The 62,103-nt window shown below is 35.8% G+C and overlaps 4 protein-coding genes across 4 annotated transcripts; 3 read left to right on the top strand and 1 right to left on the bottom strand.

Annotated features, from left to right (window-relative positions):
• Positions 1-4,636: 4,636 nt before the first annotated feature.
• LOC120166108 (prostaglandin E synthase 2-like) lies at positions 4,637-26,254 on the top strand. The gene is made up of 6 exons (XM_039175469.1): positions 4,637-5,137; positions 5,853-5,987; positions 6,136-6,223; positions 6,914-7,008; positions 25,313-25,480; positions 25,803-26,254. Exons 1-6 carry the CDS (start codon positions 4,795-4,797, stop codon positions 25,961-25,963), a joined length of 990 nt encoding a protein of 329 aa, XP_039031400.1. The 5' UTR covers positions 4,637-4,794; the 3' UTR covers positions 25,964-26,254.
• A 3,127-nt stretch (positions 26,255-29,381) lies between these two features.
• Positions 29,382-33,127, top strand: LOC120166107 (phosphoethanolamine N-methyltransferase 1-like). The gene is made up of 12 exons (XM_039175468.1): positions 29,382-29,654; positions 29,827-29,951; positions 30,161-30,298; positions 30,390-30,527; positions 30,786-30,929; positions 31,048-31,158; positions 31,255-31,396; positions 31,783-32,063; positions 32,354-32,515; positions 32,613-32,666; positions 32,770-32,844; positions 32,950-33,127. The coding sequence occupies exons 1-12, from the start codon at positions 29,642-29,644 to the stop codon at positions 33,046-33,048; spliced, it is 1,482 nt and encodes a 493-aa protein (XP_039031399.1). The 5' UTR covers positions 29,382-29,641; the 3' UTR covers positions 33,049-33,127.
• A 2,590-nt stretch (positions 33,128-35,717) lies between these two features.
• On the bottom strand, positions 35,718-37,865 carry LOC120165942. Its single transcript, XM_039175372.1, has 7 exons — positions 37,335-37,865; positions 36,986-37,227; positions 36,783-36,905; positions 36,565-36,681; positions 36,289-36,471; positions 36,048-36,189; positions 35,718-35,965 (listed from the first exon to the last, which is right to left on the bottom strand). Exons 1-7 carry the CDS (start codon positions 37,738-37,740, stop codon positions 35,781-35,783), a joined length of 1,398 nt encoding a protein of 465 aa, XP_039031303.1. The 5' UTR covers positions 37,741-37,865; the 3' UTR covers positions 35,718-35,780.
• Positions 37,866-57,386: 19,521 nt separating this feature from the next.
• Positions 57,387-58,130, top strand: LOC120165959 (probable calcium-binding protein CML27). The gene has a single exon (XM_039175388.1). It carries the CDS (start codon positions 57,426-57,428, stop codon positions 57,921-57,923), a length of 498 nt encoding a protein of 165 aa, XP_039031319.1. The 5' UTR covers positions 57,387-57,425; the 3' UTR covers positions 57,924-58,130.
• The last annotated feature ends 3,973 nt before the right edge of the window (positions 58,131-62,103 follow it).

Below are 62,103 nucleotides of genomic sequence, written 5' to 3'. Positions count from 1 at the left end.
CCATTTAAAGATTTTAAGGATCTAAATTTCGAAGATGTATATCATTTAAATAATAATACAGTATGAGCAGAGCTATGCACTGATCTTTACCTAAAAATTTTCTCTTAACAAATAATATAATTATAATTAATTAACGATTTAATGGTATTTGAGACCCTCATATTTTTAAAAAGAATCAAAACGGCCCTCGAACTATTTTTGTACTCAATGTAACCCTCAAATTAAGAAAAACTCAATGTGACTCTTTGACTAACGGTTTCCATCATTGACTGTTACAATGCTGCCTAACGTGGCAATCTATGCTGACTCATAACGAGACACTTAAGGACTAAATTGATTTTTTTTTGTCGAGTTTGAGTGCTAAATTATTTTTTCAAAAGTTAATGAGCTTGTTTAATTTAAAAAAAAAAAATCAAATATTTAAAAAAATTAAATATTAAATATTAAAAATGAAAAAGTAATCGCTAAAATAATTATATATATGGGATAGGATCCTGTTACACAATGTAGGATGAGTGAAAATAGAACGCTGAAATTAACAGTAAGAAATGAGAAAATATTTACTATAAAAAAAGGAGTCAATCTTATCCATCTATTTTCACTCATACAACGGAGTTTTACACAGATTTAGGATTGTTGGATTAGTGAAAACAACTTTAGGATCCACTTACACAAGTAAAACCTAGAATATATTCTCATTTTCTACTGTTATATTAACTATCTGTTTTCACTCATCAAACTGTTCTAAATCTGTTTAAAACTAAAAAAGTTTTACATTGTGTAATAGGATTATATTCCTATATATATATTAAAATTTTGGTTTGCCCTCCTCTTTGGATTGCTTTTGATTTGAATAATTGGTCTTTGCCTTTTTCTTGTGTGGTGGTGTATCATCTAAAATATGTACTAAGATTGTAAATTATGCATCAAAATCAATATGTTTCTGTAGCATAAATCAACTAACTATAGAAAATAATCATAAATAATATGAATTGAATGGTTAGAGGTGAGGAATTTAAAAATTACAAATAATCACATGTATTTTAAGTGGGGTAAATTATATGAATAGTCTTCTATGTTTTTAGTCTGATCGATTTTGATCATCGATTTAAAAAAATAATTTTAATATATTACATTATCGATTCGTTCGATTTTAATATCTCAACCGTTAATTTCTATTAAACCCTTAACTAAAGTGTTACGAGAAAATTAAAAAAAATATCTTCTTCTTCTTCAGAAACTGCAACAGCTTATCGATCGAGCTTTAACCGTCACCAGCTTCATCACTGTCTTCTGATCACTTCCTCGTTTCGACAATGGCGGCTGCAGATCTTCCTTCTTTGCTGCATTATCATTCGATCGACCTTTAACATTGGTTATACTCCTTAGCCTCCCTTTTCCCAAATGATGCTCGCAGAGCGAGTAACGGACGAGTTTTTGTCGGCAACACCGCCATCTCCTTCCATTAACTCGACTGTACCTCGAACATTCCATTAACGCACCGTTTCGATCTCTGACATTTTTGACACTCTTTTCATTATCGTTATCTTTATGCATTATTCTTTTTTTCTTCAATGAAAACGCCTTATCTCCTTCGCACCAGCTCCCCTCAGCTTTATTCAATTCAACAAATAACAACACCCTTCAATAATCAACATTATATAAAAACACTATAATTTGATTTCGTACCTTGATGATATAGAGATCCAGTTCCTGGTTCTTCACCAGAAACACTTTTCTTCCTAGAAAAGCATATAAAAATAAGCAAACCCAGAAAATTCATAGCCAGATATTGGCTAAAATGGGACCATTTCAATGTGCACCACGTAGAAAAACAATGAAGATTTGCTATAATCAAAATGTCCCGTCAGAAAATGTTGTCCATCTTAGTTTTATGAACTTTTAAAATGGACGAGATGTTACTACCAGGAAATAATTATTTTATATTTATTATTCAATTTTAATTAATTAATTTTATTTGTTAGATATGGAAACACATTAAATATATGGATTTACTGAATCTATTCTGTAACTAAAATAAATATATATAAAATCTAACGAGAATGTTTTGTTATAGAAGTTAGTCTTATTAAAAATATATCTGAATTACAATAAAGATTTATAATCATAATCGTAAATTAAACATATAATTAGTATAATCATTGACAGAAAAACTAATTACTAAAGATCACTCAAGGATCATACAATGAAAGATTAAAAATCTAACAAAAAAACTCGAACAAAGATAGATACAAAAAGATTTTGATCTCATCGGCAAATGAACCATACAAGGGGATCAAACTACTGAAAAATCACTGACAAACCACAAATCAAAGTCGAGCGACATGAAAAAACTATCTACGAATGCAAATCGAATATTCAAATCCAATATGACGGTCCAAAGTAGGGAAGATCAACATGATAACAGATAAATTCCATCTTGATCAGCCATGACGATGTCAAATCAATCCTTAGAAAAAGATAAATAAAAATAACGACCAAATGATTGAAAACGTGTCAAAAAGGCATAAGTAAACTTATCATAAAAGCAAATGAATAGTGTTATAATAGCATACTTATTAAAAATAAAAGAAAAATAAAGATGCAATATAAGAAAATAAAAGGACAATAAAAATTATCGACGATCGACGATCAACGATCAACAATCAACATTAAAATTGATACCATCATCGATCAATAAAGATGAAAAGGGAAAGAGATACCCGAAAATATCAAAACATAATGTTATCGTTTTTATCTTAATGTACTGAATGTGCAATTTATAAAATAAGAAGCTATACTATATATTGTTCTATAACTAGCTTGGTCTTAAAAAATTAACGAGAATTAGATATGAAGTTATATGGCATATATCATTAAACCATATTGTATAGGTGATGGAGAACCGGTGTGTATGGAGATGAGATGCTTGTTATCGTTATTGGTCTAGTGAGAGAAGCTAGATGAGGACTGTTGCGGCATTTGATTTAACGGTGTTTCTTGCAGCGCTTTTATTAACGTTGGGAATGTTTTTAATGGCACTAAAAACGTGGTTATAAGATTAAAAAAGTCGTTAAAAACCTGTTTTACTGTAGTAACAACAACATCAATGTGATCAATCGGTGGACTGTTCCGAGATAGACATGGAGGCTAGCTGTGTGGTTTTTCAAAGTCAATTGGGTTACACATTCGTCCTTACTGTCGAATTGTGGAGCAGTTTTGAAGGGCTGCAGTTAGCTCGTGCTCGTGGTTTTGATCATCTACTGGTTCAAACCGATAATGCCGATGTTTTCTAACTCCTTACTGGTTTATCTGCGTCCTCGAGCTTCATCTCCCTAGTTCGTGCAATAACATGGCGGTGCAACAGCCATGGCTTTGTTCGGTTTAAAAAGATATACCGTGAAGTAAACAGGGCTGTTGAGGCTAGGTCTGACTTTTCCGGATAGTCTTTCAGTTTATGATGCCCCACCCTCTGGTTTACATGGTATCTTTTTACGTGACCTTAATGGCCCTCCAGCGTCCAGGCTTTGGTGAGGAACTTGAGCGCACAGGTTCGATGTCCGGCCTCCAACACTTCTTTTCGGATTTTCAAGCATTTTCAAGGGTTCAACGGGACTTAACTATTGAGGGATTAAAATTGAACTAATGGATAACTTGAGTGACTAAAAGCACTCTTTTTTTTGAATCGATAACAAAAATTGGATGGTATAGGAGTTTTCAATCGGTCAGTTCGGTACCGAACTGAACTTTCAAAATTTCATTAACCGTTAATTAAACAAATTTTTTTCAAAAATAATTAATCAAACTGAATAAAGTTCGGTTAACCAAATTAACCTAAGTTTAAAAATAATATATATTAAATATTTATATTTTCAATTAATTCGAGTAATTCAGCCAGTTAATTCAGTTACAATTGAAATTTAAACACTCTAAGGCTAGGTTATATATAAATAATATATATAATATTTAAAATTTTAAAAAATTTAGTTAATTCGGTTAACTGACTGATTTTGAACCTAATTAACCAAGCCATTAATCAAAAACAATTTCGATTCGATCGGTTAAATCGATTTTAACCAAAGTTTGAACACCAAAAACATAAAAGATCATCCTTATAGTTTACCATTTTAAGTGCTACAACATGTTTATTAAATTTATAGTAATTTGATTTAAATCGATGATAAAATATGTAATTTTATTTAAAAATATCATAATATATTTTTAATTAAAATCATATTCTTTTATTTTTAATATTTATTTTTAAAGAGAAAATTTGATTTTTTTTATTTTAAATGTAAAAAGGTGTTTGAGGCCCTTGTATTTTAAAATAATAAATGTGAGTCTTCGATCAACATTTTTTATTGTTAACTGTTATGATAGTTCACGATGCTAATGTGACGATTCATGGTGTTGATAAATAAGATTTAAATATATCATTAATTCATAGTAAAATTGGATAATAAAGTAGGGGCGTGACTAAAGTTTTCAGTAAAAACTAATATAGGGATTTAATTTTGTAAAAAAAAAGTATAAGGATTAAAACGTAATTGTGAAATAGTACAAGATGCTTAACGTATTTAAACCAACGAACAATTATTGTTTGCTTTTACCTTTTTACCCATTATCTGATTCAACATTTACAAAGCGCGGAAAGGCAAAAACCCCTTCGCCATAAACCCATCCTTTCTCGTTATGTAAGAAGGAAGGGGGAAAAAAGGAAAAAAAAAACTCTTTGGAAATATTCCTCAAAAATCCAACAAGCGCCGGGATCTACCCTCTGCTATAGGATCGCCAATGAGAAGGGCCTCCTCAATCACCTCCTCCGTCCTTTCTAGGACCTTCTCCAACGTTCACGGCGGAGGGGCAGTCAACCTTCACCCTCGTCTCCTCCGGGTGGCGCTTTTTTGCAGCAGTAGAACCAACAATTCCAACTCTCGCCACCGTTGGTTCTCTCTCATCCTCGATTCCTTTTCCAAAAGCTCCGGTCAATCCGTATCTCTCAGCCTTGCCTGCGTTATCGCATCTGTGGCCACTGCTGCTTCGGTCTACGCCAAGGAGCGGCCACCAGTCGAAATCATGCCAAAGGAGGTCGTTCTTTATCAGTATGAGGCTTGCCCATTCTGCAATAAAGTTAAAGGTAGTATATCTTCGTTGTACTCTTCGTTGCATTAGTTCCAAATAAAAATTACGAATCCAATCAAATTTAAATCCATTACTTCATTTGATTACTAGCTTAGTTTTTGCCTGCTCCGGAAAAATGTAAAGTAAAAAAATGAAATTATTTGGATACTCGCCGTCTTTGAATGATTAAATTGTTAATTTTAGTGAATTGTAAAGGAAATATTAAGATGCATACATTTGAACTTTTCTCTATACACACGCACTTTTTTTTAAAAAAAAAAAATCAGATATGTTTTGGTTTTTAGATTCCAGCAACTTTAAGGAAGTATATAAAATATATAGCAGAAAATGCAACTACCATGGAGAAAACAATTTCATAACAAATGCAATTTTTTTTCTTTGAGGAAACAATAATACTAGATATGTCTTGGCTTATATATTCTAGCAACTTTAAGGAAGTAAAAAAATTATTTAGTAGCAGGAGCAACTACCATGGAGAGGAATCTTTTAAAAAATTGAGAACATAACAAATGCATTTTTTTCTTTGATGAAACAATTTTATTAGATATTTTTTGCATTGTAGTCACTTGTTCATTTTTAATCAACTATAGTTTTTCTTACTAGAATTTGCTTTTTTCTTAGCAACTTTAGGAAGTTGAAAGCCAATATCATAAGTTTCAAAACAACTAATTAAAATCTTAATAATTTCATGATTTTTTATGGATTCTCAGCATTCTTGGACTATTATGATATACCGTACAAGGTGGTGGAAGTCAATCCCATTAGTAAGAAAGAGATTAAGTGGTCTGATTACAAGAAGGTGCCTATACTGATGGTCGATGGTCAACAGCTGGTGGATTCATCAGGTACTTATTGTCGAAATTGTTCATAGTTTTATGTTTTCATCAGATACTTTATATTAGCCCTAATGACCTAACCATTTGTTTAAGTTATTGACTTTATTTAAGCTTATTAGTTCCAATCATTGACTGAACCTGCATTTGGAACATGCAGCTATAATTGACCAACTGGGTGAAAAGATCCTTCCCGGAAAAACAAAGACTCCTGTTGCTGATCAAGATGAAGAAACCAAATGGCGTAGGTATGGACTGTCTTCTTTTCAATTGTAATTAAGTTATCGATTTTACAATATCACAACAATATTATTTAGTTCTTAAGAACTCAATCTTGATCCAACATTTGTTACATTCTTAAGGAGGATTTAGGTCTAAGTTTGAACCCCTGCTACTAGTATCAAAACCTATTTATTTCTTATTAGAATAATTTTATCTAAGCAAAAAGTATTGACGGAACTAAGTTTAGTTTCATAACAAGTTTCAAGTTTAATATGTGAGATATGGGCCTTTTTACTGTTGAATATTTAGTTGATTGCTCCTAGCATTCCTGTTAATTTTTTATTGCCTGGTCTTGAATGATAAGAATTTGACATCAGTTATTTACGCTTTGACAAACCTGAATAATTTGTATAGCTATTTATACCAATTGTCTTTTGAATTGAATCCCATGCATGCAAGCATGAAATCTATTCATAGTAAAGATGTTAAGTATCAGTATACGAGAGCATATATGCAAATATTCCTGTTAGTATGTAATGTGTGTACCAAACTATACATGTGCCATTTTTTCTTGTGTATGAGTTGCTATGAATTGATGATCACTTTCGTTAATACATATTGCTTCTTTAATGCAATTCATTGTCTTCCTTTTTCTTTAGGTGCTTTTAGAATAAGTATTTCATCTTTGGAACACTAATAATGATGTCCTTATGTAGGTGGGTTGACAACCACTTGGTGCATGTCTTATCCCCAAACATATACCGCAACACTTCTGAGGCTCTTGAGTCTTTTGACTACATCACTAGCCATGGTAAATTAATGCATAGTTTTATATTAAATAAATGTAGCTCCCTTCCATCCATTTACAAACCTTGCTGCTTTCACATTAATTTCAGTCAATGATTGATCCATTTTACCCCTAAACTTGGGAATAATTATGTCAACTACCATGTTTTACATAGAAGGTCCTTTAATAAGTAGCGAGAAAGTAATTTATCTATTTATGGATCTTAAGAATTATCAATTATCTAGCTTCTATGCATGTTCCATTACTTGAAATGTTTTGAAATGCCTATGAATTCTTATGTACTTTCCTAAGCAAATTGCAACATTTTAAAGGTCAATAAGCTTTGGAAAAATCAGCATATTTCTTGTCCTTGTTTAAGGTTCCAGCTTCGGTGTACAAAACCCTCAACTCAATTATGTCCAATTTTTTATGGGGAGGAGGAAATGGTAAAAATAAGATTCATTGGGTTAGTAGGTCCACTATGTGCAAACCAAAGAATGAGGGTGGTTTAGGAGTTTTGAATACCAACATGATGAACAAAGCACTTCTAGGGAAATGGTCTTGGAGGTTTGCCAATGACAGGAATGCTGTTTGGAGGAAAATGATATGTACTAAATATAACATAGATTCATCCTTATTATTGTTTGAAAGTAAGGTTCCACCTAAAGCTTCTTGGATTTGGAGAGATGCGGTAAATAACCATTTCAAAGAAGACTTTATTGGTTCCAAGTTTAGAAGCATGTTCAGTTTTCAAGTTGGTGATGGCAAAATTATTCGGTTCTGGCAAGATGTTTGGGCTATGGATCATCTACTTTTGGTCATTTTCCCTAGATTGTTTTCTATTTCCTCAAATAAGATTGGTAAATTATTTGAGTTTGGCGAATATAGCTCAATGGGCTGGTTTTGGAATGTTCAATTGAGAAAGGATTTAAATGATTGGGAATTTGAGCAGTGGTCTAACTTGATGGCTGTCATTTCGAATTTTTCCCTATCTATAGAATCTTCTGATGGGCTGGTTTGGAAAGGCACTGGGGATGGGGTATATTCTGTTAAATCTTGTGTTAACCTCTGTTATTCGGGTTCGGAGGAGGTCCATTTTTGGAAGAATATAGTTTGGAGGGGCCTATTGCCTCCAAGAGTGGAGTCATTTGTGTGGCAAGTTGTTCTTCAGAAGCTGGCAGTGAAGACAAAACTGGTGAAAAGAGGAGTTCAGGGTATTGAAGATGTGTTATGTCCACTTTGCAAGTTGGTGGAAGAGTATTCATCTTATTTATTTTTTACTTGTTCGGTGGTGTGGTATTTATGGAATAAATTTATGAAGTTTTGGAAGATTAATTCTGTTTTTCATGCTAATGCCAAAAGATTTCTCCTAGCCTGGGAGGATTTGAAGAATAACTCAGCTATATGGTCATTTATTCTAGGGGTTGCCCTTTGGACCACTTGGAAAATAAGGAATTCTATTGTGTTTGAAGGGGGAAGTTAGATCAAGCTGAATTCTTCTTCTTAGCAAGGTTTAGGCTTGCTTCATGGTTTTTAGCAAAGTATAAAGAGGTTTCTATCTCTAAGGATTCACTTATATATGATCCTTCCTTAGGGGATTCTTGTTCTTTCTACTTTAACCCGATTATATCTAAGTTCCCTTGGTCTCCTCCTCTCAAGGGCTTTATCAAATTAAATGTTGATGCTGCTACTACCAGTGATTGGAAGAGAAGTGGGTTAGGAGGTGTTTTAAAAGATGTTTTTGGTTCGATCTTAGGCTCTTTTAAGGAGTCTGCTGGTCCGGGGCCTCCTATCTTGATGGAATTAAAAGCTATTCAAAAGGGTTTATCGTTCTTTGTCTCTTTTCGTGAGCTGATTAAGGATCGTTTGATTATTGAGAGTGATAGCAGGGTGGCAGTAGACTGGATTAAGAAATGTCCAGATGTTTATGCTTATATTGTTAAAGATATTGTTGAAAGGCTTAGAGTTTTTGAAGGTGTTATTAGATGGGTTAATAGGACAGCTAATCTAGAGGCAGATGCACTAGCTAAGGCTGAAATAGGTTGATTTATGTGTCGTTTTTCTTTTTAGGGATGTTTTTTTTATACTCTATTTCCTTAAGGGAGCTTTAGGGTGTTGTAACTCCTATGTACTTATTATGATTTTAATGAAACTCTAAGGCACTCTTTTCCTCCTTCCACTGATTAAGGAGCTTTTTACGAGCTCCATTAATCATGAAGGGTTTTTTTAATGAGGCCTACTATTCTTATCAAAAAAAAAAAACTTTGGAAAAAAATTATGTTTCGTTTTTAATAACTAGGAAATGCTATTTTCCTTTAATGGTTTAACTAAGTAACATTACCATTTCCAATAATGAACTTCAAATATAGTTTTATAGACAACATTTTGGGAATCAAAGATGTGAAACAGTAGAAAATATACATGGATAGAAGACATTCGGAATTAATTATTCTAGGTCTACTTATTCTTCAAACCATGTCCTATGTTTTTTTAGTATGTTGTTAAGTGATAAGTGATTAATGACTTGCAAGGCAGGGAAGCTGATGATGGGAACTGCTTCTGAACCTGCTGGTTCAATGGGGTTTCTAATTGAGAGAAAGATAGGAACCTAGGTATTTTCATTCATAATTCTTCAACACAGATTAGGACGCTTTATATACTAGGAAATCTGTTAGCTAGATAACTGCAGTTAACAGCTTTTCTTGCCAGATGATACTAATTGCTGCTAAATTGTTAACTGCCGCTAGTTGCCTCTAACAACTTTTGGAGCCAGCGCCGCACCACTGATAACTAACCCGACCAGAAATCTTAGTTCTCTAGTAGCTTCTCACATATTCTCCATATATTATTAAGCATAGATCTGAACTGAAGTCTTCTTTGTGAAGCTTGAATTTCCATGCTGTCTAAGTTTACCATGGATTGAAAAGATCCTAAAGTGAATCAAACCTCACAAAAGAGTGCTAGGTTTTGCAGTGTTTTACATGTTATGGGTGATATGAGAGTAGTAAAAGTAATATAATGGAGAATCGTTCAGATGAGAAATTATACTAAGTTTGTTAATTACTAAATAAAATAACCTAATCAACATCGAATGGTGAATAGGGGAGGCCAAAAAACAGCAAATGGAGTGAGAAATGTATGGGATATGCATATCCCATCAGAAGATTTTTGTTGGGCGAAAAATTCCTTAACATGGGTTATTAAAGATCCCCTTCAGCCTGATATGGTGGTGAGAGCTTTGGCAAAGGAGGGTTTCCAGGTTAAGATAGTAAGGTGGGGTTATGTTAGGAATGCCAGTATAATTATGTTCCATACAAATGAAGAGTTTTTAAAGGCGTGGTCAAGTCTTAGAGAGAAATTCCACTGTTGGTTCGATTGGGTAGATCCTTTGTTGAGTGAAGATGGAGTCCCTTTGGCCTATTGCTTGGTCGAGTTGGTTGGTTTACCGCTTCTTAGTTGGAACGTACCTTTTCTGGAAAAGCTTGGAGGTAAGTGGGGAAAGGTTAGTATAATGGAGGAAACAAGGAATAGAGACGACCTCTCCTCGGCCAGAATGCTGTTAAGGGTTGCAAGCCCTTTTGATATACAAGAATCTGTTATGGTAGGATCTTATGGAAGATCGTTTAAAGTTAAAATTAATGTGGGATCCAGCTATAAACCTAGATCTGAAGCTTTAGGAGACATGAGGCAGATGTGTTCACATGGCAGCTGCAGTGACGATAAGTCAAAGGGGGAAGATGGTGGAAATACAGAAAAGGAAGAAGACAATTGTGAGAACTCAGCAGAAGGATTTTGGTCAAAGGTTGACACGTGGCTTTAGACTAGCCAAGATAGGGGGTTGTCAGAAAAAGGTGGGGAACATTATCTGGAAAACAAGTCTGACTCCCTGCCCAATGCTAATGGGGTGTCAGACAAATTTGAATTTGAATTAAATCCTAGTGGGGATTATGCGGGCCTAGGGCTGCGAGAGGTTGCGGAACAGTCTTCCGGCCCATTCTGATTCTAATTGGGAGTCTTATTCTCCTGTTACTAAAATTATCCCAGCTGGACCTGTTGTGAAGTTGAATTGGGCCAGGTCAGTAATTCAGAATAAGGTTCAGAATCTGTCCGAATTGAGTGCAGAAAAAAGAAATGTTCCATTAGAAGAAGAAATAGAGGGGGAACAGGAAGATGATGGTTTGTTTCTTGGTAAGCTAGTAGAAGGAACTCCGATGCAAGCGGATAATGGTGAAGCGAGAATTTCTGAGCTCGTCGGCTCAAAAATAAGTCCAGCTGGTCCAACAATTAATATAGACAAGTTTGGCAAAATGATCCTCAAGCACAAAAATGTTAACAATGGAATTTCTAATGAAGTAGAGGGTAATGAGTCAGCTTCAGAGAAGGGTCTCCAGGCTGGAGTTAGACAAGTTGGGCAGCAGTTAATGTTGTTAGAGCCAAGTGTTAATATGGCAGAAAGCTTTTCAAGGGGGAGATTGCGGTACAGGAATAAAAGACCATTGTCATCAAAAAGTGTTTCGTTAGAGAGAAGAAAAGCTAGTAGCTATAAGAGGGTTTATTCGAGGTCGAGCAGCAGGAAATTCTGGCATGGAAGTGTTTTGAATGTTAGTCCTCTAAGAGAGGAGGAACGAACCAGTAATGAGGGGATTGTGCAGCCTTCAAAAGTTGTTCAATAGACTGTGGTAGAGGAGGTTAAAAGAGAATTGTCTGAAAGTGATAGATTAAAATTCATTTCGGGCTCCGACTTTAGAAGAGCTAAAAGAAGCTTGCTAAGGGAAGCTTATGATCAGGTGGCAATCTCAACAGCTTCTTCTTCAGATTTTTCTATTTTAGTGGAGGAAGCCTTAGCAACTTGGGAAATCAGCAAGTTATTAGGGGTGTCCTTTAAGCAAGGGAAGGTGGCTTTTCTGGATAAGATTATCAGTTTAGAGAAAGCTTTGAATAAGGTCAATCAAGGTGATCTCCATGGGGGTGTAGATTGTGGATTAATTAATGATGAAGATTAATTTTATCATTGCTTCATGGAACGTTAGAGGTTTGAGGAGAAAAGAAAAGCAGAGGGCTATTCAGAGGTTAATTGATAAAAACCACCCACATTTTCTTTGGCTGCAAGAAACGAAAATGGAGAATATTCCTAGATCACTGCTTAGAAGAAAGGGGTTTAGTTATTTTAAAGGTGTCCTTGATTCTCCATCGGTTGGCTCATTAGGGGGTTTACTGAGTTGTTGGGATGATAAAATTTTCGAATTGGAAAATCAGTCTATTCATAGAAGATTCATTGTCTTCTCCGGAAAATTCCGTGTCAATAATTTCAGTTGCATTTTCATTAATGTTTATGGTCCCTCAGTTGAGGAGGAGAAAGATAGTTTTTTTAAAGAGTTAACCATGTTCATTAATGGTCAGAGGGCTCCTATTTGTGTAGGCGGGGACTTTAATGTTTATATGCATGAGGGAGAGAAGATCGGAAGAACTCAGAACAGGAATTCAATGAGGATATTCAATTTTTTTTGCTGCAAACTGGCTTAATTGATTTACCATTAAATGGAGGAAGGTTTACTTGGTGTAATAATCAAGATACCCCTACTCATGTTAGATTGGACCGGTTTTTGGTTGATGGACAATTTCTGGCTGCATTTCCTGATTTGGTGCAAACCTTACTGCCTAGATCTCTTTCAGACCATAACGCTATACTGTTGGAGAATGGAGGTGTTAATTGGGGTAAAAAGCCTTTTAAACTTTTTAACTATCTCATGAAAGAAGAAGGGTTTGAGGACTTGGTCATTTCTTCTATTCAAGAAAGGAAGAATCAGTAGGGGAAGGCTGGAATTTATAGTATTCTGAGAAATACAAAAACTGATATCAAGAATTGGACGGGCAGGAGGGACCAATTTCCAGGGGCTCGTATCTCAGCTTTAGAATCGAGGATCCACAGTCTAGAATCGGATTTTAAACAGGTGCACGATGGTGTCGACAGTGGAATAGCATCAGAGTTATTTTCAGCAAGAATAGAATTGTGGAGACTCTATAAAATAGAGGAGCAAATCTGGTTCCAAAAGTCCAGATCAAAATGGATAGAAGATGGAGATAGAAATACTAGATTCGTCCATAATTGTGCTTCGATTAGGATGAGGAGGAATGCTTTGAATGCGTTGAATATCCGGGGTAATGTTATTCAAGAACCTTCTGTCATTAAGACCACTATTAGAGACCACTTCTTTAATAATTTCAACGAGCATTCGACTTTAGAGATGGATGAGATAAGGTTGAATTTTCCTAGTATTTCAGTTGAACAGAATCTATGTTTAGAGAAGGAATTTACAGAGGAGGAAGTTTGGGAGACTTTACAATCTTGTGATAGTAATAAAGCGTCGGGACCAGATGGTTTAAATATGGGCTTCTTCAAAAGGTTTTGGCCTGTCCTCAAGGTTGATATTATGAAATTTTTTCATGATTTTTATTTGGGGAAAGATTGGGAACATGGGGTTAATCACACTTTTATCACTCTCATTCCAAAGGTCGCTAACATTGGCGGTCTAGATGACTTTAGGCCAATTAGCCTAGTTGGTGGGTTGTATAAGATCATTTCTAAGTGTTTGTCGAGGAGATTGAGGGGTTGCATTTCAGACATCATTAGTCCAACACAGTTCGCCTTCATACCAGGTAGACATATTCTGGACTGTTCTTTAATTGCTAATGAAGGAGTGGATTATTGGAGAAAACATGGTCTCAAGGGCTGTGTATTCAAGGTTGATTTCAAGAAAGCCCACGATTCTGTTGAGTGGTCTATTTTATTTAAAATAATGGAGAAAATGGGCTTCGGTTCCAGATGGAGGGGCTGGATTAAGCAGTGTGTAACCACAGCTTCTGTTTCGGTTCTTGTAAATGGAGTACCTTCTGAGGAATTCTTAATGACTAAAGACCTTCGATAAGGTTGCTCTCTGTCTCCTTTGCTGTTTAACTTAGTAGGGGAGCTACTTAATCTATTGATACGAAGGTCTGTGTCTCAAGGTTTATTTTCTGGAATGGTGATTGGTAGAGAACAGGGGTCTGCATATGTGTCTCATTTACAGTTTGCGGATGATTTGATTATAGTTTCTGGTGCTTCGAAAATGCAAATTCAAAATGTCAAAAGGGTGCTTAGAGTATTTCAAGTGGTTTCTGGTCTACAACTGAATTTGAAGAAGAGCAAATTGTTTGGGGTTAATGTTTATGAGGGGGAACTGCTGGAATGGGCTAATTCTATTGGATGTTCAATTGGAAGATTTCCTTCCGAATATCTAGGGCTTCCCCTTGGGGCTACTAGGAATTCTGCAGCTATTTGGGAACCAGTCATTAATAATTTTTTTAACAAGCTAACCGGGTGGAGGGCTGCATCTCTCTCTTTAGCAGGGAGGCTAGTGTTAATCAAGGCGGTTCTTTGTTCGCTTCCTACATATTATCTTTCCATTTTTAAAATTCCAGCTTCGGTTCTAAAAACCCTTAACTCTATCATGTCAAATTTCCTATGGGGAGGGGGAACTGGCATTAGAAAAATCCATTGGGTTAGCTGGTCCAATGTTTGCAAGCCGAAGAGTGAAGGGGGCTTAGGAGTTCTTAATCTCAACTTGATGAATAGAGCGCTTTTAGGGAAATGGACTTGGAGGTTTGCCAATGATAGGGACGCAGTTTGGAGGGAAGTTGTTTGTGCCAAATATAGACTCGATTCTTCAGTTTTAACTCTTGATAGTAAGGTACCTCCTAAAGTATCCTGGATTTGGAGATCATTGCTTAATAATTATTTTAAAGAAGACTTCTTTGGCACTAAATTTAGAAGCATGTGTAGTTTTCATGTTGGTGATGGTAAAAATATTCGGTTTTGGCAAGATATTTGGGTTGTGGATTATCCACTTGTTGTCATTTTCCCAAGACTATTTACTATTTCCTTAAATCAGTTTGGGAAATTATCTGAATTCGGTGAGTATATCTATTCCGTTTGGACTTGGGATGTTAAATTTAGAAGAACTCTTCATGACTGGGAACTTGAACAATGGTCTAACTTGCTGGCTATCATTTCGAATTTTTCGCTCTCTTCGGATTTTCCTGATCGTGTGCTTTGGAAAGGGACTGGAGATGGGGTTTTTACTGTTAGATCAGTTGTTAATCTATGTTCATCGAAGACTTTGGGATTGGATGAGGTACTTTTCTGGAAGAAGTTTATTTGGAGAGGCCTACTGCCTCCAAGAGTAGAGTGTTTTCTTTGGCAGATCGCTCATGGGAAGCTGGCTGTTAGGACTGAACTTGTCAAAAGAGGTGTTCAGGGAATTGAAGATGTATTATGTCCCCTATGCAAGATGTCGGATGAGTCTCCCACTCATTTGTTTTTCTCTTGTTCGGTGGTGTGGTCCCTTTGGAATAAGTTTTTAAGTTGTTGGAGGATTTGTTCTGTTTTACCTGCGGATGCTAAAAGTTTCTTTCTAGCTTGGGATGGATTAAAGTCAAACTCTTTGATGTGGCCTTTTATTCCAGGGGTCGTTCTTTGGACCACTTGGAAAATGAGGAATTTCGTGGTGTTTGAAGGGGGAAAGTTTGATAAGGCAGAATTCTTCTTTTTAGCTAGATTTAGGTTTGCTTCTTGGTTCTTAGCAAAGTATAAAGAAGTTCCTATCCCTAAGGACTCACTCATTTCCAATCCTTTTCTTGGGGACTTAGTTTCTATAAACTCGAGTAAGATTACTTCCTCTTTGCCTTGGTCTCCTCCTCCGTTAGGTTTTGTTAAATTAAACGTTGATGCTGCCACTACATGGGATTGGAAGAAAAGCGGACTAGGAGGTGTTTTAAAAGATTCATCAGGTTTTACTATAGCCTATTTCAAGGAAACTGCTGGTCCGGGACCTCCTACGTTGATGGAGTTAAAGGCTATTCTTATGGGGTTGTCTTTCTTTGCATCCCATCGAGAGAGGATCAAGGACTGTCTGATTATAGAGAGTGATAGTAAGGTCGCTGTGGATTGGATAAAGGGGGTTGAATTATGTCCTGTTGTATATGCATTCTTGATTAAAGATATTGTTCATAGGCTTAAGGCCTTTGAAGGTGTTGTTAGATGGGTTAATAGGACAGCCAATTTAGAGGCTGATGCCTTAGCTAAAGAAGGCATAGGCTGAGTTAGTTAAGTTGTTGATGGTTGTTTAGAGTAGTTTCTTCTTTTTTTGTGTTTTGTTAGGGGGTTACTATTGTTGTTTTCGCAGTTTCTGTGTTTTTAGTTTGGATGTTTTATGGGTGTTTTCAGCTTATTTGGTTCTGTTGGGGTGTTTTCTTGGTTGTATTTTGTGTGGATTTTATGTAATTTTCTGTTTCAATAAAATCCTAAGGCACTCTTTTCCTCCTTCCGCTGATTAAGGAGCTTCCCTACAAGCTCCATTAATCAAGAAGGGGGTTTTTAATGAGGCCTGAAATTCTTATTAAAAAAAAAATTGTAAACTAAGACTAAATAAAAGAAAATAACAGAACAAAGTAAAGTAAAGTAAAGGTTTCAGTTTAAATTAATTATTTGATGAAAGCCTAGAAGACCTGCATACCTCTAATTTTGAGTTGAATCATTTGATCACAAAAGTTAACATTTATAAACTAATAATCTAAATCAAAACTTCAAGGATTTAATATAATTTTATTGTACAAAATGTAACCAAATAACTCTATTATATAAAGTTACTAATTTATAAACTAATAATCCAAATCAAAACTTAATAAACTAATAATCTAAATCAAAACTTCAAGGTCTTAATATAACTTAATGTACAAAATGTAACCAAATAACTCTATTGCATAGAGTTACTAATTTACCAAATGTCCATCGAGCTTTTAATTTTGTAATTTTAACAATATAATTTAAATTTGTTTAAAAAGTCTTTTTTTTTTAAAAGGGCGCCTTGTATGTTATTCAATCAGCCGAAACATACAAAAACAACAACATTGGTCGGGACCTCATTAAAAAACTTCCCTAACCTAAAGGGATGAAAACTCCCTAACCTAAAGGGAGGAAAAAGAGTATCCCAAACCAATGCCAAACAACCAACACTTGCTAATGGGGATTAACAATAAAATAAAAATACATGGCCCAAGACTAACAAATTATAGCTTAATCCCAGCACTAAGCTTTGCCAACCCACGAGAGCCACGGCAGAACCTGTATCAACCTGCAGAAGCCATCCACTTTGAAGTGGACAAACACAACAAACAATAAAACATGCTTCCACATCCAGGCAACTTCACCTACACTTCAGCAACCCAAAAAAGCAATAGATAGTTAATCCACTAGAACATCAACACTCAACCCAGGCAAAGCAATTACATTTACTCAAATCAAACCAGCCACTGCAACCCCGAGTCAACAAGTCTACACCCAAAGTCAACCACTGCATTACACACCACATTAAAACCAGACGACAGCCAGCCAACAACAAATAAACCCGCCACCACATTTTTTCTAAGTGAAATAACGACATTTGGACATCTAGAAAAATCGGCTATGGGTGGACAGAATCCACCAATTGCATTTGCACCAAAAGGCGATCAATGTCAGCTGATTCAAATATTTGATTCACACAAACTTTTTTTGTTAAACAACACTTCGTTTCTGCACCGCCAAATAGACCAGGAAATACCAAAAAAAAGGCTGTGATCTAGAAATTCTTACCTACCTTAGAGATCGGGTAGCCAACCTATGATAGGAGGAACGATCTCACATCAGAGAGTCAGTCAAGTAGGGAGAGAAAGGTCAATCCTCTTCCGGTGAGAGTTGGACGGTTTTCGTTGATAATCTTAGCAAGAGAGTCTCTAGAAGAGAGTTAAGAGATTTATTTCTTTCTCAAGGTCATGTGGTTAGAGTTTTTATTCCAAATGAGACGAACAAACCAAGTATAAATCCTACTTGTTTGCCTTTGTTCAGTTTGGTAATGAAGTAGGAATGTGGAATGCAGTTGAAAATTTAAATGGGATATGGTTAGATGGGAGAAAAATATTTGTTGGAGTTGCAAAATATAAGAAAGATCGTTCAAGGTATGGAGGGTCAGATAAGGTTCTAGCTGGTGCTTCAAAGAAGATAACATAATGAAATACCAATTTTACTGAGAGAGCTCAACACACAAGAAACATAAGGGATGATAGGTCTTATAAGGATGCTTTGTTGGTGAACATCCCGCAGAGAAGAGCTTTGAAAGATGTAGAGAATAAAAATGATGCTTCAGATAGGGGGAAAGGAAAGAAGAATATTTGGGTGATGCATATTCCTTCTGATCAATCATCCTGGGTAAAAAGATCACTCACGGGCATTGTTAAACAAAAGTTTGATATGGAGTTGGGGCAAAGCGCTTTAGCCAAAGAAGGTTTCGAAGTCCAGATTGCAAGCTGGGGTCACATTTGGAAATCTCGTGTCATTATATTTAAGTCAGACGAGGAGATGAAGGAGGCTTGGATGAAAAGGAGTGAGCTGTTATGCTTCTGGTTTGATAGACTGGAACTTCTATTGAATGAAGGAGGTATGCCAATGGCTTTTTGTTTGGTGGAGCTCTATGGTGTTCCATTACTATGTTGGCAAGAAGATTTTTTAGAAAAGTTAGCGGGGAGGTGGGGGATCGTAGATGGTATTCAGAACTCGACAAAAAACATGGAGGATCTCTCGGCTGTGAAAATTCTGATTAGGGTGGCAAGCCCTTTTGATGTTCCGGAAGTTATCACTTTAGGTTCGTATGGAAGGTCCTACAAGGTGAAAATTAAGTTGGGTTCGACTTCTATCTATTCTGGTTTTTTCTCCAGTTCCATGCTAGAAAATTTTTCCGATGAAGGTGAAACTGCATCAGAGTCGTCGGAGATGAAAGTTGACATCTTAAAGTCAACTGATAAGACAAATATTGTTCGGTTGGTTGAGGAAGCACGTAAGAGAGTTGATAGCTGGATGGAGCAAGGAACTACTTCCGCTTTTGTTGAATTTGACAGAGGATATCAGTTTCCTAAAAGAAGCAGGGATGGGATAAGCATTAATGAAGGGATGTCAGATTTGCACAGTATTGGGAGTTTTAAAAAGGGAGAGTTTGCAGGTTTGGGTTTAAGAAATTTGAATAATTCAAATGGTAATTCTCAGGCCCAAACAGATGATAGTAGTGAGCCCATTTCCCCAATAAAGAAGTTAATTCCTAAGGGTCCAGCAGTTCTCATATTTGGACTTCAGTTTCCATTAAATAATAAGTGTTTCATTCATTCAAGCAGTTCGAAGGAAGCAGCAAATAAGGGGATTCAATCTAGTAAAATAATAGTGGAGGGTGGTTCTAATTTTACAGCATTGAATTCAGCTAATGTGAGGTCTGCAGAAGGTAATAATTTGTTAACTGTGGGGGGTGTTTTTCAGAATCGTCCAGCAGAGAATATTTCTATGAAAAGTGCTCCGGTGGGAAGAAGGATGATAAGAAGTTATAAGAGAGTTTATAAAAGATCTCGGGTGAGGAACATTTGGCGAAGTAATGAGCAAGATTTCTTATCTCAAACAGAGGATGGTTCAATCAAACAGAATGAAAATGTTGTTATTTTAAGATATGCACAATCTGAATTTCCAGAGGATGATCAAAACTCAGAAGAGAATTGTGAAGATGTGGGGATTAGAAGATCTAAAAGGAGAATTCAAAGATTTTTGATTAAGGATGCCTTAGAAAAGGTTAGTGTCTCCACTATTTCATCCACTGCTTTTACTTCGATTTTAAAATAAGCTCTTGCAACTTGGGAAATTAGCAAGATGTTGGATATATCATTTAAGGAAGGGAAGGAAGCTTTCTTGGATAAAATCATGAAATTAGAGGAAGGTTTGAGTGGGGTCAGTTGAGTAGGTTGTCAAGCTGGGGAGGAGATTGGTATTAGCATATTACCATGAAAACAAAGATAGTAATATTGTCATGGAATGTCAGGGGTTTGGGGGAAAAAAAAAGCAGCGAGCTGTTCAAAATATAGTTTCCGAGAAGAAACCATCCTTTCTCTTTTTGCAAGAAACAAAATTGGAGGCATGTCCAAGATCTTTTTTGAGAAGAAGTGGACTGAACAATCTTCAAGGGTATGTTGAATCGCCAGCAGAAGGTTCTTCAGGGGGATTACTTAGTTGTTGGGATGACAATGTTTTTGAGGTAGAAGATAGGCAGATTCATAGGAGATTTATTGCTATTTTAGGGAAGTTCAAAATGAATCAATTTCAGTGCGGGTTTATTAATGTATACAGACCTTTGGTGGAGGAAGAAAAAGCAGATTTTTTTGAAGAGTTCAGCTTGTTTTTGAATGGTATTAGTATTCTTTTTTGTGTAGGAGGGGATTTTAATGCTTATTTAACAGAAGATGAGAAGGATGGAAAAGCACAAAACAGAAATTCGATGGAGATTTTTAGGCAATTTGTTCATCATTCGGGCTTAATTGATTTTCCATTAACGGGGGGAAGATTTACTTGGGGTAACAATTGGGAAGATCCTACTGTTGTCAGATTGGATAGGTTTCTGTTGAGTATTAATTTTTCATCTGCATTCTCAGATATCACCCAACTCCTACTTCCGAGATCTATTTCTGACCATAATGCAATATTGCTTCAGACGGGGGTGATAATTGGGGTAAAAAACCTTTCAGGTTGTTCAACTATTTGATGAATGAGGATGGGTTTGATGAGCAGGTTGTTACAGCTATTAAAGATTGTAAGAAAGTTAATAGAAAAGCAAGTATTCTGAGCATCATTAGAAGTTCAAAATCAGCTATTAAAAGTTGGTCTGGAAGGAGAGATCAGTTTCCAGCTTCAACCATTTCTGCTTTAGAAGGGAAGATTCACCAATTAGAGCAGAATCCTCAGTCACAGCAGGTAGTAAGGGGTACAGATAGTGTTCAAGAATTGCGGTATTTAAGATCAGAATTGTGGAAGTTATACAGGATTGAGGAGCAAGTCTGGATTCAAAATTCAAGAGTGAAATGGATAAAAGAAGGTGATCGAAATACAAAATTTTTCCATACTTGTGCTTCAATTAGGAGGAGGTTGAATTCTTTAAATGCTCTCAAAGTGAAAGATGAAATCATTTATGACCCGACTCTCATAAAGGCAAGTGTCTGTGATCATTTTGTTGAAACTTTTAATTTCATGTCTACCCTGGAAGTGGAAGATATCAAGCTGAATTTTTCGAGAATAACTTTAGAGCAGAGTACAAGCTTAGAGAAGAGGTTTACGGAAGAAGTTTGGGAGGCCTTGAATTCATGTGATAGCAACAAAGCACCAGGGCCAGATGGGTTTAACATGGGATTTTTCAAAAGGTTTTGGTCCACATTGAAATTTGATATTCTGAAATTTTTTCATAATTTTTACTTGGGAAAAAATTGGGAGCATGGCATTAATCACACATTCATAACCCTCATCCCTAAGGGTTCAAACATTGGGGGCTTAGATGATTTCAGACCTATTAGTTTAGTATGTGGATTGTATAAGATCCTTTCGAAATGTCTATCAAGAAGGTTGAGATGTTGCATGAACGATGTCATTAGTGCTTCACAATTTGCTTTTACTCCTGGTCGACAAATCTTGGATTGTTCTTTTATAGCTAATGAAGGAATAGATTTTTGGAGAAAGAAAGGCTTGAAGGGTTGTGTGTTTAAGGCAGATTTCCGGAAGGCTTATGATACAGTGAATTGGGATGTTCTTTTCAAAGTCATGGACAAAATGGGTTTTGGCATAAAATGGTGCAGCTGGATAAGAAAGTGTGTGACCACAACATCAGTTTCAATGTTGGTTAATGGTGTGCCTACAGAGGAATTTTCAATGTCAAGAGGTCTTAGACAGGGCTGTTCACTTTCCCCATTATTGTTTAATTTTATAGGAGAGCTACTTAATCAATTGCTTCTCAAGGCGGTATCTTCGGGGTTGTTTAATGGTTTGGTTGTCGACAAAGAAGGAGGTTCTTACATGCTATCCCATTTGCAATTTGCAGACGATCTTATTATTTTTTGTAATGCCTCTAAGACGGATATTTTAAATGTTAAGAGAGTTCTAAGGGTTTTTGAAATTATGTCTGGTCTACAGTTTAATCTAAGCAAAAGTAAGTTATTTGACATTAATATTACCGATGAAGAGGTCAAGGAGTGGGCGGGGGATCTTGGGTGTGCAGTTGGCACTTTCCTTTCTGATTATTTAGGGCTGCCGCTTGGAGCAAAATGGAACTCTTCAGCTCTGTGGGATCCGGTTGTGCTGAAATTCTTCAAGAAACTGTCGGGTTGGAAGGCAAGAACTCTTTCTTTGGCAGGGAGACTGGTTTTATTAAAATCAGTATTATGTTCCTTGCCTACATATTATTTGTCTATGTTTAAAATTCCAGCAGCAGTGAATACTAAGTTGTAATCCATCATGGCCAATTTTTTGTGGGGAGGAGGGGCAGAATCTAAGAAAATACACTGGGTCAACTGGATAACAGTGTGTAAATCAAGAAGTTGTGGTGGTTGGGGTGTGCCGAATCTTAATTTTATGAATAGGGCCTTATTAGAAAAATGGTTTTGGAAGTTTGCTAATGACAGTGAATCAACTTGGAAGAGGTTGATAAGTTCCAAATATAATCAGGACAATAATCTGATTTCTTTCTCTAAAAAATATCCTGCAAATGCTTCTTGGATTTGGAAATCGGTGGTTAATAATCATTTTAAAGAGGATGAGTTTGGTGCCAAGATTCGTAGCATGTTCCAAGTCAAAGTGGGTAATGGGGAGAGAATCAGGTTCTGGGTAGATATTTGGGCTCTTGATCATCCTTTGAAGACTGTTTTCCCGAGGATATATGCTCTTTCATTGAATCAGTTTGGGATAATTAAGGAATTTGGTGAGTTCAATTCATCGGGGTGGTCTTGGTATGTCCAGTTGAGAAGAAACCTATGTGATTAGGAGTTAGAACAATTTTCTAATTTTCTAGCCATCATTCATAATTTCAGCCCATCCCAAGAGTCAAGAGATGGTCTGCTTTGGAGAGTGAATGGGGAAGGTATTTTTACTGTTAATTCTTGTGTGAAGACTTGTTTTGTTGAATCGGTAAAAGATAGTTTCTGGGAGAAATGTATTTGGAAGGGGTTAGTTCCTCCTAAAATAGAAATTTTTATGTGGCAAGTAGCCCATCAGAAATTGGCAGTTAAGTTTGAGCTTCAAAAAAGAGGGATTTTGGGGATTGTTGATGTTTCTTGTCCGTTGTGTAAAAGAGAGATTGAATCTATTCCTCATCTATTTTTCTCTTGTACGGTGGCATGGTCCCTATGGAATAAGTTTTTGAATTTTTGGAATATTAGTTCGGTCCTTCATGGAAATGCACAAGGATTTTTACTTGCTTGGAATGACATGATGTTTTCTTCTTCTATTTGGTCCTTAATTCCGGGGTAGTACTTTGGACCATTTGGAAATTTAGGAATGCCGTGGTGTTTGAAGGAAGGTCTTTGGATCACATTGAGTTATTTTTCATGGCTAGGCTAAGGCTTGCTTCTTGGTTCTTAGCTAAGTTCAACGAGGTTACTATTACTAAAGACTCCCTGATAAGTGATCCATCTATTGCAGATTTCTGTTCTTCTTCCAGAAATTCGGCTACTAAAATTGTGTGTTGGATTCCTCCTCCAAAGGGTTTTCTAAAACTGAATGTAGATGCAACAATTTGCAATGATTGGTGAAAGAGCGGTGTGGGTGGTTTACTAAGAGATGAGGCTGGTAAGATTATGGGTTCTTTTAAAGAATCTGCAGATACAGGCCCTCCAACTTTGCTGGAGCTTGTTGCCATCAAGAGGGGTGTACTTATCTTTGAGCATATTCTTCAGAGGTTTAAAAATCGGTGGATTGTTGAATCTGATAGCAAACTTGCTGTGGATTGGGTTAAGAATTTAGATAGCTGTCCTGGTGTTTTCCTTCATCTAGTCAAAGATATTGTTGCCATGATAAGAGTTTTGGAAGGAGCTATCAGATGGGTTGACAGAACGGCAAACATAGAAGCTGATAGCTTAGCTAAGGCTGGTATTGGGTAGTTATTGTTTGTTGGGTTGGGATATTGTTTAATTGAGTGAAAGATGTGTTCTTTGGTGTGTTTCGGGTTGTTTTTGTAAGGGGCTTCTTTGTTTTAAACATTATGTAATCTTTTACTTATTAATGAATTATGAGGCACTCTTTTCCTCCTTCCACTGATTATGGAACACCAATTGGTGTTCCGTTAATCATGAAGGGGGTTTTTAACGAGGCCTTAACTTCCTATAAAAAAAAAAGATTCCAGTGCAAACCAATGCTGCCAAACATTCAAACCACTTCACAATGGCAAAATAGATGGTTAACCGACTCATCTTCTTTACGACAAAACACAAACATGCATCCGAGTTGACCACACCTTGCTTTGCTAATTCCACAGGCACCGGTAGTCTTTGGGAAACAATCTTCCAAACAAATAGCTCAACTTTTGGGGGAGTGTGTTTAACCCATACTAACTTCCAAACCTCATCACACTCGACCACTACTAACACTATTCAAACAGAATCTCCTCGGAGAGTACAAGCCATTCTCCGAACCCACCCATCTCAAACAATCTGGACCAATGGGACCAATAACTGCTCTATTCAGAGTTTTCAAGAATTCCAGCCAAATATTCCATTCCCAGTCGAACAACACTCTTCTAACCTCAATATTCCACACCCAACTTCCATTTATCTTTGAGCCAAACTCCACCACTTTACCCAATTTTTAACAGCCAGATTAAAGATCCTTGGAAAAGAAACTTTAAGCGATGGAACGGAGGTCCAAAAATCATTTCAAAAATCAGCCGACAATCCATCACCCAAAATAATTCTTAAGTCCATGATTAAGATTACCAGTAAAAGTTATTTCATAATCTATTAACAATAATTTATGTTTGGAACTCTTCTTCATGAACACAGAAGAAATTTGCTTTTGTACAGATTGTTAATAATGGGAATTACCTACTTAACATCAATTATCACGGCCAGCTACTCTTCCAATTACATTCCTTGTGATGCTATTCTGATCACAGAGTTCCGTAGCATCAACTTTTACTGGAGGATATATATAATGTAATTGTCTTTGCATTTGCTCCGTATGCAAGTATCTGATTATGGCATCTTCTAATTTGTTTTAACTTTTAACTTTTGTTGATTTACTTTGATGTAGTCCTCATTTTTAATTTAGAATTATGTCTTTGAGGTTTTCAGCTGCCTTTTGACCATAGATTGTGTTTTATGCTTGAGTTTTTTCTCTTCCATTCAGTCAGCACCAACATCGATTCCAGCTGTTAATCTTCATATTCATGTTGTTCTTTCCTCTGAACTGCAGGTAACTTCAGTTTCACTGAGAAGTTAACAGTGAAATATGCTGGAGCTGCAGCTATGTATTTCGTGTCCAAGAATCTAAAGAAGAAATATAACATAACTGATGAGCGTTCTGCCTTGTATGAAGCAGCAGAAACTTGGGTTGATGCTCTAAATGGTCGAAATTTTCTTGGTATGATTTATATATGCAGTGAATATAGTTATTGAAGATCAAATCAAGATACATATGAATATGAAAGTTACTGAGTGATCATTATGACATGCATTCGTCACATTACATCTTTTTCCTTTTTAATGTTTGCAAAGAAAATTTTGAGGTTGGTAAGTAATCTTGGTGGGGTTACAATTTAATGGAATTGGTACATTATATTTAAGCTCCCACCTTGACCCGTGTCTCGGAGAGTGTTAACCTATCTTAAAGATTGTTATATTACTTTTATTATCCTGTCTTTGAAGGGAAATTGTTAGTTTTTTTCCTAATTCTCATTGTGTAGGGGGATCTAAGCCTAATCTGGCCGACCTTGCTGTCTTTGGTGTGCTAAGACCGATACGGTACCTAAGATCCGGTAAAGATATGGTGGAACACACTCGAATAGGAGAGTGGTACTCCAGAATGGAGAAAGTAGTTGGAGATTCTTCGAGGATCAACGCTTAGACCATATGCTCCCCTCAAGGTTTGTCCCCAGCATCCATTGCCAATACTTGCATACTTTTAAAAGAAAACAAAATATTTTCATAATAACAAATTTTGTTCCATAACCCAAGTTTATGGACAATTCTTCTATTGAAATTCACATTTGAGTGTTGAAATTGCAATGAGTTCCGTAGGTAGATTTTGTAAGCAATTCTAAGGAATTAGGATGCTTCACAGATGGATTGTTTATTTTGCCATTATTTTGTACGGTGCCATGGCGTCGTAATAAAATTCATTAAATTTGGTGTGCTTTATTGTCACTTAATGCCCTTCAACTATTCCTTATATCTGTTTTGATGCATCTTTTGGGTGGACTATGTTAACTTTTTGGAAAATTCTTGGTGTTCCTTTGCCCTTAAATTTGATTTTGATTTGTAAGATCTGCATGGTAGGAAGGAAGAAAAGTGAAAAGATACAAGAGAAAGAGCGAGAGAAAGGAAGGGTAAAAAGATTGGGGTCTTTTTCATTCATAATTATTAAGATTATTTAGTTATGGTTTAAGGATTAGATATGTCAAAAGTCCTTAAAAATGTATGTTGAATTTGGCCTATTTTTAAGGGTAAACTATATAGATATCACTGAACTTTGATTGCCGATTCTTTTATACCACTGAAATCTTAATTTTGTTAATTATAACTTAAAGTTTAAATTTTGTATTTAATTATTTCACTTTGTTGTTAAGTCAATAACAATTACTGATGTGGCCCGTCACACCAAAAATATGTCGTTTTGGCGATGACTATTGATGCTCAAAATGATGTTGTTTTAGGCACTATATTTAAGGGATTATTGATTTTGTCATTAACTTTTAAACTATTTATTTTTTTGACAATGCACTTTTTGTCAGTTGTTATCAGTCAGTTATTGCCCATCACTAGTCGTCTTTCGTCTTTCGTGACTAAATTAGTATCAAAATGTTTGCATTTCACTACTCTTCTCGTAGGATTGGTTTTCTATGAAATTCACTCAAAATCGACGAAATAGAACAAAAAAATCTATCATGTTACCATCTAATTGGATATTAAACTTATTTAATTGAATTAAAATAAAGATTAAATTGATAGAATGCATAAATATTAAAGATCAAATGTATAATTATATCAATTTTTAATAGTCATGCTACTTTTTTTGTTAAAAGTTAATTGTTGGTGGTTCGACTGTAACATTTAAATAGTTTGATGGTTTAATTAACAAGTTTTTAAAATTTATGGTAAGAAAATAGGCAATAGTTAAATAATCATATGATTAATTTACCGTAATTATTAAATTACTATGATTTGAATTATCTAAACAATAAAATAAATTTTGAGTAAACGATAAAACCATGCAATTTTATAATGAACAAGAGTCGGATTTATCTTATTTTAAACTACGAAACACAAAATTGTCTTGTTTTAAATAAATATAATAATATTTGTATGGTACTTTGATGATTTCATTGTGACATTTTTCTTGTATCATCATACCCAACAGAAAAATTACAAAAAAAAAAATATAGCAAACACTTAATAAAATGACAAAAACCTTGTCACGGATTCTGCAATGAAAAGTATGTCTGTCGGGTTTTGTTTAATGTTTTTTATGTATATTAATCCAAATTGTTAAATACTAATATTAAGGTTTTAAACAAAATATAATAACTGAATTAGATCTAAATCTGTATTAAAATATAATGTTCATATGTGACCAAATAACCAAATCTGGACTGCTCATCGGCTCTTTTGATACCCTTTCCTCATGGTCCCCACTCCAATCCCAACGGTTTAAAAATTATATGATTAATAAATTATTCATAATTTTAAATTATTTTATATATTTTTACTATAAAACTTCGATAAATGAAAATTTGATATATTAATAACATTACCAACAATCGGTTGATCTAGTAAGATAAGACACTAGATTTCTTAAACAATATCAGGTGTTTGAATCTTGGTGTTTGGAAATGGAGTAAATTGGGTTAGGAGGGTCGCCCTCGCCTTTGCAGTAACCTATCTGAATTAGTCGATTAACAGATCGAATATCGGTGACTAATTCAAATTAAAGTGCTTTCTAGACAATTTTTTTCAGATTTATTTTTTACTAAAATATAGAGTAGTTGATGCATTGGCAATAATGGTGGAAAAAATTATTTTGAGGGAGCAACTTTCCTCGAGTTTACGGGGTTGGCAACCCTAAAACTCCAAGACAACATTAAGAATATAAGACAACATTTTACTCATTCATTTATATATATATATATATATATATATATATATATATATAAAACTGTTTTTTACACGTGAATCAAATGTAATTTCATTTTTAACTTTTAGGACATAAATCAAATCTGGTATATTCTTCTCGTGTTATATTGAATAATTCTTCAAGGTACTCACTGATAGAAAAACCTCTCTTGGAGAAACATGTGGTCAAATATTATTGTCACCTTGAATAATTTCTTCATCTATAGTTGACTCTATCAAAGACTCATTTTATCTTGGATAATTCAAGATCTGCTCATCATCCATGACATTTATAGTGTAAATAAGAAATTACAGTAAAACTTCCGTAAATTAATAGTCAACAAATTAACTCTAAAATAATAAATTTTTTGGTATCGACTTTGGTCCAATGTCTAAATTAATAATTTTGATAAATTAATAAGATAACAGTTTTTCGGAAGACCCTTGTATAAATTTATGGTCCCTTCAATGTTACTCCACACGTCCTATAAAATTTGTGTCTCCTATTAACTATGCACATAGTTTTAGAAGTATTTTTGACCAAGATTCGTTTATTGATGCAGTCATATCTGATCGTATTTATATTTTGTTCGAGTTTTTAATTAGGTTTTTAATATTTTCCTTTTTTGATCTTAAGTGACTAGTTTTTGTGTGGTTATAAGAAAATATCTTAATTATGTGTGTAGCTTTCGGTAATGGTTGTAAACCTACATTGTAATTCTAGATATATTTTTTTTAATAATATTAGCGGCTCCTATAAGAAAACATTTTTGAAAGTAATACTAAATATTATCAAATAATTAAAAAAACATTTTTCAAAAACATTTAAAAAAATACTTTTCTAAACTATTTTTTTAAAATACTTTCTTCCATTATTTTTTAAAAATAATACTAAACATGTTCTTACTGTATTTTCCCACTAAAAAGGGCTGTAGGCGCTTTACAAAAACTTTTGTTATTCATGCAAACGGCACGTCAGTATTTTAAAGATTTTCCAGAACAGATTTGAGTTTTTATTTTATTTTATATGTGGTCCATACCAAACAATCATGGGGTTGTTGTTATATTGTTTTGACCCGGACCGACCGGTTCGAGCCGATTTATCATTAGGTGCATTACCCCTAGCTGGCTCTATAAAACGCGGGACGGAGCGATCTCCAATTCCCGCAATAGCAGCAGTAGAAATTGGTAGAGCAATATTGGCATAATTAGGTTTTGGTTTTGGTTTCAGTTAAGTGTGTGATGCAACAGAGAGGAAGAAGTAACAATCGCAGATCAAGGTCTTTTTCCAGATCTCGCCTTGCAGTCGAGGGATTTTAGCTCTTCTTTTTCTCTTTTTATTTCCAAAAAAAAAAATTAAAAAAATTAAAACTCATCCCCACCGGAAGCTTACTAGAGACCTCCTTTGTTAACAATGGCGACTAACGGTGAGATCTCTTGATGTATATTAATGTTTTGTTGTGTTATTTTTGGATTTAGAACTGTGGAGGTTTGAAATGGACTGACGATGTATGATGGAAATTTTGCGAACCGATGCGGATCTCTGATCGACATTTAACTAAAAAAACAAATAGAATTTGATTGTTTGAAAAATGATAGGATTTGTAGGCGATGAACGAAAGGTTCAAAAGAGCTATTGGATTGAGCACTCAGTGGATCTGACGGTTGAGGCTATGATGCTAGACTCTAAAGCCGCTGATCTTGACAAAGAAGAACGTCCCGAGGTAATCATTTCTATCTTTTATTATTTTCGTTTGGCTATCAAGTCAAGATGTTCATCTATGAATGTCTTCAGTTATTATTATGATATGACAAGAGTTAAATTTGCCTTGATGCTTATATTGCTCTGTAATTGCCGTTGCTGTTGTTTTGTCTTAATTTTACCCTTCAACTGTTATTTAGATTCGTAAGTGTTCATTGTTTATATATGCAGGTGCTCTCCCTACTCCCATCATATGAAGGGAAATCCATTTTGGAGCTAGGAGCTGGAATTGGTCGATTTACTGGTGTATTGGCTAAGAAGGCCGGTCATGTTATAGCTTTAGACTTCATTGAGAACGTTATAAAGCAGGTTATTGAAATGCAACCTGACAGAAATCATTTAGTTTTGTATTCAGTTAGAGGCTTGATCAGACTTTTTGTTTTGATTTCATTAATTACAGAATGAGAAGATAAACGGACATTGTAAGAATGTCCAATTCCTGTGCGCAGATGTGACTTCCCCAGATTTGGAATTTTCACAAGGATCACTGGACTTGATTTTCTCAAACTGGCTGTTGATGTACCTCTCAGATAAAGAGGTCATTTCAGTTTATCTTTTATGTGGATGTTAAATTGGATTTGAAATGGTGCATGCTCAACATGTTTGTGCCCTCTTGAATATATTTCATAGCGTCTTCTTCAATAACAAGAAAAAAAATGGAGTTCATAGGAGCAAGTTAACTATTGATTTCAATTTTCTCCCTTTAATAATTTGGCTATTCCATTTCCGGCTTTGAAATTACAAATAAACCATATTATTCAAGAATATTTCTTTCTAAAACTTTCATTAAATGCAGGTTGAGAATTTGGCGGAAAGGATGGTGAAATGGTTGAAGGTTGGTGGATATATTTTCTTCAGGGAGTCTTGTTTTCATCAATCTGGTGATTGCAAGCGAAAGAACAACCCAACTCACTATCGCGAGCCCAGATTTTACACTAAGGTTTTGCTTAAATTTGTGTTTAATTAGATGTGATCTGAAGATTGAACTATGTATGAAACACAGCTATCTCTTCTTTCTTTCATATTCAAACATATGCTTGTCATGCATTCTTATGCAGGTCTTTAAAGAATGCCATGCAACTGATGATTCTGGAAATTCATTTGAACTTTCTCTTGTTGGATGCAAGTGCATTGGAGCTTATGTTAAGAACAAAAAGAATCAGAATCAGGCAAAAACATGATCTCAAATTAGTTAATATTTATTTTGCTGTCGCAAGTTTTTTTATATTTACCGACAAGGTGCAACCTATTGTTTGCATATTCAGATTTGCTGGATCTGGCAAAAGGTTGATTCAGATAATGATAGGGGATTCCAGCGATTCTTGGATTCTGTTCAGTACAAATCTAATAGCATACTCCGTTATGAACGTGTATTTGGAGAAGGATTTGTGAGCACAGGAGGAATTGGTAATCCCTATTCAATGAAATGTTTATATTTGTTTATTAAAGGAATTCACTACGCATGAATAGAGAATATAGGGAATAATCAGTGAAAGTTTTTGTACTGATTTAAATTTTAATACTACTTACTGGGATTTGTATCTAGCAGCAGAAATCATTTTGGAGTAGAATTTTCACCTTTTCCACTGTAATATCTGAACTGTGAACCGGCATCTCTAACTATAATCAATGCTGTTAAAGTTTTATATCTGTCAATTAATAAAATTATACAGTGTATATCAATGTTTCAATATTTTCTATGTTAGGTAACTTAACACTTTCTTTTGGTTTCTCTTATTCTAGTCAATCATTTCACTTGGGTAATCCCCCTAAAATGAACTGTTTTTGAGCAGAAACAACAAAAGAATTTGTGGGGAAGTTGGATCTTAAGCCTGGCCAGAAGGTCCTAGATGTTGGCTGTGGCATTGGTGGAGGTGACTTTTATATGGCTGAGGAATTTGATGTCCATGTTGTGGGCATTGATCTCTCCATAAATATGGTATCTTTTGCTCTTGAACGAGCTACCGGACTCAAGTGCTCAGTGGAATTTGAAGTTGCTGATTGCGCTAAGAAGATTTATCCGGACAACAGTTTTGATGTTATCTACAGCCGTGACACCATTCTACACATTCAAGTAAGACGACTCGATACCTCATAAGAAGTGTTTTCCCTTTGAAATGATTTAGAGATTTAGCAGTTTAGCATAGGCATCCAAATGAGCATTTTAACTGGGAAAATTGCTACCTATCGCACAATTAAACCAATTTGATGTAGTCAACCTCACGATAATCGCTTTGAAGAATTGTCAGTTCATTCATACTACTTCATGTCCTGATCAACTATTTGAAGAATTGTCAATCATTTGGATTTTTCTTGATATGCTTTGATATCCTCTCATGTTCCGTGTCTGAAATTGACTTCCAGGACAAACCTGCATTATTTAGATCTTTCTACAAATGGTTGAAGCCAGGAGGCAAACTTCTTATAACTGATTACTGCAAAAGTTCCAAGACTCCATCGGCCGAATTTGCCGAGTATATCAAGCAGAGAGGCTACGATCTCCATGATGTAAAGTCATACGAGCAGGTATATTCAAATTAAAAGAAGTTTGTTGTTTCCATTTCATATAAACAGTTTTTGACATCAGGAGTTACCTTTCTGCCTTGCTTTTATTTTTTTTCAGATGCTTAAGGATGCTGGTTTTGATGTGGTGATTGCAGAGGATCGAACCAATCAGGTTCAGATAAGCCTACCAATTTCATTTGTATTTTAAGTTTGTTATGAAATTACGAAACCGGTTGGGGTAGGCGAGCTAAACTAATGTTGTTCTTGTGCTTTAGTTCATACAAGTTCTGCAGCGTGAATTAAATGAAGTTGAGGACGATAAGGATGCATTCATCTCCGATTTCTCTCAAGTGAGTGTTTTGGATCATTTTGATAACCTAGCTCATTAAAAGTTTAAAAAAAAAAAAAAGAACCCAATAATAGTAAATGATATTGTTTTGGGAATGAATATTCAGGAAGACTATGATGAAATAGTCGATGGATGGAAGGCAAAGCTGATGAGGAGCTCAGCAGGCGAGCAGAGATGGGGGCTTTTCCTTGCCATCAAGAACTAAGTCATGCTTCTCATCTTATGTTACTGAAACGTTCCTTTTCGTACTAAATAAATAAATTTAGCATAGAACTATTTCATGCTGCAATGATCAGCTGTTTTTTCCTAGTCGACGATGAACGGTATTTTTAGTTTTTTTTTTATATAGTGGTTGCTTTGAATAAATCCTGCAAGTTTCATGGTAACTTTTCTGATACCTAGTCCAGTTGTTGAATGAATTGTGCATGGTTTGAATCCTGAAGTTTTGGTACTATATTTTCTTTGGAACTTGAAATATATTTCTACTGTATGTGAGGGTAGTGTAAAGGTTAAAATAGAACAAAGTACCAATGTTTTGCTCGAGTAGCTTGAGTACCATGAATCTGCATCTGTTTGATGTCCCTGTGGTCCACAGAAAGTAAAGAGAAGATAAGAAAATTGGATGAAGGTAGGGTAGCACACAACACAAGGCACATTCAGTATTTCATCAGTATGTTCCATTTACGGCATTGCATCACTAGTTTTGACAGATGCCCACGCCACTTCCATTTCCTCTTCTATCCTCTATGAATAATGCTTTTAAAAGGCTTATATATACTTCTAAACTTTATACTTTTATTTATTGTCTTTTTCCCAATTTGATATTCAATTTGTTTTGGTTCACTATTCTGATATTTTTTTACATCCAAAATGATGTGATGCTTTCAGCTTTTAACATGTGACAATAATGAAGGTCATGAATTTTGTTTTGTTTTTTTTTAATATTATGAGCTTTTAAAAAAATCTAAAAATATTTTTTTAAAAATAAACCTTTATATACGTAGATAATAGAGATTGAAATAAAAAAAAAAAGAAAATGAAAAATTATTAAAAATCCCCCAAAGTATAAATCTGTAATTTAAATTAATATATATATATATATATATATATATATATACACACATAGATTTAAAATATTTGCACACATTTTTTCTAAAATATTATTATATATTAATTATATATATATATATGAAAACATTACCATCCAAAACAACAATTTATTTGTAACAGTAACAACGATCTATTTCGTATTGCACAAATCAAACGATCTTCGCAATTAAAAGAATTTTTTATTTCTTAAGGTGTCGAGTTTGAACATTATGTATGCAGAAAGTGTATGAAGTTAATAGTTAAAAGCTTTTAAGTAAATACTTTATAATATTTATCGTAGATTTGTAAAAAAAAAAAAACCCAGAAAGTGACTAGTGGTTATTGTTCAATGAGCGTTGAGCACGGAAACTAAAATGAAACAAATGAGTTTAGATCTCAGAGTACTCAAATAATTTGTTGTAAGACTGTAGTTATATTCAATCAAGTTAACTTGAAAAATGAGTTAGTTAACTTTAGAGTATGATTTTATCATTTAAGTTTTATTTGATTTTTTAATCGAGTTGAGCTTATGAAAGTTAGGTCTAATCAAATCGAATATATTTGTTTGGGTTTTTATTCAAATTTTAATATAATTATTTATAATATTATGATATTAATTAATTCTGATTTAGATTACCCATTATATTATACATATATTTTTATATTTTTTTCTAATTAGATGACCCTACAACATCATTTGATAAACATGTTCGAGTCTAATTGGAAGCCACCCCCTCCCGGCTGGGTATCTATAAATTCCGATGGAGTTGTGTCCTCTTTTTCTCTTGTTGTAGCAGGCGGTCTTGTTCGTGATGATCAAGAGAACTGGCTCGGCGGCTTATCCATACCTCTTGGTGTCACGACTGTGCTCCAGGCCGAGTTTATGAGGTTTGTTTGAAGGATTGGAGTTTGCTTGGCAAGGTTTTGAAAAAGTGTTGTGCCAGCTTGATTGTAGTGAAGCCTTCAATATCGTCTCCTCTCCTAAAGCTCACTCCAGTCCCTTATCCCTTGTCCGAACCATCCCTTCCCCTCATGATAAAACATGGATCGTTGAATATACCCTCATTCGTCCCCAAACCAATGGAGCTGCTGATGCTCTCGTCAAATTCTATGTCCAGCAAAACCCGTCTTGCTCCTTCATTGATCACCCACCGACCTTCCTACATGATATTTTAAATTATGATAAAACCGGGCTCCCTGGTGGAGCTTAATAATTTGTAAAAGGCTTTGCCTTGATATTCCATTAAAAAAAGAAAGAATTGATGATTATTAAAAAGAATTTAAAGAATATTTTGATTATTATCGGTCTAAATGTTTCCAAATGAACACTTGGATAAATTGAACGAACAACTCAGGAAATTCAACAGCACAACTAAAAATTATGTTTCTAAATAAACAAATTGTAGGTAAAGAATAAAAATTATTAAGTGATTTCAGTAGTAAAAGAAAGTGTTGTTTTCTAAAGGTTACGGAATCGAGCAGCTGCATCAGCATGGTGTGCTTTAACTGTTAATTAACTAAGAAAATTACGAACAAATACTAATTATCTCAGATTAATAAAAAAATGTTCCTCCTATAAGCACTTGGTGTAAACTGATAAAATAGCTTACAATGCTCAACAACACACTTAAATGATCAAAACCATTACAATAAGGAAGTTCAAATAGGATCATCATATTTCTTTCCTATGAGCTACAATGATCGAACAAAATCATTGACACAATCCGCAACATCAAACCTATACACTTTCTATATATCACGTATATGTTATATGTACAACATATAGTCTATGAACAGTTATACAAGGCAGCAGGGTATAGTTAGAAAAGCATTTGTGACATGGATAACTTAAAACATATCCCTCACATCCTTTCTGGTTCTCACAACAATTGGTGTAGTAGACAACTTCTTCTGCAATTTTCCTTTGTCCATTCCGGAAACCCGCTGCAGATTGCCTTTCTGATTTCCTTTTTCCACGTCTATCGGTCCTTTTGCAGCTGATGTTCCCAACATTTGCACCATTAAGCTTCCACCTACAATCATATAATGCTCTCGTTTGCTTATTACTTATAACCATATCAACAGGCATAAGCTTGTAACATCGAAATCCCTTACTGAGCACGAGAGCAGCCCCGATCCATCCGGTTGTGCCCCACCGTTCACCGAGGAGAAACCATGCAAAACCAGCTCCCCATACCGGCTCCATTCCATATATGATGGCTGTTTCTGTTGCTGACACTTCACGCATAGCAGCAATCTATATGGAGAAAGATACACTTTGCATAGAAATGTTTGATATCCGTTCCATGATAGAAATTGCATGTATTTTCTACAATGAAGAAATAGAAAACAATACCTCTATCCATAGACACAATCCAGTTGAGAATATGCCTGTATATAGGGCAGGTAGCCATGGAAAGGCCATCATCCAATCCCATAACATTTCCCATGTCAAAGATGATTTATCGAAATCTTGGTCGCCATCAAGCCATCCTTGAATTACAACCCACAGTGTCGAAAACAGAGCAACCACACAAATCTAAAGGGAAACCATCAAACTTTTGTCATTAATAATGGCATCATCCTTAATCATAGGTTAAATGTATCCGTATATATATGTTGAGCAGTAAACCTCATATCCAAGAAGTGCCAAGAAGTTCTCCTCCTTTGTGCTTCTTGAAAGATGTTCTGTCCGAAGCATGTGAATTCCGAAAAATATAGCGCTCAGAAAGCTTAGCAGGTCTCCAATCTGAAAGGGATCAGATATGAAGAAGAATGATGTTTTCTTAGTGCTTTTATGAATAATAATACTACATCTTTTGGCAGTATCGTTTATGTTCGAATGCCTACGTTCGGTGGGGAACCGCTGCATTCTAGCATAGCAACACCGAGTGCAGACATGAGAATACCGAACCAAGTACGAGCAGGTATTATAGCTCCCAACATGCTATCGAGCACTGGTACCACCATAACCTGTTTGAACCAATGGGAATTGATCCTACCATCAGAGACTGCACCTATTTCCTAATGTGTATTATAACTCAACTACTTACTGTAAACAGAGAAATGAACGATGCACGGCCAGCATCAGCTGTAAGTAGACCAATTGCCTCAACAAAGTAACCCAAACTGACCCAAAGTCCCAACTCTATCCCCGCTTTCAGCGTCTTAACATCGTCTCGAGCTCGAAGCACGAACGGCAAGAATGGGATGGCCGACATCACGAACCGCACCGCGGAGAAGGGTGCCGGGTCCATTATAGATTCAACTGTTTTTATAACTGGAATATCACTTGCTGCAATATTTGGACACCATTGTAGTTCTTACAACAATTTAACTTAACGCCAATAAAAGGATTGCACAATTCTAGCAATTGAAGCATAACAGAGAGCTGAAACATACCATAAACAATGGTGATGAAATTGAGCAAGAGAACACTCCTGATCTTCTTGGATGTAAACACAAGTTTATGCAGCCAAGGCTGATTTTCTTCAAGCTCCGTAATTTTGGGTCTGAGTTCTTTTCCAAATCTGTCATCTCTGTGCACATCTGTCTCATTGTTTCTTGCATTTGGTACACATTTTTTGTTGTCTGAGTAAGCAGCCAAAGGAGAATTAGACAAACAAGAGCTCAGAGAAGATGAAGAAGAAGTGGGATCAAAAGACAAATTAGCCAAATTCTGCCTTGTAATTTGTTTATTGGAAAGGAAGGAATTAAACATGGAGTTCAAATTACTGCAACGAGTGGAACCATAGCCACTCGCTACTGCTACTGTCAGCTTCCACGTTCTTGTTAATGGGCAAACCATGGCTGCTAAACCAAGATTGCTCCTTTCTCATCAATTTTATTTCTGAATAAGCTAGGGAACAGGTAAATTGTAATTTCTAACTATAATCTTGGAACAGGAAGGAAAGTAATAATTAAGCTTTTGGAATGAAAATTAGAGCCATGGAAATGTGAGAAAGAAGACAAGGAGCCTGATATTTCTGCAACATATCCGATAAGGAAACAGACACTTTAGCAATTATGATAAAACAAATTAAATCATTTTACACGTGACACCATTCTATTTGTCTTTTAAACTATTTTTTTTCCAAAGTATTAACATGTAAAAATTGATATATTTCGAGTTTTCGACATCGACTTCTACAATTGATTGAACCTTCTTATTTTGTTCGGTTGGACTAGGAGCATTATTTTGCCCCGGAAATCTGGCAAAGTTGAAAGAGTTGTGTGGACGAAGTTTTTTTAAGATTTCATGAACTTATTATTTTAAAATTAAAATATTTATAACTAATGAAATCTTCAAAAATTATTGATACCTAAACCCTTTTCATTTTAAAGTTATTTTTTCATTTACGGTTAAATTGATATATTGATTTATGGTAGGAATCGTTGATGTAATGTTGAATTGCTAGATAAGGATTCAATTGAAGCAAATTCTATTCAGAAAGGAAATTGACAGCTTCCGAGAGTGGTGTGAGATGCTTTGTAATCTCAAATATTTAGTGAGTGTCGGATGTTGAGTATATTAATTCAATTTAATTTCTAATGGTATTTGATTCCTAAGATTAAATGCAAGTTTGGCTCAATTACAGTAATGTTGGATGGAAAATATATATTTCGTAAGCTTATGGTAAACTTAGTTATGTTATAAGGCCACAGTGATTTAGTTGTGAAACTGCTATGAAATTACGCATATTTTGAACTTGAACGTAAGCATTTTAAGTCTTCTAATATACTAAGTTGTGAAATAGAGTCTGATGTATAATTCAGACTGTGGAGCTTAAGACTCGAATGTGTTATACTTTGATCCTTGTTATCAAATTCATTATAGTAATAAGTTTCACTTTATTATCTTTTATACAAGTAAGTTTAACCATGTTAGTATATTACCCTTGAACAGTAAGTCGAGTGTCGAATGCGTGTGGCATGCCATAGAGTCAATTGAACTCATGTACGGTTTGTGTAAAACAATTTCTTATGGCGATTTTGAAGGTATTCATGTATTTGATATTTGGCGATGTTGGAGGATATGACTCTTTTAAGTTTACAATTTGACGATGTAACAACCCGGATATTTTCAAAATAATATTTAATTGAAATTGGAGGTTTTAATTGTGAAAATCGGTAAATTGTGGGGACTAAATTGAAAGATTTTAAAACTTGAAGCTTGTTTTAGAGTTAAAGAAAATTCAGGAACCAAGCCCTGAATTTACCCAAGAAAGTTAGGTATGTTATGTTATAAACGTGGTTTTCTGTTTCAAAACAGAAAACCACACCTCAATTGCTCCCAAATTCCCTTCCCCCTACGCAGGTTTCCGACTTAGATCCCGACGCTTTCCGAATTCCGATCGTCGTTTTGAAATCAACATCGTGTTCGTTATCGAGTCAGGAACAATCCCCTTAAATTAATTGAAGCGAAACGCTGCTAAACGTTGGGAATTTCAAGTCAAAGCATCGACGTTTTTTTTAGCTCTATCGCCGGGAAAATCTCAAATTCACCGCCGATCGTTGCTCCGTTTACGACACCTCCTGCACCATCGTGTTCCTTGTGCCGTTTCGAGTCCGCCGGTGTCAACCTTGGTCTCCGTCGACGGCGGCGCGTGAGGAGGTGGAGCAGTCAAAGTTTCAGCATATTTAAAATCGAGCTCTCCGCCGTTCAAAAATTGGAACCGATCGTTGTAAGTATCTCGAAATCGCTCACAATAATTTGTAGAAATTTTTCCGTGAATTTTAGAGCCCCGAAGGACGTTTCACGCGCCACACGCGCCGCCACAGGGAGAGTGAGCAGCTTGAAAACCGGTTTGACCGGTTTTGAACCGGTTTGACCGGTCTAAACCGGTCTGACCCGACCCGACCGACTCGACCCGACCGTTAACCGTTGACTTTTTTTGACCAGAACCTTTAATAGCTTTGACCGACCCTTAAACGACCGTAAATATTTTCCGAGTATACCTATTCTGATAGTTTTCGACGTCCCGAATCCGTTTCCAAAGTCCGTTTCACCAAATTTGAACCCGAAGGCCTCCAAATCAACGGTCAAAGTGGTTGACTTTGACTTTGACCAAGAATTTAAATTTTCGAAAAGACATACTTTATGTTTTTCGACATCCTGATTCCGATTCCGCAATCCGTTTGGCCAAATTCAAACCCGAAATCCTCCAAATTGATAGTCAAACCCTAAAAATGCTTATAAACTTAAGAATTTAGCTTTGAACAATTAAGTAATATTTGGGGCTGATAAATCATTATTGTTTGAAGGTACAAGAAACTCTCCGGATCGTTTGACAGCTCGACCCAGCTCTTTTAGATCAATTAAACCACGTGTGCCAGTATTCACCCGTAAGACCCGTAAATTTTATGATTTTAGAGATTTATTTATGTTACCCATAAGTAATATAGTGTTATTATAAAATAGGTTCGAAAACTGTAGCAGAGCGTGGTGAAACCAGCAATCAGTATATATACTATTTGAACCTATTATCGAAGTGTGTTCCTTAATTATTACTGAACTGTTTTATTGGTTTTAATATGAGGTACACTGAGTTCTTTGGTTACTGTTTTATTGATGCACCAATTTAATGTGATGATTTATGGAATTTGTGTCACGGTGCAATTGAACTTTTGGATTGAATTACAATAGTATAGCTATGATCAAGCTAATAAACAGAATAGGCCTAATGTGACTCTTGGGGCCCCAAGATACATTAGGTTGGCTTCCCTTGCTGTGTGCTTAGGGTAAGCTATATGGACTTGGACTTACGGGCTTAAGGATACAAGCTCTAAAGCTTATCCTTAGGTTGGCTTTCTTTTTGCTGTGTGCTTAGAGTAAGTTATATGGAAAATAGTTTTGGAAATTACTGATGGTGTACAAGAAAAGAGTTTAAACTATGATTTTTAAAAGTTAAACTCTTTAATAAATTTATGAGATTTACTGGACTATGATTTGTTTAATGTACCTATTGTGATTTTAAGGTAATATTGGGACACATTGAGCCTAGCTCACCTTTCGAAAATGTTTTTCCCCCTTTCAGATACTGTTGGTTAGATACATCGGTTCGAGCACTTGGAGGATCAACATATCTCTTGAAGTATATCTGATTGTAATATTTTATCTTGCTAGTTGACTTTATTTTGGTGACATGAACCTTATTTTAAAGTATTGTATTTTAGGATGATGACACTTTTGCAATTATTGTTTGGTTTATTGTGATTTTGATTTTGAAGACCTGTTTTAAATTAATTTATTACTTATTGTTATTATATTTACAAGTTAGGTTTTGATGGTATAATATCATGTCATTTATAATGTGATTTTACAATGATTGAATAACGGTTTCAGAAAATGTCTTTAAGAATCATGTATGTGATCCACTAGACTTAGTTAAAACGCATAGGCCGGGTCTAGGGGGTTACATTTATTGGTATCAGAGCTTTTGGTTTTTAACTCTCGGACTGTGTATGAGTCCACATTGAAAATACGGTTTTGAAATATTTTACAAAACAAGTTACAAAGGCCATGTCACAAAGTTATTAAGATTTTAACTGTGTTTGAGACTCGAAGTGCTTATCTAACCTTAAGTTTTATCTCCTGTAGTAAACTTGAGATCCACCAAAAATGAGTGTTAGACGTGGTCGTCGAACTAGCCGTGGACGAGGTCGAGTGGCTAGATTTGCAGACCCGATCGATGAGATACAAGTAGATCCCCCACCTCCGATAGGTGATCATGCTCCTACGACCCCAACGAATCTGCCTCCTGCCGCTGGTATTGGCATGACTACACCGATCATAGGAACGACCGATATTGAGTCAGAGTCTACCGGAGTTGCTTTGGATGAGAATTTTGGTAGATAATTTCTGCAATTGATACAGGGAGCAGTCAGAGCTACTGGTGTTGTATCAGAGGTTCCTATTTCGCAGACTTTGATTGCCAATGGAGTTAGAACTTTTAGGGGACAGATTGGTGGAACTCTTACTGAAGCTGATGATTGGCTCCAGGATACAGAGAGACGTATGGATCAGTTGAGTTTGGACTCAACTAAGAGATATCAGGGTGCTGTGGCGATGTTAGATGGCAATGCCTACACTTGGTGGGAGTCAGTGACCAATAGTGTTCCTACCGATCGTTTGACCTAGAATTTCTTTAAGGATCTCTTTCGGAGTCATTTTCTGGGAGAGCGCTACTTAGCTCAGAGACGTCAGCAGTTTCAAGACCTGGTTCAGGGAGACATGATTGTTTCTGAGTATGAGATCGAGTTCTTGAAGTTGCTGAAGTATGGTACCTACTGAGAGAGATCGATGTCGTAAATTTGCCCTTGGACTCAGATACGAGCTGTGTAGGCAAGTTGTAACCCATCAGGATGAGATATTTGATGTGCTGGTGGACAAAACCAAAGATGCTAAAGAAGTGGAGGTTTTAGCTTCTGGTAGAGAGCGTGTTGAACAAGAACGATCTAAGAAATTTTTAGGCCCGATGTAGTCATCAGCACAGTCCGGGAAAAGGACTCGTACTTCAGTCCCTCAGAGAAGCAATACACGTTTCAGGCCTGCAGCATCCTCACCGTTAGTTGGCAGTCGAGGCGGTTCCTCGTCGTATTATCATGGGTTTCTCTGTGAGTTTTGTGGTAAATAACACACAAGAGAGTGTCGTAAGAAGATGGGTCTTTGCTATCAGTGTGGATCTAGTGGTCATTTTCGGAGGGATTGTCCTCAGCTAGATTCGTTTGAGCATACCGCTATCCAGACTCCTGTGTATTCTTAGACTACAGTACAGACCCCAATTAGAGATCGTAATTAAGGAAAGACTCGAGGATCAGCATCCAGGACAGACAGTAGAGCCCGACCTCAGCAAAATAGAGGGCCAACAGTTTCTGAGGCTAGACAGCCATCTTTGGTTTATGCCACTAGACGACGGGATGACAGGGATGAGCCTGAGGTTATTGCAGGTACATTTACTATTTATTCTATTCCATACTTTGCATTACTGGACAATGGCTCCACCCACTCTTATGTATCGAGCTCAGTATCTCGAAACCTTCAGATTCCGATCGAGAACACTGATAATAAGGTTACAGTTACGAGTCTAGTAGGACAAGCAGTATTAGTGAATAAAGTATTTCGGCGTTGTCCTCTGGAGGTTCAGGGAGAAATTTTTCTCGCTGATCTTATGGAGCTTCCTTTAGAGGAGTTTGATCTAATTCTTGGGATGGATTGGTTGAATAAACACAAGGTAAATCTGGATTGTGAATACAAGCGAGCTACTCTGAAGACTTCAGATGGTCAGACTGTTGTGTTATTTGGAGAATGGCGTGGCTATCTCTCCAATATTATCTCAACTATGGAAATTGATCGTATGATTAGAAAGGGATATGAGACTTTCATTGCCTGTATTTTGAACACTAAAGGTTCATTGTCCACGATCGAGGAGATGCTTACAGTTAGCGAGTTTCCTGATGTTTTTCCGGAGGAGTTGCCCGGGTTACCTCCTGATAGAGAGGTAGAGTTCGAGATTGAGACTTATCCAGGATCTGCACCTATTTCTATGGCACCTTATCGCATGGCTCCAAAGGAACTTAAGGAGTTGAAGGTCCAATTGCAAGAATTATTCGATCAAGGATTTATTCGGCATAGTATCTCACCTTGGGGAGCTCCAGTTCTGTTCGTGAAAAAGAAGGATGGGTCGCTAAGATTATGTATTGACTATCGGAAGTTGAACAAGATGACGGTCAAGAATAAATATCCATTACCCAGGATCGATGACTTATTTGATCAATTGCGAGGAGCTACTGTATTCTCTAAGATTGATCTTCGTTCGGGGTATTATCAATTGAAAGTTAAAGGATCTGATGTTGCAAAGACGGCCATTCGCACTAGATATGGTCATTATGAATTCTTAGTGATGCCTTTTGGTTTGACGAACGCTCCTGCAGCTTTCATGGATTTGATGAATCGGGTGTTCCGACCATATTTGGATCAATTTGTGGTGGTCTTCATTGATGATATTCTGATCTATTCTCGTACTGAGGCAGAGCATGACGAGCATTTGAAGATCGTTCTGCGGACTTTGAGAGAACATCGTCTATATGCCAAACTAAGCAAGTGTGAGTTTTGGCTTCAAGAAGTGTCGTTTCTGGGGTATATTATTTCTGCGCGAGGTATTCAGGTCGATCCAATCAAGATCGAGGCTATTGTGAATTGGAAACGACCCAAGAACATCTCTGAGATCCGCACTTTCTTGGGTTTGGCTGGATATTATCGACGTTTTGTTGAGAGCTTCTCGATCATTGCTGCTCCTTTGAAAAAGTTATTAAGGAAGAATGTGTCATTTGACTGGGGCGAGGCACAACATGAGAGATTTGAGAAATTAAAGACAGTTTTGACTCAAGCACCAGTACTGATTCAATCAGAGTCCGAGAAGGATTTTACAGTGTATAGTGATGCGTCACATTCAGGACTCGGTTGTGTTCTAATGTAGGAAGGTAAGGTGGTGGCTTATGCATCCTGTCAGCTGCGACCGCATGTGTGTAATTATCCTACTCATGATTTGGAGTTAGCAGCAGTGATTTTTGCCTTCAAGATTTGGAGACACTATCTTTATGGAGAGAAGTGTTACATTTTCACGGATCATAAGAGCTTAAAGTATCTTCTGACCCAGAAGGAGCTTAATTTGAGACAGCGACGCTAGCTAGAGCTTCTAAAGGATTATGATTGCGTGATTGATTATCACCCTGGTAAAGCTAACATTGTAGGGGATGCTTTGAGTCGAAAGGCGGTAACAGAGTTGAGATCTTTAATGGCAGGATGAATTTATATGACGATGGCACTCTGTTAGCAGAATTACAAGTTAAGCCGACCTTGATTGATAATATCAAAGCTAAGCAGCCCCTTGATAGCTCCTTGCTTTCCATCTTTGAGACAGTAGAGCAAGGGACAAGCTCAGACTACGCTCTTGATCAGGATGAAGTTTTATGCTTCAAAGGTCGATATTGTGTACCTGATGATGCTTAGTTGAAGCAGACTATCCTTACTGAGGCTCATAGTAGTCCATATGCTACGCACCCCGGTGGAGATAAGATGTATCGGAATTTGAGAGAGAGGTATCATTGGGTCGGCATGAAGAAGGACATCTCGAATTTTGTGGCGAGGTGTTTGACTTGTCAGCAAGTTAAGGAAGAACATCAACATCCATCAGGTTTGTTACAACCTATCAAGATTCCTGAATGAAAATGGGAGCGTATTACTATGGATTTTGTTACTGGTTTACCTATGACTCTTTCGAAAAAGAACTCAATTTGGGTGATTGTTGACAGACTTACAAAGTCAGCTCACTTCATTCCTGTACGGATAAATTATACGTTGGACAAGTTGGCGAGGTTGTATATTTCAGAGATTTTCAGATTGCATGGTGTTCCGTTATCTATCATTTCAGATCGAGATCCGAGATTTACTTCGAGATTTTGGAAGGTACTACATACGGCTTTGGGTATGAGATTGGATTATAGTACCTCCTTCCACCCACAAACTGATGGTCAATCTGAGAGAGTAATTCAGATTCTGGAGGATATGTTACGGGGTTGTGTAATTGATTTTCATGGTAGCTGGGAGAACTTTTTGCCTTTGGCTGAATTTGCTTATAATAACAGTTACCAGACCAGCATTCGTATGGCACCCTATGAAGCACTCTATGGGCGTAGGTCTCGCACCCCGATTTGTTGGACTGAGTTGCGTGATAGGAAGACTTTGGGACCTGAGTTAGTGCGGGAGACGGAAGGCACAGCCAGATTGATCCGTGACCGTCTGAAAGAGGCATTTGATAGGCAGAAATCTTATGCAGATCAAAAGAGGAAGGATATACAGTTTGACGTTGAAGATCAGGTTTTTCTCAAGGTATCTCCATGGAAGAAAGTATTGAGATTTGGACGTAAGGGTAAATTGAGTCCGCGATTTATTGGGTCGTATCGTATTCTGAAGAAAGTTAGACCTGTTGCTTATCAGCTTGAGTTGCCTTCCCATCTTAGTCGTATTCATGATGTTTTTCATGTGTCTATGTTAAGGCGATACCGTCCAGATCCAGATCATATCATTCAAGTTGATGAGGTAGAGCTGAGACCTGATTTGTCATATGAGGAGGAGCCCATCCAGATCTTAGAAATAGATGAGCGAGTTCTTCGGAATAGGCGTATTCCAATGGTCAAAGTTCAATGGAGTAATCGAGGCCCCTCAGAAGCTACTTGGGAGACATTGGAGTCAATGGAGGCTCAGTTTCCTCAACTATTCTCATAAGGTAAATTTCGAGGACGAAATTTCTTGTAGAGGGGAAGAATTGTAACAACCCGGATATTTTCAAAATAATATTTAATTGAAATTGGAGGTTTTAATTGTGAAAATCGATAAATTATGGGGACTAAATTGAAAGATTTTAAAACTTAGAGCTTGTTTTAGAGTTAAAGAAAATTCAGGGACCAAGTCCTGAATTTACCCAAGAAAGTTAGGTATGTTATGTTATAAACGTGGTTTTCTGTTTCAAAACAGAAAACCACACCTCAATTGCTCCCAAATTCCCTTCCCCCTACGCAGGTTTCTGACTTAGATCCCGACGCCGTCTGAATTCCGATCGTCGTTTTGAAATCACCATCGTGTTCGTTATCGAGTCAGGAACAATCCCCTTAAATTAATTGAAGTGAAACGCTGCCAAACGTCGGGAATTTCAAGTCAAAGCATTGACATTTTTTTAGCTCTATCACCGGGAAAATCTCAAATTCACCGCCGATCGTTGCTCCATATACGACACCTCCTACACCATCGTGTTCCTTGTGCCGTTTCGAGTCCGCCGGTGTCAACCTTGGTCTCCGTCGACGGCGGTGCGTGAGGAGGTGGAACAGTTAAAGTTTCGGCCAATTTAAAATCGAGCTCTCCGCCGTTCAAACATTGGAACAGATCGTTGTAAGTTTCTCGAAATCGCTCAAAATGATTTGTAGAAATTTTTCCGTGATTTTTAGAGCCCCGGAGGACGTCTCACGCGCCACATGCGCCGCCGCAGGGAGAATGAGCAGCTGGAAAACCAGTTTGACCGATTTTGAACCGGTCTGAACTGGTCTGACCCGACCCGACCGACCCGACCCGACCGTTGACTTTCTTTGACCAGAACCTTAAATGGCTTTGACCGACCCTTAAACGACCGTAAATATTTTCCGAGTATACCTATTCTGATAGTTTTCGACATCCCAAATTCGTTTTCAAAGTCCGTTTCACCAAATTCGAACCCAAAGGCCTCTAAATCGACGGTCAAAGTGGTTGACTTTGACTTTGACCAAGAATTTAAATTTTTGAAAAGACATTCTTTATGTTTTTTGACGTCCTGATTCCGATTCCGCAATCCGTTTGGCCAAATTCAAACCCAAAATCCTCTAAATTGATAGTCAAGCCCTGAAAACTGCTTATATACTTGAGAATTTAGCTTTGAATAATTAAGTAAGATTTGGGGCTGATAAATCATTATTGTTTGAAGGTACAAGAGACTCTCCGGATCGTTCGACAGTTCGACCCAGCTCTTCTAGATCAATTAAACCACGTGTTCCAGTATTCACCCGTAAGACCTGTAAATTTTATGATTTTAGATATTTATTTATGTTACCCATAAGTAATATAGTGTTATTATAAAATAGGTTCGAAAACTGTAGCAGAGCGAGGTGAAACCAGCAATCAGTAGATCTACTATTTGAACCTATTATCGAAGTGTGTTCCCTAATTATTACTGAACTATTTTATTGGTTTTAATATGAGGTACACTGAGTTCTTTGGTTACTGTTTTATTGATGCACCAATTTAATGTGATGATTTATGGAATTTATGTCACGGTGCAATTGAACTTTTGGATTGAATTACAATAGTATAGCTCTGATCAAGCTAATAAACAGAATGGGCCTAATGTGACTCTTGGGGCCCCAAGATACATTAGGTTGGCTTCCCTTGCTATATGAACTTTTTGCTGTGTGCTTAGAGTAAGCTATATGGAAAATAGTTTTGGAAATTACTGATGGTGTACAAGAAAAGAGTTTAAACTATGATTTTCAAAAGTTAAACTCTTTTTTGAATTTATGAGATTTACTGAACTATGATTTGTTTAATGTACCTATTGTGATTTTAAGGTAATATTGGGACACACTGAGCCTAGTTCACCTTTCGAAAATGTTTTTCCCCCTTTCAGATATTGTTGGTTAGATACATCGGTTCGAGCACTTGGAGGATCAACATATCTCTTGAAGTATATCTGATTGTAATGTTTTATCTTACTAGTTGACTTTATTTTGGTGACATGAACCTTATTTTAAAGTATCGTATTTTAGGATGATGACACTTTTGCTATTATTGTTCGGTTTATTGTGATTTTGATTTTGAAGACTTGTTTTAAATTAATTTATTACTTATTGGTATTATATTTACAAGTTGGGTTTTGATGGTATAATATCATGTCATTTATAATGTGATTTTACAATGATTGAATAACGGTTTAAGAAAATGTCTTTAAGAATCATGTATGTGATCCACTAGACTTAGTCAAAACGCATAGGCCGGGTCTAGGGGGTTACAGACGATGGTTTAGATATTCGAGTATCCATAATCACTTATGTACCAATGGACAATGAGTTATAATTTAATTGTTTGGTAAACAAGAAAGATTGTGTAAATATGATTCAAGTGAAACAATTGCTATTTGATATGGATTGTTTTATGAATAGGTATTCATTGTATGTTCTTGATTTTAGTTTCAATACATAGTATTTAATTGTTATTTGGACTATCTAAATAAGCTATATAAACTTATTCTGATTATTTAATGTCTTTGTGGGTAATTTTCGTTCATAGATATTTCAGGATTATATTCTAGGAGTTGCAAGTCACCCCAGAGATAAACAATGTAAAATTTCTTTTATTTAAACTTCTAGATAGTAATATATGTGTTTTGATTGTGTATATTTTATGTACATATGAAGTCATGTCATCTTGGTTTTGATTGCATATGCTTGATAATGTTTAAGTGAAGTTTATTCATTGATGAATAACATCATAATGCCAAGTTATGTGTTAATTGGGTGATTATTGGTGTGAAATTGAGAATCTAAGTCTTGAATATTCCATTATAATACCTTATAAAATTGGTTGAACCCTAGGTGAATTTGAATGTTTCAATGCCTATTTTTGTTGTTTTGAAGCATTGTGTAGGTTGTATGTGGTTTATATTAAACTTTTGGGTTAGGTGGCTGAAAACAAATGGGAAAAAAAGCCAAATTGTAATAATATTGTTTATATACCCTAGGTTTAGGGCTGTAACAAAGTCTTTACTAATGTGAATATGTATTTTTATTTTGATTGTATGTGTTGTTATGCGAGTTTGCGGTAAACTATGTGATATGACTCAGTTAGAGCACCTCAAATGGCATCTGTATCGATTTGGTTAGTTTCGGTGAGTTTATATGAGAATATGTTATATAGTCTAGAGCGATTGTGTACGAATTATGTATAAACTTCTGTCTTTGGTATGGTAGAGAAATGTTGTATATTTGGACTAAAATTTTGAGGAGGCAAAAGGATAATGATTTATATGTGTTATCAGTGATGAGGTGGGATTCGATTATTCATGTCACCAATGAACCATAGGGCGCTTTGTACATTATGGACCATTGAATTGCAAGAATGTTAATCTACTATTTAAGTATATCATCTTTGCTTCAAGCATGTTGCTATGACTTTTGATGTTATGTTTTGTATTATGTAACTTTTTATATATAGTGGGTGTCGTCCTTTGATCCTCTTTGTTTAGTCTTGACTACCTTACTAAGGTATAAGTTTACTATGTTTTAATTGTTTCTTATGACATCAATCTCTATAGAGTGTTCGGGATTATATTTGTAAGTGTTGCAAGTCAAATTTGATACATTTCCAGTGTAAATGTCTCTACTTAAACTCTTATAATGGTGGCATGTATATAAATGTTGTTATGTGTGTTGTGTAGTATTTTGAACCATTTTTAGCATAAGAATAATAGTATGTATAATTTTTTTTTTGAAAAATGGTACTTTGTATTAATGAAATTACAAAGTAACCACCCCAAGGGCCTCGTTAAAAAACCTCCCTAAGCCTAATAGGAAAAAGAGTACACCTTAGGGTGGGACTAAACGAAAAGCAGATAGACTATAACTAATACAATGATCACCATAACATGGAGCATACCACAACCCTACAACTTTAAATCCTAAACAAAACATTAAGATCGAACACAAACTTTAACTAGAAACAAGAACAAGCAAAGAAAAATAATACTTGGGCACACAACAAAATACTGACTCAAACCAGAAGCACTAACAGTGACAAACCATCTGGGTTGAAACTCCCATCGCTATAACACAACACCAGAGGTCTCAATTAACTTACACCACGAATGATAGCTTCCAGATTACAAACAAAGTCGTTCACCACTGGAATCAACAGCGACTATAAGTAATTTGTATAACTTTATAAAATATTTGGTCTGCCGAAAAAGAAATACCATTAAATCTGGTCTTATTTCTGCAAATCCAGATTACCCAAATCAAACCAAAAAAACCAAGTTGCCATAGATCTCGAACTCTCCTTCTTATTCTTTGAGAAAACCATGCCTCCAATACTTGTTTTATATTCTTCGAAAACACCATATTTACTTCCACACACTACACCATCGTTGCCAAACTTTCCAGACTACAACACAATGATATATAACATGGTTAATTGTTTTCGGCTCGCTTTTGCAAAACAAGCAGCAAGACTGATCATTGCAATTGACTCTTCTTTTTTCCAGCTCTAACATAACTGATAGTCTATGATGAACTGCTTTCCACACAAAAGCAGATACCTTAGGAGGATCAAATTTAAACCAAACCATTCTCCACACTGGATCTTCCATCTTACCATCACAAGCCACTTTTAAACAAAATTATTTCGGATTATAGATACCATCCTACGCTCCATACCAGATTACTCTGTCGACACCTTGTTCAACAATAACCGCTATATTCAAAACATGCCTAAATTCACTCCAAATTGACTTCTCCCATTCAAAAAAGCTCTTCTCATCTCAATCCTCCATTCCCATATTCTATGAACCCAACACCCAAAATCCTTAATCTTTCCGCATTTTTTAACAGCTAAACCATATATTCTCTGAAAAGAGTTTTTCAAAGAAACCTTTTGTCCAGTAATCTTTCTAAAATTCAATCTTATTCCCATTGCCCATTACAAACTTCAATTCAGCAAGAAATTCGGACTCCATAGACCTAGACGGATTCACAATATTACGCCACACCCAAGAAGAATTTCTATTTTTCACAGCTTTTGGAATAATTGAATCTTTGTCATAATTATACTTAGCTACCACTATCTTCCTCCATAAACTATCCTTTTCCACACTAAACCTCCAAATCCATTTATTGAGCAAGGAACAGTTTCTAATTTTAACATCAAAGATACCCAACCCCATTCGATTTTGATCTACATATAATATCCCATTTAATCCAGTGAATACTCCTAACAGACTTAGAATTCCAAACAAAGTTCGCTATGCATCTATTAATCCTCTCAACAATAGACTTGGGAATTAAGAAAATAGATATGTAATACACAAGCAAATTAACTATAACAGATTTAATAAGAGTTAACCTTCCTCCCAATGAAAGCAATTTACCTTTCCAGCTTTGGAGCTGATTTTTGACTTTATCCAAGATGGGCAGCCAGAGAGACTTTGAATTCTTCTGATGCCCTAACGGTAGACCCAAGTACGTAGACGAAAGCTCTGCCCAACCAAAATGAATTGATTATGTCCAACTCCTAACTCTACATTCTTCCACATTGATGCCAAATAACTTAGTTTTTCCATATTAATCTTCAAACCAACAACCACTTCGAAGATTTTTAAAACCCGATTAAAATTTAAAATTGACACAGCTTTTGAATCGGAAAAAATGAGCAGGTCATCTGCAAATTGGATATGTGATAAAAAAGTACCTCCAGACCCTACTTCTACACCACAACAAAGACCAGTGACAATTGCCTTCTTTATCATTCCATTGAGCTCCTCGTTAACAATGTTAAAGAGCAGCGACGACAACAGACATCCTTGTCTGAGACCCCTCTTGATTGAGAAATTGTTTTACAGACATCCATTGACTAATACAACAATCGTATGATTAAAAATACAAACGTTTACCCATTTCCTCCATCTTATATCGAAACTTATTTTCTTTATAATCAAATTCAAAAACTGCCAATCTATCGTATCGTAGGCTTTGCTAAAATCTGCCTTAATCAACACTGCTTCTTTCTTACTTTTTGTCAACCCATGAATGACTTCGTTGGCAATCATACTACAATCGGCTATCTGTTTTCCAGCAATAAAGGTGAACTGATTCTCTCCAATCACTTCAGCAAGACAACTGCCCATCCTCTTTGCCATTACACGGGACACAATCTTGTACATGCTGCCAACTAAGGAAATTGGACTGAAATCGTCAGGGTAAATATCTTGTGCTTTTTTTGGAATAAGCGCAATGAAGGATTTATTAAAAGAAAGGTCTTATACTCTGACCCAGAAAAACTCCTCCATAAACTTCATAACTTCGCCTTTAATATGCTTCCAAAATCTCTTAAAGAAATCCAAATTGAAACTGTCCAGTCCTGGCGCTCTTGATCCATCGGACGACTTTATTATAAACCAAGCATCCTCTTCCGTAAAAACACTTTCAATGATCCTTCTGGTGGCAGCATTTATTCTCTTAAGGGGATATCAAATCTCTTCAAAGGAATTATTTTCACCTCGTTATATCCAGCACAAAAATAGTTCACAAACGCTTGTTGAATTCCCACCGGATTCCTGTAAATCGAATTTTGAACCTTCAGCTTAGTGATCTAATTTTTTCGACCCCTTGAAACGGCTGAGAGATGAAAAAATTTCGTATTTTTATCTCCCTCTTTAAACCACCTAAGCCAAGATTTTTGTAACCATTCACGTTCTTCCTTCCTCACAGAAACCCATAGTCTTGCCTTCAACGATGTAATCTCCGGCTGAATTTATATATTACTCCAATCTAACGACCATCTCTCTTCTAGCGAATCAATCTTTTTACCAATCTCTTCTGTAGAATCGGGGTTCAGCTCCCTGACTGCTCCTTCTCTATCCTTGGTTGTATTTTTTGCCAGAAGTAACATTTTTCCTAGACCTTCGCCTTTGTTATCTGCACATATATCTATGATTCTTTTGGCTAGAATATGATCATCCTCCCAATAATTAAACCATTTAAAAGGTCTAATAAACTTCATTGACCTCTTCTATTTCAAAACAATTGGTTTATGATTGGATAAACCCCTAGGCAGTGAACATTGCACCAATTGAGGACACATACTGAAAATATCAGTTGAAATAAAAAATCTATCGAGCTACTCGCTACCATATTCCCACTACCCCTAAACCATGTAAACAAACTACCCTGATTTGGCACCTCAATCAACTCGCAAGCAGAAATAAACTCTTCAAAAATTCTCGTCACAACCGATTGATCCTGACTCCCTAATCTTTCGAACTCCAACCTAACAGTATTAAAATCTCCCCCCCCCCACTATCATCAAAATGTTCCAATTAGAAATAATAGAATTCAATTGCTCGAAAAACTCTCTTCTATCTCCTTGCACATTCTGCCCATAAACGTTAATAATCCCTATCACCTTGTTATTCCCAACTAATCTCCTTTTAAGAGCTATCATTCTCCTATGTACTGTTATACAACTTACATCAAACAAGTCTCTATCCCATAATGAAATTAGCCCACCCGAAGCCCTTTCAGTAGGCACAACAGTCATTTCCTTATCGGACTTCCATTTTAATCTTCTTAGGAGAAAACCACTCAGCTCAGTGACCTTAGACTCATGTAGCATAACCAAATTGACATTACTCGATTCAATAACCCTATGTACATCTCTTATATTTTCAAATTTCCCTAACCCTCAGACATTCCAAGATAAAACTGATAAACTATGTTTCATAAAATTAAAAACACCCACATAATCAGACATAAACAATAATCAAATCCAAACTCGGCACTAACCCATTTGCTCAATTGATTCCAACCTTTGTAACGCATCCCTTCTCAACTCTGAGAACTCCACCCCCAAAGCTTCTACAACAGCTAAAGTCTCTTATGCTTCAATGTCTACGCTCTTCTTGCCACCAGAGTGATCCCCACCTATGGCTCCATTTTGATTCCAACTGCTACTAACGTTCTGCTTTTCATCCTGATCATTAAATCCCTACATTTTTCTTTTCGCATTGTTAAATCTCGTGGAAACTTTGAGGCTGACCCAATTCGCCCCCTATCGTACTTGACTTTGGTAAATTATCAGCACCTGAATTCAGTGGGTCTTTGATCCTCTTCAAAGAAATCCTATTTGTGATTGCTAGATTATCAACAGAATTAACCAAATCTATAACTTTGAGGGATGACACTTCATTTATTGGAACGTCTAAAAGCCTTGAGCTATTGGAAATGGTTTGGGTCACCCAAACTAATTCTGGTTCCCTATTGATTGCTATTAGCACAAAACGCTCGTCGTAAGCAGGCTGCTCAACTGGCCCATTATTGGAAGTGATAGGAACTTCGTGCAGCCCCTCTTTAGAAGCACCAATGCAATCCACAATGGCTTCTGTATGCATCGATCCACCTTCCAAAAAAGCATAATCATTATCGCACCTCTGACTATTCGACTCAACCTGCTCCAGCTCATTAATATCTCCCTCGAGACCAACACCTACAACAACCTCATCCTCAAAGATCAGAGAGTTTGTTTCTTCTTCGACATCAGCACACCACACTCCACCCCCCACCATGGTTCCATCGATGAAGGCTCTAGCCTCTTCCTGCACTTCGGTTTGAATTTTAATAGTATACAAACGTCCTTTGAAGATAATAGAGATTTTCTCTAGAATGGATTATTCAGACTGAACTTCCAACAACACTCTTGCAACATCAAACCTATCTCGATCAGTAGTTTCTTTATCAATCAAAAGGACTCTTCCCCACAAGCTTCCAATGTCCTTGAAAAGCTTCACACTCCAAATAGAAAGAGGAACATCCTTAAGAGAGAACCATACTTTAATTTTTGACTCTATTTTCATATCCCTCCATAAATTTCAACTTGTTAAACCATAAACGAATCCATCATCTCTTTTTGACCAATATGTCTGGCGATCGATTTCATTTTTGAATTGGATAATCATCAACAGATCATGCCAAATGCTGACCTTCACGTCCAAGCCTTCAGCTCTAAATGATGTTTGGATAATATTATCGTTATAACTATTTTTAATTTTACCAACCAAACTTCTTTATCTCCACGATAACACTTTCTTCAAGATTAGAAAAATCTTACTTCTGACACTAGGAATTGATGAAGAACTCGCTTCACTATCATCAAAAACATTTACATGCATAACTACATCAGAACCACTATAGTTTCCATCCTGCTGACCATCAATCTTCTCATATGGCTTCCCACCTTCTGTCTACGCACCTCCAAGAACTTCTTTGAATGGCCTAGCGTCCCTTAAAGTTGGCTTCCATACCTTTTTAAAACTTCTTTATGCATCTACCTTCTTACTTTGGCTTTCAGGCGTTTTGTCATGGAAAACTCTGATATTGAACACGTCCATCACCCTACCATCCGCTCTCCTAACCGTTGTATTTACTTCAGTTCTATTTCTGAACCTTACAAATGCAAATGTAGATCCAACAACTTGTCTTTTTCTACTCTTATACACAATGAACACATCCAATACATCACCATAGGCCTGAAAAGCTTCCTTAAGAGAGGAAACGTGAATCCTTTTGCTAACATTATTGACGAAACCTGTGAAGAAATGAGCAGATCTCCCCACTTCACCATTCCTGCCTGAAGCTCTAGCCCTGGAGCTCATGATGTTTCGGTTCCTTGATGATTATATATAGTATGTATAAATTATGGTATGCATGACTTGATTTGTTAAATTCGTTGATGTTTTAAGCATGATAATGATGTTAAAATGGTAACATCTTGATTTATGTTTCAACTCATAAAAGTAAGTTAAGTTGGAGTTTGAATGATGCTAACGTGATAGTTATAGATGATTTTAGATAAAAGTTCATTATATAGAAAGTAGATAAGTTTGATTGATAAATTTGATGAATTTAATATGATCATAACATGTTTGAATCTTATTTTGATGTTGATTAACTAAGTTGGGTATTGCATGATCATTAGTGGATGTTTTGAAGGGTTTAAGACAAGTTTAAACAAGAATTTTGACTATTTGATGCATTTAGTATCAATACTATCTAGGTGGTATCAATATCAAATTAATAAGTGATATTAATACTACTCAAGGGAATATCAATACTATAAGTAACTTTTAGAATCTAATGTATCATTTTGATATCGGTACTGATCTTAAGTATGGATACTACTTCAACAGTATCGATACTCACAACTTGGTGTCTATATCATCATCATGTATTGGAGATATAATGTGTCAATTTGGTACTAATATCGTCTAAAAGTATTAATAATGTTCATAATTAAAGATACCTAAAGTTTGATATTGATACCAATAACTTAAATCAGTTAAAAATGACCACAAGGTCCTTGTACTATGCCTGAATTGTATTATGACTTTCGTGTTTGTATAATGTATATTTAACTCCAAAATAGTGATTGAAAGTATGAATGACTGCAAAATATCTAATTTTGTTCAATTTTAAGTTAGGTTTTATTATGATTAATCAATGTGATATCGTCGATCCAAATCTCGATTATGTTGGATTTAAGGTATTACATCTATGATTTGTATTATTTTCATGTTAATTTGTTCACTGTTTTTTGGAAAGAGTTTTGGGATTGTGTTGTATGTTTTCAATTGGCATGTGATTTTTATTAATTCCATTGTGTTTTACTTTGCTTTTGGACCCTTATTGGCATGAGTACTCAATAAATTCATTTTACTCATAAAAATTTGAATTTTATCTAGAGTTAAAAATTTAAGATTTTTTATTAGTTGAGAGTAAATACAATGGAATATTTGTTCTAAAATAACTCTAACTCTTTGAGATTAAATGTTTATACTCGTGGCATTCATAATGTTCGAGCTCTAGATCTTAAAGCGTGATAACAATTCTTTTATTATCGATGTCGCTTAGTTCATACCTAAAACTTTAAGTTAGATGAGAATTTAAAACTTTTAAAGAAGAATATAAACTATATAAAAGAACTTAGTACGGTACGTATACTCGTACAATACTGAATTTAGCAATAGTAGAGGAAAATGATACAAGTTACGGTCTTGGATTAGCATTTATTTGTTCTTCTGTTTCCCCTGGACTTCCCATTTTCCTCTCAAAATTATATTCCACTTTCCTTTTGTTCTTTTCTAAGCAACCATGTCGACAACTTCAAACACCACCACGAAATCCTCCCTCGTCAACGACGACGAACTCCAAAAGGTCTTCGACCAGTTCGACGCCAACAAGGACGGCAATATCTCCGTATCTGAACTCCGCGACGTCTTGAAAGCAATGGGCTCCAGCTACTCGGAGGACGAGCTCAAACGTGTCTTGGAAGACATCGACACCGACAAAGACGGCCTCATCGATTTCTCCGAGTTCTCCACTCTCTGCCGCTCGTCTTCCGATGAGGTCACCGCCGCCTTGGAGATGCGCGACGCCTTCGATTTGTACGACCAGGACAAGGACGGCCTGATCTCGAATAAAGAGTTGCATCTTGTCCTGAATCGGCTGGGGATGAATAGTTCGGTCGATGATTGTGCTCGGATGATCAAGTCGGTCGATTCCGACGGCGATGGGAATGTCAATTTCGAGGAGTTTCAGAAGATGATGAGTGCTTCGTTGATGAATAACGACAAGGGATCTAAGCCGTAGGATTGAAAGAATTTTGACGGTGAATGATTGATTCCGAGGACTCGGGTCAAAGGTAAGGTTTAGTCCTTTATGTCTGTTTTATGACTTTATGCTTGTTTCCAAAAATAATTTCATCAACATATCCTATCAAACTACCGTTCTTGTGGCATCGAATCAAATGAAAAATTAGCTCGGTTACCATTAATACCAGATTTGTTTTTATTTCAATTTTCATCCTTTTTTAGATTTAAGATAAATAGCGTAAGGATGTAATCTAGTTCTGTGTAGCAGATAAATTTATTTCTCATTTACATAAATATCCCCTTCCTAACTTAGATTTGGATTCTAATTAAAAACTACAAATATCCAATTCATTGGCATCTTATATAATTCCATAATCTAAAATAAAAACATCATGCATTGCAAATCCTGTTGACTTTGTTAGTTTTTGCACCTTAACACACCTAATTTTATGCTTATGATCGTAGATTAATTAATATTGGCGATGTTTGAATGATGCATGCTTAAAACTGAATCGTGTTTGTCTTTGCTTCTTTCTTATATATAAAATATGATTATATAAAGGCTTAGTTTTGCTTAGTCACATGTTAGTAGATCTGGGATCACCGCAAAAACACAGCTTTCATAAATTATTTAATTTATAGATGCCAAAACCAAGTTATCTTGATCAAATGGATATCTAGATGTTTCGGGTTTGAGCACCAACATTTACATAATATTTGGACGTTCATTATCAAATGATTGACAGCCTTTAGAACAAATACTATTACTTATAATCATCTAGATTAATCACAAAATTTATATATTTATTGGCATAGAAAAACAATACGATTATGTTATAGACCAATAAAATACATTCACCATTTACTTGTTGATAATGTACATTTTCTGCGTATCACGCAACCGAATTAAGTATTCATTTTCAAAATGAAACTTCCGAATTCCAAGTGTCTGAGACATTTCTTTGAGGACTATATCAACTAATGTCATCTGTCCTGTCCATAATTTTACATATTTTTTTATTCTACCTATTCTAAGGTTTGATTTGACTTATTTAGATCGACTTGCAGTAATTTTTTTTTGCATACACAAATATTCAAACTTAAAATCTTACTTAAACAATATTAAGTTGCTTACCACTTGAATTAACTCTTATTAGTATACTTATACATTTTTTTACTATATACTTTGTGCACAAATTGTTAATGACCAGTTTAATAATGAAATGAGCTTATTTACATCTGATTTATCTATCCAGGTTTACCAATCATTTGTATGGTTAAGATTAAGATGTTAAATTCAAGAGAAGATAAGCAAACTCTTTTAGAAACTATATTGATCTTTCTGCTTTACATTGGTTTTTTTTAATCTATTTTTTTATTATTTTAGTTGAACCCTAAAGTAAAACGGTAAACCCTTTCTCCAGAATCGTCAAACTCCAGCAGTATCAAGTCAAAAGAGTAATGGGACCTAATCATATACATATATTATAGGGTAAATTATGAATTTAGTTACCCAACTATTATCCTGGTTTCGTTTTAGTTGTCAACTTTTTTTTTCAAAATAATATCTAAAGTTATGTCTTGATTTTATTCTGGTCACCACCGTTTTAAAAATTATATAACTGCTGATGCGATACATTTTTTATTTTTTTAATGATGACATGACATTGCATTATGTGACACGTCAACATCACGTTAATTTTTTAACAATAAGTGACCAAAATATAATGTTAGACATGATTTAAAAAAATAGTTGGGTGATCAAAACGGAACCGTGAGAATAATTGAGTGACTAAATACATAGTTTACCCTATATACTATGGGAACATCTCTCCCTACTCATTCGATTTTACCATAATTCTACTTGGGACTTAGCACAATAGTACGTGTGTTTTTGTTGCGTTCAGAAACAATTATGTTGTACCTTTGGACCAACTACTTCGTATACGATAAGTTGGCAATCATTCTTTTGTTTATCAAGGTTTTTGGAGAAATTCATCCGCTGATTGAAATCTTTAGAGTTTTATATTCTTTGATCAAACATAATTCATAGACAAGACTATTGGAAGGTTTGAGAGATCTGTCAGGTCAAATCTACTATCAAACAGTCATATATATATATATATATATTTAATCTGACAACCTACACAGTCTTAGGTCTGACATAAGCACCCACCAAGGGTAAGTATATAAATCTTCATGCAATATTAAGGAGAAGATCTTGAACTCTCTCTTTCTCCATGCCTAAAATTATTTATTTTCAACTCACCACTCTTCATAAAACAATCATATACGAATTTTAGCCCAAATCAAAAAAGGGAACCGTCCACCGCCGTCGTAACTCATATCTTACCATCAACAATTAGTGAGGTAATCATGTACCCACTTCTCGACCGAAAGAATTAGTCAAAATGAACCCGCAAAAGAAAAGCAATCAACCCAACTTTCCTTCTTCCCAAACTCATGTCAAGGTGCCAGGTTTTTTCATTCAACTGCACCCAACCGTGTACGATTGGGCCTACTATCAGGCTTACCAGGGTGCCTACGACCAGATCGATCAACAGTTTGTGTACTCTCACGAATAAAACACCATGCAAATTCAGAACTTGCAGAACGAGTTGTGAATTCTGTAACGTAGTTTCAAGCTTCCCAAGATACCCAATTGTAGTTGCAGCAATAAAATCAACAACGAAAAAAGTTGGTACAAAAAATTCTTCAAGAGCTTTTGATCTTCTAGTGCCATGGAAGTAGGCGTCGAGGAAAGGAGGAAGAAAGGGCCTCCAACACCAAGGAGAGGTGTCAAGAAGAGCATGTCACTACTCGCCTGAACACTGTGGATGAAAAGGTTCCCTCAACTTTACCATAGGGGGGCAACATTGAATATGTACCTCAGCATATCGACCCAAGGGAGCAGGAGTAGAGAAATCGGATAGCAATCATGCAAAGGCATATCGACAATCTTCGAACTGTAAGCAGCTCTAGAGGGGATTGTTCCATAGAGGAGAAGATTCCTCTCATGCCCTATACACCAGCTTCTTATCCCATGCACTTCAAGCTGCCCAAGGAGATCTGCGGCGAGACCAGATACCCCACTGAGTAACTGTGCAGTACAATAACTATATAGACATCATTGAGGCCTCTAACGAGATTAAATGCATGTTGTCGTACATCCCCAACCAACTCGCTGATAATTAAATGTTACTCTATAACACTTCAAATTTCGATACCAAAGCTGACCTGTTGATTTGGATTTTCTCGAGTAAATTCTTATTTTTAATAAATATTAAGTGATTTCGATGTTTGGAAAGTGATAGATAAATTTTTAAAGAAATCTCATTTCTGAATATGATACTAGATAAATTATGAAATATTTTATGTCTAGTGGTTTTCCTCTATTAATTATTATTTTATTTATTATTAAATGATTTATGTTTTTTGGACATATGTAATTGATTTTGTATGAAATGTGAAGCCTTATTTTGTGGGAGTATTTTAGGGTTTAGGGATTTGAAACCTTAAATCCATTAATCAGCCAAACTAGCTTATTTTGGATTCAGTAGAATAATGAACCGATGAGGGTGATCACTGGTTCAGTAGCCCAGCCAAACTTAAACCAAACCAAACCAGGCCATCAATCCAACCCAACCAGTGAACCGACCTCAACAGGGTGCCCCAAATAGTAGTACTGGCAAGCCTAGTAACAATAAACGCCTTTATCTAGTAACCACTACGATAGAGGTAGAAAGAACGAATGGTGATGAGGCCGTGTCCTCGTGAGCTTCACCTACAACCATGCAAGAAACCAATAACCCAAAAGCAAGAATAAACAAAGCAAATAAGAAGAAACCAATGAAGCTTGGGGGAGCTTCGATCACGACATTCTGGGCTACATTTTGGATATCCCAGTAGTGGAGATAATCTTAGGTTTTTCTTATTAGTATTATTACATTTTGGATATCCCAGTAGTGGAGATACTCTTAGGTTTTTCTTATTAGTTATTATAACCAAGAGTATTTGGTCATTTCACTAACCGGTTGTTTTCGGTCTTTCATTTAGGCTTAACACGTACACACTAATTTCATATGGTATTCTCTTATAGTCTTATGCTTTCATATGTATTTCGGATCACTATTAGTCATTAACTAAAATTAGGGGTAATTTAGTAATTTACGCTATTA

Source organism: Hibiscus syriacus, unplaced genomic scaffold, assembly GCF_006381635.1.
Source record: "Hibiscus syriacus cultivar Baekdansim isolate YM2019G1 unplaced genomic scaffold, ASM638163v2 tig00111621_pilon, whole genome shotgun sequence".
Classification (NCBI taxonomy): domain Eukaryota; kingdom Viridiplantae; phylum Streptophyta; class Magnoliopsida; order Malvales; family Malvaceae; genus Hibiscus; species Hibiscus syriacus.
The sequence above is the reverse complement of the archived record's forward strand: the minus strand, read 5'-3'. Positions and strand labels throughout refer to the sequence as shown.

Bases quoted from the DNA above. Each gene is read 5' to 3' on its own strand.
- LOC120166108 (XM_039175469.1), top strand. From the start codon at position 4,795: ATGAGAAGGGCCTCCTCAATCACCTCCTCCGTCCTTTCTAGGACCTTC. The intron at 5,138-5,852 runs GTAGTATATCTT...ATGGATTCTCAG, and splicing joins ATTCTGCAATAAAGTTAAAG to CATTCTTGGACTATTATGAT. The intron at 5,988-6,135 runs GTACTTATTGTC...TGGAACATGCAG, and splicing joins ACAGCTGGTGGATTCATCAG to CTATAATTGACCAACTGGGT.
- LOC120166107 (XM_039175468.1), top strand. The intron at 30,528-30,785 runs GTCATTTCAGTT...CATTAAATGCAG, and splicing joins TGTACCTCTCAGATAAAGAG to GTTGAGAATTTGGCGGAAAG. The intron at 32,064-32,353 runs GTAAGACGACTC...ATTGACTTCCAG, and splicing joins ACACCATTCTACACATTCAA to GACAAACCTGCATTATTTAG.
- LOC120165942 (XM_039175372.1), bottom strand. From the start codon at position 37,740: ATGGTTTGCCCATTAACAAGAACGTGGAAGCTGACAGTAGCAGTAGCG. The intron at 37,228-37,334 runs GTATGTTTCAGC...CAAATATTGCAG, and splicing joins TTTCATCACCATTGTTTATG to CAAGTGATATTCCAGTTATA. The intron at 36,906-36,985 runs GTAAGTAGTTGA...TGGTTCAAACAG, and splicing joins CGTTCATTTCTCTGTTTACA to GTTATGGTGGTACCAGTGCT.
- LOC120165959 (XM_039175388.1), top strand. From the start codon at position 57,426: ATGTCGACAACTTCAAACACCACCACGAAATCCTCCCTCGTCAACGAC.